Genomic DNA, 60,443 nt, shown 5'->3' on the forward strand with positions numbered 1-60,443 from the left:
ATTGCCGATAATTTTCACATTTAAAAATAAAAAGAAGTTTTTTTTAAAAAAAACTTATCTAATTAATGAAGAAACTCTTCTTTATATATTCTTTTCAATAATAGATTGCCTTCAGAACAAGGTAACATCGGCGATCACGAAGTTCGTCCCACTGAAAATAATCTACAAGAAAAGTGGCGACAAAGAAAAAAAAGCTAAGAGGTGCGAAAAGGAACATGCGATATAACGATATGCGTTCTCAAAACTCTGATTCTGATTCTACAGCTCACCAATCAAGGAGGCCATTTCAACATAACGAAACGAACATCGTCTTCCACAGCGCGAGTCGACGTCGGAACGTGAGAGAAGAGTCTTATATCGCTATATCGTTATCTTATATCCTTGCTTGTCTTATATCGCTATATCGTTTTGCGCTCGTTGTCTTTACTCGACGGCTTAAATCAGATTTCTGATGCATCGCATTGAATGAAAGTCGCTGTATCGTCTTGCCGATATATGCGTTAAATCGATATGTCTCGATACATCGATTTATAGCCCAGTCATAATCGACACAATTAAAGAGCTTAATGGAAGAACAAGTGACATTTTTAGGAGAAAATAATGAATGAGAAAATATAACAGAAAGTGGTTGCGTCAATATGAATAGTGGTTGCTTAAAGGATTCAGTTTTAATCATCAATCAATTTTTTTAAACTTTAATTTTAATTTTCGCATCACTCAACCACATAAGTTTTTAGTATGCTTACAAGATTTTTATTTCAAATATGGCACATGTAAATAAAATAAAGCAAAGAATTTTATCCCGGCTTCTAATAAAAATTGGTAATGAAATAGTTCGGATGCAACATTTTTTTTTTTTTTTTTTGTTATAAGAATATAACTTACCTTGTTTTTCCACTAAGTTTTTCAATTAATATAGCTTTTGTTTATTAATACATCCTTATTGGTGGCTTTACGTTATGAAATAAAAACTCGTTTTGTGTAATTCTTTTCATAAGAATAAAAAGAAAATGCATTCAGCATTGCTTGGTGTGATGCTGTTCTTCATGGCTAACTCATAGTCTTTAAAATTTACCTCTGTCAAGTAATTATCTTCGATATATGTCCCTTTCGAGGGGAAGTAAATCACTTATTTCCAAGGTATCGGTAGTAAAGCTCATTAGCATTGGTGTTTTAATGCTCAACAATTATATAAGTATAATATTTTATACATATGTTAGCATATTTAGTACTAATTACTTAACCCTTCATAAAATAAGCTTTGGAAAAACGAATATTATAATTCAATGCAATTTTTTTTTTCATTTGAAATGGTTTCGAGACATTTTAAAATACGCATAAAGTTAAAGTACGCACAAGAGTCCAACCATATTTACGAGATAGCGGCTACCTCCTTTTTTAGGGGATCAAAAATCAAAATCCGTCAAAGAAAATGTATGTTTATTTAGAGAAAAAATGTTTTTGTGCTTCTTTTAGAAACTTAAAATATCGTCTGCCCTTATTAATTAGCAAATTTGAGCTCACCCTTCAACCGAGCCATTTAGGTTGAGTCTTAGAATATTACGATCCGACTATTCGATCAAAAGTAATTCCGGGTGGTCCATTTTATTATGCACTGCACATATGCATATTTATTTTTTACATGTATTTAAATATAAATGTATTCATAAAACTTAAAATAGACGAGCAGTTTTTTAAAAATAATTACCGTGATCTGCACTGGCTATGCTCATGACTAACACAGCGGAATCTTTTAGATTTTTAAAGGACCGTTTGCACTGAATGTGATTTTTTACGGATGCGACTGAAATCCTCAACACTCACTAATCACGTTGCCGCTCGCGTGTAAAAGTGCATCCAGTGAGGATGGCGTTGTAAAGAATAGTAAGGATACTTTTAAGAATTTTAATTAAAGATAGATAAAATTCGTAAATTAATTTTCCTGCTGGATGTGAATAATTGGGTATAATATAGCCTATGTCACAGGTTGTGTTGTTCCTACTAAATTTAACCCATGAACGGCATTTTCTGCGAGCCTAACTTCAAGCCACAAATAAACAAACGAAGTGTTCGATCGTTTAAATAGCTGCTCGCCAGATTTTATTGCATTATGAAGAAAAGTTATTGAAACTAAATACAACTAAATAAACAACAACAACTAAAACAAATAACAACAACTACTAATAACAATAACTAAATAAACAACAACTAAATTCCATTCGTTTAGCATTGCGTCATATGTTGTTCCTACTAAATCGAAGTAGTTGTGTTATTTTCATATTATACCCAATTAAACATTTAGTTTTGAAATCGTTATAATTAAAAATGCACATTAATGACACATTTTTTAAAACAAAATATAAGCTATGCAATCGTAAATTTGTTAAATTTTCCGATGATAATTAAAAATAAAAATCTTTTTCATGAAAATAATTATTCGTAGCATTTATTAAGAATTCGATTGTATAGCGCATCTATCAATTTCCGATCTTTATTAATGCCTTTGCACGAATAATTATTTAAATTATTATAATATATATATCGAAATCTTCCAATTTATTTCTTAATGTCCGCGTAAGACTATCTACCTTGCTAATGAATTGCCCACAATCAAATGCTCTTCATTTTGTTTTGTTTTAACAAGGAATAAAGATAAAATAACTCATAATTTATGTAAATATTTAAACATTTCTGCCTTTATGAACGTTTTTTTTAAAATTTTTTTTTTAAGAAAACAATCATATTTTGCGTTACACGTAAAGGGAAACCACGAAAATATCATTCAGATTTCTTGACGCTTAAAGAGTTCCAGCGAAATGCTCAGTAATCGTTATGAATTTTTTTTATATTATAAATCATTTTTTAGCGTCTTTGACAGACAGCCAATTATTTCGGTGAACATAGCGAGATGCTCTTCATATTTTTTGTAATTTTAAACTCATCCCAAAAATCAAAGTAAAGCGCAATTTAAATATCGGCGTAAAACAATGTTTATAAAAGTTATAAAAATAATTTATTTTAACCAATAAAGTTGAAATTAAAATAATCAAATTTTGCGTTGCACGCAAAGGAAAACCCCGAAAATGTTTTTCAGATTGCTTGGCGGTAATAGAATTTCAACTAAATGTTCATCCTTATCTCAATGAAACTATTTTTTATAAGCAACATTTTTTATTATTGATCAGGCCTAGCCGTTGGGGCTCAGAAGATCAGGAGTCTCCTTGAGGTCAGGCTAACCATGGGAGATTTTCGTGGTTTTCCTCTCCATGTAACGCAAATGATCCAGGAATATACTTGATCCAGGACTCTCCTTGTCTTCTGGATTGGATTTAAAATTGAATTTACGGAGTTGAACATCGTAGGAGTAAACACAAAATTAGGTCGGCTGTTCGACGACGGTTATAAAATTATGAAACAGATAATGTATCAACTTGCTGAATATAAACGAAAAGCTCTTCTTTTTAACTCAACCAGTAAAACAAAATAAGCCACAATTTAAGTATCGAAATACAATTATATACTTATGAAAGCTATAAAAATAACTTATTTTAAATAAAATTAAATTATCAAATTTTGCGTTACATGCTAAAGAAAATTACAAAAATGTTTTTCAGATTGCTTTTGTCGGTATTAGGTGATCCAGCCAAATATTCATAATCTAAAAGAAGTTGTTTTCAAATAATAAATTTTTTTTTCTCATCCTAGATAGATGGTTTATCATCTTTGTGAATATAAGGAAACGTCCTTATTATTTTTAATTCAACCCAGAAATCAAAATTACTCATAAGTTACTTGGAGTGCAATCGAAATCATTAAAATTATAAGAATAACTCATTTCAATTAACACTAAATAAAAATAATCAAATTTTGCGTTACATGCAAGGAAAAACCACAAATAAGTCTTTCAGATTGCTGAACGGTAATAGGATTCTAGCTAAATATTCATTACCGCAATGAAATTATTTATTTAAACATTAATTATCTTTTAGCATCCTTGACAGACAATCTGTCATTTTAGTGAATGTTGTGAGACACTTTTTGAAGTTATACTTCTTATGCGACTTCCAACAAGGTTGCGTTAAACGTTTAACGCTACATTTTTATTGGCCGGGAAATCACGTGGTAGGATCCAGTTTTCCCTCATTCATTTCCATATTGTTTTGGTTCTCACTAGCATAAAAATAATAAAAGTCATAAAAGTATTGTTTTTCTATAAATATTTTTTTAGTTTGTTTTGATACACATATAATTTAATAGGGTAGTATTTTTTATTTTCAAATTTAGTGGATAACAATTGTAAAAAATGAGTGAAAACAATCCCACGGACAATGCGACGGATTTAAGGTTATGTCAAGGTACGTCTCTTGTGAATATCAATTGATTGTTAGGTTTTCTCTTCTGAAATTACATTATGACGCATTCACATACATTATTAATACAAATACATTTTCCAGGGCGAGACGATGAGGCAACCACAAGCACTTCCACTGGTTCAAGAGGTCCACGAGGGAAAAATGCACAATATTACCGTGATTACAGAGCACGGAAGCGAGCGGAGCAGGAAAAAGAGTCGTTGAATAGAACTAGTGATCCTTCTACGACTGCTGATTCTTCTACAATTAACGTCGCAGGTTGCGAAGTTTAACTTCTTCCGCGCGGAGGGACTCCACTCACTATTTTTTTTAAAATATTTTTAACTTTTAACACGACCCAAAAATCAAAGTAACTTGCAATTTAAGTATCAGAGTAATATCATATTTATAAAAGCTATTGTAGTAACCTATATATTAACCTATTTATAATAGGATTTCTTCTCAATGTTTATTATAGCAATGAAATTATTTTTTAATAATCAATATTTTTTTTTATCATCCTTGATATATAGCCTATCATCTTAGTAAATGTTGTGAAATGCTCTTCTTATTTTTTGTACTTGTTTTACTTTTTTGTACACAACGCAGATATCAAAATAACTTGTAATTGAAATAGAGGAGTAAAATCACATTTTGAAAGACTTTTTGAATGAAAATAATTAGAATTTCCATAACGCACAAATGAAAACCAGGAAAACGCTTTTTACAAACTAATTGAACGCTAAGAAATAATAATGAGACTATGTCTCAGCAATTATTATCATTTTCCAATTTCTTGTGCTTTACATGAAATTTAATGTTTTGGGCAGCTCAGATTGCTCTCTAAAATGTTCTTTATTTTATTTATTTTATTTAATTTATTTATTTTTTGTAAGTACATAAATTGTGTTTTTTTTTTATTTCAAGAATTTGAATTTCAGAATGATATAAAGAATTAACTTTTAAGAACATACTTGCTTTTTTTTTTTAAATTTTAAAGTTTACAAATTATAAATCTCTCAAAAATTCGGGAAAAAAAATGTGTTATAAAATTTACGAATTTCCGATTTTTCTGCAAAGAGACAGATTGTTATGAATTAATATTAATCATTACAACTTATAAAATTACAATACAATAACGGAACAAATTACAATAAAGAAACACCACAACTCACTAGAGGTTGTGGATGTAGTGTAAAACTAATTATTAGACCAGTGCTGTCAATACTAGTCACAACTGATGTAGTATTTCGATTTTTGGTTTCGATTTGTCGAGCATGCGCTGCAAATTCGTGTGTAAGAGGGAAGGTGTAGTTTACAAACATATCACTGGCGAGATTTTTGACTTCATATTGCTATGCCAAAAATCAATCTTACGTTAACCCCTGTACTTGTTTTCGATGTCAGTTTACCTACACCAGGAGTTCCTTTCATTCTGTTGGGGTGGGGGTAAAGACCACAGGTGGTATGTTCGGTGAAACACCCCCAGAACAGCAATAAAATATATATATAAAAAAAATTGCATGTTTTTTAAACAAGATGGATGGTTAAAAGCTAAGTGCCGCGTAAAGTTAAGTGCAGATGGGTGAAATTCATCTTAAGACATCGTAACACGGGTTACTACTTCCGACTGATTTTTACTATTCTAAACGCACTATCCAATATCATTATACTTGTACTGTTTTCAATATAACGCTGTCGTTCTGTCTAACTTTCAACGAAACTTCGCAAGTTGCTGTGATGTTACCCAAAAAATGATAAACGGTGCTATTTTACGCAAATATAGCAAAATAAGGGATAACACTCAAAACGAGGTTGTTTTAGGCTCGCGACTTATTAGAATTTATAAATCACAGCAAACTCGTATGAATGGTATAATTACGCGTAAATTTAAACACAAATCACAATAATAAAATTTTCTAAACTATTAAACGTGTTCTCACATCACCGTGTAAGCATAACATAAGCGGAGAGATATACCGGAAGTTTTCTAAATTGCAAGCCTCGTTGGTAGGGCACTGGGCCCATATCCAAGTGGTCGTGGGTTCGATCCCTGCCGGCCGGAGACTCCCCGTTTAGTAAATGGTGACGGATGCACGTTAAATCTGACGAGTCTCAAAGTCCTCCATGTTCCCATAACAAATCAATACCTCTGGGGTTACTGATTTGGAGATGGATCTTTCTTTGATTCAGGTCAAAATTACGATCTGTGGAAGAATGAATGGATGTATGAATGTGTCCACTCTATAAACGGGTGTGACGTATGGGTGTCGAATTCAGAAGTCTAATTCTTGACCATAGATGGCGCCACTGGAAAACAAGAACAATCGTACACCCTCTGCCTTAATTGCGTACGTCAACAACAACAACCATCCATCGTTTTGTCTAACAGACAATGCAAACGAAAAAAAAAAAAAACAAAAAAAAATTCTAAAAGTGACAGATGAAAACGCCATACTCGTTTTTATATAATTTCATCAAAAAATAAACCAATTTTAATAATCATGTACTCATTTATTTTACACGTGTTCAAATTCTGAATATCATTACATGATATATCATAACTGCTCAGTGTCCCGCAGTGGACTGATTGTTAAAACACGGTTCCCAGCAGATCACCGAAGTCAAGCATCACTGTCTGCGGTCAGTCTGCGGGTGGGTGACCACTTTGATCAGTCTGCGTAGGGACCGAGGGTATGCGGTATGGGTCCTCGTTAAACTGTTCTACCGTAAAATGCTCGACTTCGCGTGCAGGTCATCGGGCTACCGAAGCGGGGGTTGCCATCCCCTCTGCAGAGGACCAAAATTGTGATGGCATGTCTTCGGATCATCCTCAGGGATGTTTCCCAGACCGTCGCCAATAGCCCATTGTGCAGCTCTAGCGTGACGTAAATGAACTACAACAACAACTACAACAACTGCTCAGAAATGAAATCAACTAACCTCTTAGAATATTAAGGCTGTTCACACGTTGCCTCGTAAGCATAACATAATCGGAAGGATACACCGGAAGTTTTCGAAATTTATTCCGGTGTTAGGAAGCTTGTTACTGTTTACCATCTATTAAAAGATGCAGAATAATATTAAAATTTTTAAACGCAAAAATTTAATAATAAACAAGAAGTAAATAAAATAAAAAAAGTAATAAAAGCCTTTCTTTTTATTACTGATAAAAATCGAATGGTGTAAAAGTAAATATTTCTTTTTCTAAACCCATTTTTTATACCTGAAATTTAAAAAAAAAAGCAAATTAAGTATTAAGTTATTTTTTTAAAATTCAAATGAAGGAAAAAAAAATTTTTTTGGTAAACATTTCCTCTTATTTTTATTCTTTATTATTTCAAATAACTTAAAGGATGCAAAACATTCTTTTGGTCACAAGCATTCCAACGAAATTGTTTGAAACAATTCTTGGTGCCATAATTGTTCCATGTCCTGCGCTGTTTCAGTCTGTCTAAATAAAAGTTTTTTTTTTTAAAAAAAAAGGGTAAAATTTGAACAAAAATAAAATCTACAGCCTAGACCGATATTGCTCTACAATAAAGAATTTCTCCTTTATCATTTGAAATCTTGACTGATACCATTCCACAGTAAGGAATTTCTTCTTTATCGTCAACCTAAATGCCCACAGACTTCTTTAATTAAAATAGTCTGTAGGCATTTAGGCCTAAAACAGACCTTTCAATCTTTCTTCGTGTGATATTAAATCCTGAATGGAATCTCTCCAATAAGATATCTTATTTCAATCCTATTTCAGAACATATTTCCATTGCGACCTCTATTGTTTGGTCCTTCCATTCTTTTTTTTCTTCACATTTTGAATACGAGGTGTTCTGTAATCGCCACTCTTAATTTAAAGTTTTAAATTCGTTGTAAGAATATGCCCGATAGAAACCATGAGACTGAAACACGTTCACCAGTCAAGTTCAACTACTTTTTAGCTTGAGACTCAAATAAATTGTTATTTTTATTATTATTTCTAATATCTTAAGGATAAATATTAATTTTCAACCTCTAAAATTTGTCTTCGCGTTTGTACGAAGACTAAATTTATACATAGTAATTGCAGTAATCACGGAGCAACAAGTGTAAATAATATTACTAGACTTTCAACATTAAAAACGGAACAATTAGATAGTTAAACACTCAAAACATTGATTGAGTAGTTCACGAAAAATATCGACTTGGTGAGCTGAAAAAAAAAAGAAATATAATTCCTAAAATAACTGCTATTTATAAAGTGTCCTTTCTATAGAAATAAGATAGGACTCCTCTCCTGATATGTATTAATATTTAATTTTATTTAAACAGAGGCCTCTTTTTCTTAGCTTCTCCGAGATGAATTTATTTTCGAAACTAAACATTTTCTTTTGATTGTAGTGACGAATTCATTCAGTGTTTAGAAAAAAGCGTTGTAATTTAGATATTGCCAAAATAAATAATTATTTTAGTTTCTCAGGGATAACAAACGGCAATATCATAATAATACCCGTCTATAGGCAACTGTTAATTAAACTTTTTAAATTTTGAACAAAAAAATCCCCTCCCCCCAAAAAAAATGTAGATAGCATATTAGACTTTTAAAACACACTACATGTTTTCGCCTTTTGGGGATATTACTTTCAATCACTATTTTTAATTTAATAGCATGGTGTACATTGATTAAAATTAATTGAATATCATATTTTCTATTAAAACATTACTGGATTTTTAAAACAACAATCTTTGATTCAAAAATAAAAATATATCCCTCAGTTTGCGTCTTAAATTTTTGGTAAAATAAATAAAATAAACTATAAAAACTTTTTTGCGATTAACTTTTGCTCTAACATTCACTATGTAATTAGGTAGTGATTGCCACTTAAGTGCCAATCATAATAATAGTTTTTAAAAGGGTGATCTCAAATATGCTTATTTATTATAACAGATGACATTTTAATTTGAAATTAGTTTCCAAAATTAACTTTCTCTGACTAGACATAAATTTTTTGTTTTTCATAGATTTCAGTTTTTGACCATCAAAATGTGGTGGAGTAGCCGCATTCTGGAAAATATGGTCATGACAGCTTAGTTAGGAAAGCGGTCGAAAGTTTGTCTCTCATTGAGAAGTTATAGGGTGAATCTAAAAATTATTACACAGAGTACTACGAAATTCGTTTATCTAAAGATAATTCCATGTAAAATAAAATTAATATTTGGTAATTATTTTCAGCCCCCCCCACCTCTGTCAACGCAGTCATGAATTTAAAATAGTTGGTTTCTCGAGGTCTATCTTTCCATTTTACAAGAAAGCAACTAATGTGTCATTCGGTACCATAGATAATTTACAAGACCTGTTTCACAGTGTCACAAAATGTTCACAAGGGGGCGCATTACGACCTTACATTTTAAACTCCTCGTAGGAGTATCAAGCTATAAGCAAAAACTCGGAATTTTTTTCTATCTTTAACTGATTTATTAACCCAACCAGCTTCAGCGAAGGAATTTCGGTTTCATTTTCTTTGTTCCTTCTATATCGATTTCTATTTAGTTCACTTTTTGCATATTCATAGGATTTCATTATGCCTGGCTTTAAGGTAGGAGAATTAATATTAACTTGTACACCATATTCTTATGTTTTAAATAATAAGTTTAAAAATCAATATTGTGACTTTTGTTTTAAAGAGAACAATCGACTGAAAAAATGCTCTCGATGTTCATTTACTTATTACTGTGATAAAAATTGCCAAGTAAAGGCTTGGCAAATGCATCAAATTGAATGCAAATATCTTAAAAACTGTGTTGGGGAGAAACCAGATGAAACAACGCGTGCTTTTGCTCTTTTAATACTTCAAGTTAAAAAGCATGGCGTTGATAAACCAATCATAAATGTAGGTGTTCGAAAAGTATCATTTGCAACACTAATGTCTCACGCGGAGGATATTAAGCGGGATCTGAAAGTAAAAAAGAAGATCGAGCATTTTTCTGTGCTTCTTCGGAAGTATATTGGATCTGAGAATACGCCTTCTTTTGATGAATTAACTGAAATCATTGGAAAAACGATAATAAACTCATTCACTATTCTTGATGTGTCGTCAACAGAGGGCATTGGGAAAGGTCTTTATTTAGAAGCTTCGGTTTTTGACCATTCCTGTGATCCTGATGCTCTTGTTGTTTTTGAGGGTACAACTTTAAGTGTCAGAATGAGAAGAAATATATCTCATCGAAACATTTGTGACGTTCGTATTTCATACTTGGATGTTTTCCTACAGTTAACTGATCAGAGACGAATGCTTCTGCAGGAAAAATATTATTTTCATTGTGAATGTGAACATTGCACTTCACTTAAATTCGATGATTTAATGACAAAACTCTTAGCTGACACTGATGAAGCTAAACAAAAAGCACTTGCCTGTCAAAAAGAGTTTAAAGAGAAAGAACAACGGTTTGAAAGTTTGTCGTCGATAAACCCGCAACTTGTTTTGGAAGAATGCAAAAAGTTACTAAAAGCACAGTCTGAAGTCCTTGCTGATTCACACATCTGTAAAATTAAAACCCTGCAAATTGCTTGGGATACTTTCCTTCAGCTGAATGCACCTGAAGAATCGATTAAAATGGCTTCTTGCTTAGAAAAATACTTAAAACTGTATTATGGAAATGTTAATATTGTGTTGGGATCTTTCTATCTTTATTATGGTATACATTTGCATTCATTAGGTCATAAGAAAGAAGGTGCTTCCAAAATGTCTGAGTCTGACAATATATTTAAAATTATTTTTGGAACACAACATCCATTCTACAAATCAGTAGAATTTTATAAACAAACTTTGAAACTATAATACTACTTTTTCCCCCCTCATATGTCATTAATTCTGTATTTTAGTGTACATTAAAATATTTCTTCATTTGATGGTGGCAGATTAACATCTAAATTGCATAGTATTTGATATAACTGTTAATAAATCACTATAACTAAAAAATACTCTTATGTGTAGTTTTTCGTATCGGAAGATTTCTGATCGAACTAGGTTATAGGTGTCGTATAGCAAAATTCACTACCTATGGCAATATTTTACATGCTTTCACCATTAGCATGTGAAGAGTCATAGAAGAAGGAAGTGTAAGTTAGTAGTTACTCTCTTGATTTTTAAATAGATTGAAAACTTTTGGAAACTATTTTGTACTGAAAACTATATTTAACATAGTTCTAGTCTAAAAATATCATAGTACATTCCTATACAACTGAAATGAAGAAGAGAGGGAAGGGTCAAGCCATGGAACTAGTCTTCTCCCCAGATGGCACATTCCAGTGTTGCGATTAGAATTATTGCCATATCTTGGCAACTTCAAGGTAGTGAGCTGCGAGAAACTAAAAAAATCGTAGAAGGGGACCAACTCAAAAGGTATAACTAGTAGAGACAACTGCTGGATCTGAATGGTATTTACAGTCTTGGGAGAAACCAGTTTTTACTGTTTATAAAAAATGTTTTTCCCTAGAGTTTAAACTGTTACGTAAAAATAAACATTTTTCCCATCCTCAGAAAAATTTTAGTTTTTTTTCTATTTTTGTGAGCATTTTAAAGCAGTGCTGAAACAATACTTTGGAACATTAGAAAACTAGTCTTGTAAATATTGCAGTACAATATCTGATAACTTAAAGAACGAACATTCTAAAATTTTTTATGAGGATCGAAGTTGTCCCGATATTCTGAATAAAACATGTTCTGATTTATATTTTTTTTTCTGTTATAGATCACTATTATGATTCCTCTATAATACAATGATAGCTAATTACAACAAGTACAGCAAATTATGCGATTCCTTTCAAAATAATATTAAATGTATGTTTATAACAAGTTAAAAATTTCTAGACATCCAAGTGAACAATATTACTTGAAATAATAGTATATAAAAGACATTTTTTTTAATATCAATATAAAAACAGTGAAAAATATTTCGTTTTTTTTTCCTTTTTAATCTTAAATCAAGATATTTGTAAAGCAAACATATCACAATCACTGGTTGTCTTAATCCCGAAGAAGGGGATATTTCCATATCGTGATCTGCCATGCTAACTACAATCGCCATGCAGGGCTGATTGTGCTCCGGAAAAAATCCGGATTTCCGTTAACAGTGATCCGGAAGTTTCCGGAGATCGAAGGTCCAGACGTTTAAAAAAATCGTTGATCACAGAAGTTTCCAGAAATCAAATTTACATAGGAGGAACTTAAAAACACTATTTTATTTGTTTGTGAGGAAGAGCCGGAGAATACTTTATAAGCTTATATTCACGATTAATATTCATTTTTTATCAGTAAATAGTTGTTATAATCATAAACTCAAGAAGGAAAGACATATTTGTAAATTTTAATTACTTCTCCAGGTTACCATAGGTAAATGGTATAGGTATGTGTAAAATTTTAAATATATTTTAAGTAAACTAAGAAATATTGAGAAAGAGGAAAAAAAAACCTTGTTTAAATTTTTTTCTTATTTTCAATTCAAACTGTCTTTTTTGTTGCTTTTTTTAACTCAAGAAATTTTCCGGAATTTTGACTTGGGCTCATAATCACCCCTGGTCATGGCATCAAACTGATTTTAAACTGGGAAATTAATAAATACATGTAGAGTTTCGGCCGGGGGTGGCTATGAGTTATACCTTTCATGTCCGTCCCTTTCTGTGATATTTTAAAAAGTTTTTTTGCCAGCCTCTGCCGGGAAGATGCCAAGCCTTTGTGATTAATCTGCCATAAATCACAATATACGAAATCTTCCCCCTAAAAAACTGCTGTTTTTGGACACTCTTCAAAAGTATGCATCTTTTTTTGATCACAATCCATCATGTTGACTATTTTCCATTTTAATAGCATACTATTATGATCAACATTCAGTGTTATTGAAGTAAAAAACAATTGCACTTTAATTTTTTCTTTACGTCTTGCAAAAACCTGTTATGTCTTGTTGCAATTTGTTGATAGTTATTAAATTGTTGGAGTTTTAAGGAAGAATACTAAGGAAAGTAAAATTTTTGTATTAAATATGTGCATTCTTCTGAGGAATAAAAAAGGGCACTTGTGAGTTTTAAAAAGCTACTCACCATCGTTAAATTTTATCAAAATGTGTAATATTATATAATTGAACTAGATCCTTAATTTGTAAATTACCCTTTTGTATAATTTACGTGTATATTTCACAAAGTAATTTTCATTCAGTGTAAAAATAACAGAAAATGTGAAAGGAAATTTATAAATGTGTATACTCCGTGAATAAATTTTCTTCAAACCAAAGTAAACTTTAAAAAAAAAAAGAAAAAAGGATAATTGATAAACTCGAAAGCTTTTTTTATATTTTAAACTGAAAATTATGAAAAAATTAGCATTTAAAATTGCATTTTTAAATAAGAGGTATTTTTTTAAAAAAATTAATGGTAAAATTTAATCATCCCAAATAAAAGATGTGAATATCTCGGAAGCCGATTATCATGCAAATTTTAACTTTATAGCGAGACGAAAAAAGAAAAATCTTATTAAAATTAAGGAATGAAATTGAAAGTTAAATAATTATCAGTAACTAATTAAAACAGATGGTTAAGAAAACAATCTTTTCCCGAAAAAATAAAATGGCAGTGTTTTTACAAAAAAGGACTCGTTTACAAGATCAAACTGCAGGTAGACAGGGAGAACGCTGTATTTGCTTAGTACAAATTTTTTTCTTCCAATTATGTATACTAGCAGAATATAAAGTTTATCTTTTCAATTATAATTTAGAAGACAGCTAATATATCGATTGTCGAAAAGTTACATAATTGTAAATATACATGTATATAGATATAAACGTATTATCTAATAATTCTTATTATTAACTACAGTATGGACATAATACATATTCGTATCAAACCAGTATATCTGTAAATTAATAATCAAGGATTAAGAGCATTTTCCAGTTTCTTTCCTGGTAAAAACCTAACCCTACACCCCAGGCAAACCTCATCTGGTTTTTGTGGAGATATTTAAGTATCGGGATCTGCCGTGGCAACTACCAATTGCTAAATGCATCTTAAACTTGCACATTCAAAGAAAAGAAAAACGTATAGAGGTTTGCCCTGGAAGGAATGTCTACAAATTACACCCTTAAACTTGTTCCCCTTCTATGATTTTCTAATCAAGTCCGGAAGAAGCCAAGATTAGGAGATCATTCTGCTGTATATCTCAATATGGATATACTCCATTTTTAAATTTTTTTTTTCAAGGTTAAAACTATTTGGCACCTTGGCAATCTTCTTTACAACATGAAAATATCCCCTTCCTATCCATTGTTTTCGTAATATTTATTTTGAAAGTTCTTTTTATCAAGCTGAAAAAAGTTAAAATATTGTTTATTTTTAATAGGTTAAGAATTTGACCAACTCAACTGATCTTGGATGTGGTATTTACTGTACAAAACCTATATATTTTTAAAAAAAACCTTAACATTTATCATAAAGTACTTACAGCACAGATAAAATAAATATCTATAATTTTTTTTATACTCATATTTAATTTTGAATGTTAGTTGAATATTTATAGAAATCCCTCATTCTGAACCTTTAAAGATATAAAGCATAGTAAGAGCCCACATTTTTATGACTATATAGTTATACTTATTTTTAATTACAGTATTTTAAAATTTTGGTACCAGAAATTTTACAACATGGTCTTTAATTTATGTTATATGAGATGAAATAGAAAAAAATAGTATTTTCCACATTTCTTGGAGTTAATAATTTTTTTTTTTAAAAATATAAATCAAAATTTTAGATTTAAAGACAAAATTAACATTTTTTAATCAAAAATTAGGGGGGAAATCTGGTGTCCTAAGTAGTTAATGTTTTTAGGGCACTGCCAAAAGTGAATAAAGAACCCCACTAAATATTTTGCTCATGTCCTTATTTAGTCTAGCAATAATTGTGGCCAAATTTCATCTCACTGTAGGATCCAGTTTTCCTACATTAATTTTTATATTGGTTTGGTGACATCGGCACAAAATTGATATAAGTCAAAGTTATTGTTTTCCTATAAATATTTGTTTCCCTAATTTAAAGGTTATATCTACCTGTACTGATTTTCAATGATTTCTAAATTAAGAGTTTAGGAGGATTGTTTTTATTATTATTAGAATAATGTACATTACATTTTAAGATAAAGTTATTTAAATTGGTTAACTGTTATACAATTATTATTTTTTTGTTGTAAATTATATTAATATACTAGTATGAATTACAGATAAAAAGATTTGTTAAATGATTTAGAACTTATTTTTTAGTTTCAAGCACAAAGTGATCATTTTTCTAATTAATCATTTCAAAAAATGATTACTTAAAAAAATGATTCATGTTCACTCATAGATCTTAATAGTATCATAAGGGAAATATTTGTACATGTATTTTTAGTTGAATAATTTAAGTTCATTTAGGCCAATAAACAGTGGTCATTGTGAAAATTAATATACTTGAGCATTTTAGTTATAAATAGTAGGAAAATTCTGATTAGTTTTAAAAGAGTGTTTGCATACATTTCAAAACTATAGCATATTTATATGATAGCTAGCTAGAGCGCAATAAGCCCAGAATACCTCACTGGGAGAAGTAAGATCGCATTGCTTTGCAGATAAAAATAGTATAAAAATCGGTTACTTAATAAAATCAACCATATCTAGAATAAACAAGATTTTAAGACTCTGTACTTAAAATTAATAAGTAACTTAAAAGTTTGCATAAAGAATCACTTAGTGTAAGTAAAAAAATCTCTTTACTTTCCACATAAAGTGGTCATACATATTGTACATAATATCTAATAATGCATAACGAAAACAACACAAAGGTAATTCCATAGCAACTAATCATTCAATTCACTCATAGAATAGGTATACAATCTGTTAAATCATTTAAAGTAGCAAAAAAATTTAGGTTTAAATTATTCTCTATTTACTTAACACTGTGACAACTATAAACAGGAGGTTGAAATGAAAGACAAAACTACACCGGCTTTCAAAGATAATATTCACACAAAACTAAAGAGGCATTAAAACCTAACATTGATTTATTTAAATAGGACTATTTCACACATTTTCTGTTTGCATGCATGTAAAATTTAGCACTAACCAAAATGGTATTGTGAAGAGATTGACTATTAAAGTTTAAAGTAGCTTTTGTTATAAAACATATAAAGCAAAATATAGGATTTGTTTTCATAAGAATGGTAATTTTGAATTTTTTCACAAAAAATAAAGGAAATGTATTAATTATGGATAAATATTTCTGACTTCAACTCAATTAAGAATTTCAAGCAAAACTAAACTAAAACAAAATTTCAAGCAAATCTAAAAATTAATTAAAATTTAATGTAAAAAATAACTGTCAAAACACCTACAAGCATTTTAAGGTTAAAATGTAGAAGTAAAATCAAAAGAATAAACAACAAAATTCAACCTGTTGAGATTTTAACATTAAATGATCAATAATACTGAACATATTTTAATAAGTCCATTACAATTTTTTTACAGCATTAATTATAAATAGGCTACAATCAGAAAGTAAATTATTTGGTTTTATAAACTAATCAATATTAATTTATTTAATTAGTAGACTAAAAGATTATTTTTTATTTTGGAATACATTAAATTTTAAAATGAAAGTAATAGAAAATACAACATTAGAGTAAATAACAATTAAAGATTTAATTAAATATCAATATTGTTAATGGTTAAAAAAATATATTCATTATTAAAATTTAACAAGAAACAAAAATGTATACTTCATAAATCATTAGTTTTAAGTTTAACATAGCATGAATTAGGGTTAGCAATTTAAATTACTTGATTTTTTAAAAAAAATCATTAATGTAAAAAAAAATGATTTAAAAAAAAATACTATTAAAGTCTAAAATATTTTTAATTCATTATGAATAATAAATAAATTTTTCGGGGTGTGATACTTTTTTTAAAAGTTTGAATTCATAGATAAGGAATGCTTTTTATTAAATAGTATTGTATTAAATAGTAATGTATGTAAATTATCATACTTCTAAATAGAGTTAACAATAAGAGGGGGGGGGGGGGGTTNGGATAAGAGTGTTGTGAAGCTTTTATATTCAGGGGTGATTGTGACACAAAGAAAAAAAAAAAAACCTTGAAAATATGTGCCAAAACTCTATAACAAGATATCAATTTATATACTACTCATATTTATAAATAAAATTTTTTGACATAAGATTTATAATTAACTTACCTCCAATGAGGAATATCACATTTATATTGTAACTAATTTAAGGATTTTTAAATAGCGTAAATACAAATTGAAACATTGGATTTTTAGCTCTCGTGAATGCGAATAATGATATTGATTTCAAAAACGTGCAAATACAAATTACTATATTAGATTTTTAAATCACCTGACTACGATTCACTATAAGTAACTTTTCACTCAGATAAAAACAAAAATCAATGTTTGATATTAAAAATGGTGAAAATTCAAAAAAAAAAAAAAAAAAAAAAAAAAAAAAAAAAAAAAAAAAAATCAAATTGACGGAAGAGTTATGTGTATGGAAACATTTCGCAAACGTGATTTAGCAGAAGTTTCAAAATTTAAATTTTTGATGGTAAAGCTCTTATATCTTACTTGAATTGTGGTGAAAATTTCGCCAGATCATTAGATACTTGCAATTTTGCAAAAAAATGACATGCTCGGCTCATAATGGAGGGATATAAAAAACCCAGAATGCTGGGGTACACCCGTAATACAATCACCCCTGCAAATTAAAATTGTCTGATAAAACATCTTTAAAATATAACCAATTAATACTATTTTTGTGCTTTCAAAACTTATTAAATATGTAGCTACTGCATACAAATAATGAAGAAAGACTTGTTCTACCATGAGTAACTTAAAATAATTTTTTGTCCCATAAAAAATCAAACACATCAGATATTTTAAATATTTGTAAACAAAATCATAATTCTTGCCAATCTTGGCTTATACACACATAATCATTAAAACTTGATAAAACGTTTTGGATTAAATGTAGAATTTCATGTCATTTCAAGTTATCCTGAGCGAAATAAAGTAAAAACATACAATATTGTGGACTTAGTGTAACAAAATTAAACGGTGATGCAAAATAATGTCCAACACTGAATCAAAGGTTGTATTAAAAAAAAGAAAGAGAAATATACTTTGTACAGGGAAAAAGTGCAGGAAGGGATGTAGAATCCATTATTATTATTATCACGAACCTACAAAGGGCTGTGCTAATACAGATTTAAATAATTATGCACTTAATTAAATAAAGTAATTACAATGTAGTTAGTTTCTTCAACATAAGATATTATTTAATATTTTTGGTTACTATACAGAAAAAAATTAATCTAATGAATATTTTTGACTAAAAATTCTTGCCTCAATAAAAATAAGAAATTTTTAAAAGCTTGAATTAAGTTATAATACTAAAATATACCCAATTCCTGAAAGACATGTAGTTGTAGTCTCGAGGAAGACTTTCACCAGTAATAAAAAGATCTACAACATTGTAGGGAGAATATGAATATTTCACAAAATCTTCGGAAGCCAGTGTATGTTTGCATACATAAATGTGTAATAATATGTATTCAACATAAAATTTATGTTCTTTACATATTGTAGATGAAAAATGAGGAACAAATAGGGAATTAAATGTCACTCAATTTAATATATTTTTACATTTTTTACAATTAAATAGCAACAAAATAAAGTGATCAATGCATTTAAACGATGGGAAAAAAATCAATAATTTAAAACACAGATTTGATTCACTGATAACTCATACAATAAAAAATATAATATATCGTTGAAACAAACTCAAAATACACAAACTATCTGCCACTGAGTTTGCATGCAAAACACTCAACAATGATGCCATTATAACAATCATAGAGGGGGAAAATATATATATTACATTTTTTGTTTCAGATAATCCTGTACAACAAAGGGTAATAATCCTCTCACAAAGGGTTGGTATATCGTGATTGCAAAGGAAATAAAAGAAAAACAAATGCTGTACAAAAAAGTTCTAAGTATATTACAGTCACTTCACCATTTTTTTTTTGTTTGTTCCATATCACAAGTACTTGAATCCAGCCGGAGACAAAACAAATTCAATTTATTTATGAATTTCTGGATAAGCATATAATAGAAATCAACTACAGGCAAAAGCAAAAATTCATTATGACCAATAAAGCTTTACAAAGTTCATATCTTTACGTAACACAACTGGATTCAAGAGTATAAGAAAGAGAGAGAGAGAGACACACGGGAATTCTAGAAAAGGTTAATGTTTATTATATTTTCTTTCATTAAGCATCTCAGAAACTCTCGTCACTCTCCATCGCCTGCAATCGGATATCTTCACCCTCCGCATCGGCCGCAGAACCATCGTGTGAAGATTCATGGTCAGCAACACCTGAACTTACGCTGGCTCTGCCATATCCTGTTATATAAAAAAAATAAAGAAAATTTTATACATGGAAATTAATATATTGAATAGATAAGAAAATTATTTCCTCTGTGTGATCAAATAACTCAACATTTCTGTAAAGAATATCAAGTAAAAAGGTTCATTTTTCTCTTATTTTGTTAGATTTGATAATATTAAATATAGTGAGTTGTTACCTACTTTTATGTCAATTTTTTTTTTTTTTGCTGAAGTGTTTAAATTATAGATAGAAATTACAGTTAGAAAATATTTATTCAATTGCAGTAGCTACTAAGTTTAAGATAGGACAGAATTCAAAAATTTTCTTTAGTTTTGGCATAAGTAGGATTTGTTTTATATACTTTTTTGAAAATAGGACTAAATCATAAAGGAAAAAATTTTTTTTTTTAGAAGCAGTTTATGGCGCGTAGCGTTTTTAAAAAGGTGCTTGATTTTCCCTTTTCAAAAATGAGATTTTTTTCTTCTTTACTATCTCAATTTTCGCTACGTATTATGCAAAACCATGCATTTCACATCGTTCTATTCAATGTTTTCACAATAGGTTCAACAATCTTTCTCGGCATACCATCAGTCCATAGCGTATGAAAGCGCCAATCATTTTACATGTTTCATGAAATACTTGAGAGTCGGCATGTGTGTCTACTGAGCTGGGTTCGGCGAGATTACTGCATTCCCATGTGCAACTCTGCTGCATTTTGCAAGATATTTTGATTTCAGGGTTTATTTTCAACCATCTGATATTAAAACGAAAAATCTCTTGATCATTTTACAATGGCTAATATAATCAAGAAAAGAGTTCTTTGTCAGAAACTAGTTATTTTATCACGATTATGTAAAGAGTTTAAAAAATTGTTTTGCATTTTGTTAATGCACATGACGCTTAAAAATATTCTTCGAGTGCTTAATTTTTGTTGAAAGAATTGGCTACCCACCCTGCTATATGAATTCTCTTAACTACACAATTTTCTGAATTTGATGAATGGCAATTTTAAATTATTGTCTATGGAGGATTATATGCTTAAATTATCATTATTCTTATTCAAACGAACTATTATAATGCACTGTTTATAAACATTTTAAAAAAGAATGAGCCATATGACATTCATATAAGAGTATTATTTTACATTCAGAAGTTTTTGTCACATAAAATATTTTTTTGTCAAATTTAATTAAATGTTAAAACTAAATGTCAAATTTGTTTCAATTAAAAACTTTTAAATAGAATCGGAAATTCTGTCGACATGCTTCTTAATATTTTCTTCATTAAAAATAAAATTAAATACTTAATTTTATTGATTAAATCAAATTTTTAAATGTATCAAAAAGTCAAGATTTCAAAAAATTATTAAAAAGTAAAAGGTCTTTAGGTAGGCAAAATTAAAAAACAGGGAAAATGTGCCAGAAAATAATGGATTATAAAAAAACAGGCTATTTGTAGTTTTCATACGAATTTATAGCTCAAATTAAAGTTGAAAAAATTGTGGAAGAATCCTATTAGTTTGTTTTGGCATTAGTCAAAATTTAAAATACTTTTATCATAAAACAGTTGCTTTATTTTAAAAAAATGACAAAAAACAAACAAACCTTGAGGAATAAATAAAATAAAAATGAGATGAAATAAGAAGTTTTAAAAAAAAAAGAAATCAAGATAAAAAATATAAAGTTTTATCATTACCAAACTGTACTTATATTAAAGCATGAGCATTAAGTATCATACTTCGTTCTTCATCAGCTGCAACTTCTTCTTCATCATTGGTGTATTGTTTGTCTATAGCACCTTTTATTTGGTTATTAGCACCTCGGGGATCAAGATCAGTCGCCCATGAGAAGTTCATCAGAGTTAAATGTGTGTTGCCTAACTTTTTATGAACCTAAGAGACACAATAATGTGAATGTAACATAGTTGTAAAATAACTTCAACTTTTTATCAAAATAAAAATGAAGAATTTTTTGTAGATGAATTATCCAACAAAAATGTCATATTTTTGGAATAAAGCATTGGTAACATTTATGCTTTTTTATCATCTTGTTTGAAAAAAATGAGTAAAATAGCTTTTGAGTAAGTTATTCATTTTAACAGCAGAGGTTTAGATCTTTTTAACAATACTTTCAACAAAATTTTTTTAACAGGCTTCAGTAGATTACAGACAAAAGTTAAAAGAAATTTTCTTAATTTTTTTTACATGTTTCAGAAGTTTTAAGGGCTGGCACAGTTAAGTCTTTCGGACAGAGTCGGAATTTATTAAAGAATGTTGTACAATCTTATTTAACTATGAAAGATATACCCAGGGTATCTGCTACATTATAGATTTTCAAATCCATGAATAATTCCAAGAATTTTTCATGACTTAACGAAGTTATTATTTTCTCTGACAAAAACGCAACAATAAATTAAAAAAAGCATTATAATAACATTAATTGAAATGATAGGTATAACCAAAACTGTTATACTCTGCATCTTCATATTTATAGATTTTAAATTTAAAAAAACAGAGTAAAGAAAGAGTTGAAGCAATAAAATAGCTGTAAAAAATATAAAAGCAAATATGTTTTTCTTTTTTTCTGCTTAAGATACTTTTCTTGTTCATCGGAAAGGAAAGAAATACTCCTTATTTTTTTGTTCTCAATTCGGAATTAAAAAAAATCGCCAATGACTGGCTCGCTTCAGCTAGAATTTTAAATTGATAAAATAAAAATAATAATAAAGATTCTGAAATCACAGGAAGTTTAAAAGATAATTCGCTCCAGAAATGTTTTTTCTTTAATTTTTTTGAAAGAACACCATAATTTTTAAACAAAAAACATTTTATATTTTAATAAAATATGATTGTGAGTGGGGAAAAAATAGAACTCAATGTCCCATCTTTAGATAAATGGAGATTGCCCGACTGCACTATAATTATGTGTGATGTTATTCTCTGATATGTTTAAACTATTGTGAATGGTTTTTTTTAAAATTTTATTTTTAATTAAGTTCTTTCTATTTCCCAATCTTCTAATAACCATCTGGCACAGTGAAGTTATTACTTGGAAGTACTCAACTGTTCAGCAATAAAAAAAAACAAAAAAACATTGTATTTTTCAGTTTTTAAAAATTGTCTTTTGCATGGAAATAAACTTTTGTTCAAGCAAAAAATCATATTGCATAATTTAGCACACAAAACAGAATTTTATCTGAAATCTTACCATAACTATACCACCTTTAAAAACAATCACGTTCCTTACACTTAGGCTATTTAATTGGTTAGAACTAAATTCTCTATCCCCATTACAACGAAAGAACTATCCTAGATTACCTTGGCTTATGATATTTATATCTCTGAAAAATTGTCTAAATAATTAACGGAACATCATGTGTATTTTTGTAATAGCATTTACATAAAACTTAGCAATAAAATATTGTTTTTAGAACAACATATTAAAAGAAATAGCTAATATTTTGACAAAGATGCTTGGTGCAAAAATTAAATAAAATTAAAAAAATAAGCAATAGTTATGATAATATTACTTTGAAAAACAATGAGCAGTAGTTTCAACATTCTTAAATGAAGATAAGATTGATTTAAAAATAGCTTACTTTTCCAATTAAGAAATAAACTAAAGATTCTTTGGGGACTATTTCTTTTAGTTCTTCTAGATCTTCTAAAGCTTCCTCATGCCTATCCAGAGAAAAGTAAACAGAAGCTCGATGAAATTTGCACAAAGGATTTTTTGGATCCATAGCTATAGCCTTATTTAAAGTAGCTAAGGATGCATCCATTTTCTTTAAAGCATGCAAAACCTGAAAAATTAAAAACATAGATAATCTCAGTTTTACAGGATTAAAGTATTTGAAATGACAGGAAAAAAGGATTATCAAAATCTGTAACAATGGTTTCCTCGTGTGAGGTTTTTGAAATGATATATTAAGAATTATATTAAATGTTTGAATTCAGAATGGTATAAACATTATAACTCCGAATGTAAATAAAGAATAATGCGAAGATTAAACACATCTACAGTATAATTTTAAAACCAGTAAAGAAGTAGTTATTAAGTATGTTCGTTTCATTGAAAGAGAGAGAAAAGGAGAAAATTGACAGCAATAAAAATGAACCTAATCCTTAATTTTAAAAAATTCTCTACATCATTTTAAGCTAATGTGGCAAAGATATTTCTGAATATTAATTTTAGTTTCCTTAAAAAAGATAAAATATCAGCAATAAAAACAAAACTAATTCTTAATTTTAAAACAGCATTTTATGTTCATATGCCAAAGACATTTCAGATTATTCATTTTAATTGAAGTATTTTGTAAATTAAGTTGAAGTTAAAGAAACTTCAACAGAACCACATCACAAAGGGAACTTAATGAATAACACATTTTAATTATATTTTGCACTACAAAGTCATCAATAAATTAACATAAATAAGTACATTAATTAAATAGTATGAAATTTAAAAAAAAAAAGTTAAGTTTTGTCTTTTACACAAAATACCCCTCCTCCCTTCTTTTACAAACCCTGAGTAAATATTTTGAAAATATACAAATTGGTTAAAAATTTCAATAGTATTTCACATTAATATATCAGGGATGAGATTGGCCAAAAGGCAAAAAAGCTGAATTTCCAAGCAAGTAAATTTTACGTACGCGCAATCGGTTAACAATAAATTCCAGACAGTTTAAGATAATAAATAACAATGTGTTGACATAAAATTGTGTATTAATTTATTACTATTATATAAATGATTACATCAATACTTAACATTTAGTAAAAAGAAAAATTACCAATTGAAAAAATAAAGCTAGAAATTATATATTTCTTCAGTTCACATAAGAGACAATTATTACTTGAGAAACTGTCTGGTTTAGCAAATTAAAACCACTGAGAACATACATTAACATTCCATTTCTGTTAATAAATACTGTTACATGATTTAAAGCAAATATATCAGTAACATGACTTTTTAAATTATTTTGAAAAGAAAATCAACTTTTACAATTGGAAAATTACTATGTTTATATTATAATCTGATCTAACTAGAGCCCTGCCCTGTGAAACATATCAATAACTGTGAAGTAGAAATATATAGTAAATCCTTAACATACAAAAACTGCTATTTTAGTTTGAAAAATTACATGATAATCAGCAACTGTTTAGATAATTATTTTTCATTTGATAAGAACTTTGCATTTTATAGCATAAATAACAGCAACATTAGCTTTTAAATTTATTATTTTTTAAATTTTGCATTTTGATGCTGAGTTAATTAACTCTTTTTCCAGAAAAAAAAATTGAATCACTTTTTAAGTGCTATATCTTTCATGTTTGCTATATTTAGTCGTTAGCCCATCTTCAAACATCTTGTGACAAATCCTACTTTTTCTTCTTTGCAAGCCCAAAGTAAAAGTTTTGAATATATTCTATTCCAGTTTCGCTGATGTTGTAACACCTACATATACTAATAATCGTCGATAGAAAAACAGTCACTTTTAGAGTAACTTAATCAAGAAAACATTTACTTCTTACAACAATCGCAATAGTTGATCTTAAAATTGCGCGAATGCAAATTGCTATCCTGGATTTTAAAATAGCGTGAATATGAATCACGATTATGGATTTTGAAATCACGTGAGTATGAAACTAGATATACGATTTTGAAAATGTCAAAATACAAACTACGATATAAAATTTTTAAATTGCGTAAATACAAATCACGATTCATAATTTTTAGATCGCGTAAATACGAATCATGATGCGTAAATTTTAAATTGCATAAATAAGAATTATAAGGCATAATTTTGAATGCAAATCCCAATGCCTTATTTTTAAAGCACGTATAAGACGAAAATCGATGTTTGATATTATAACCGCATGAGTGAATCACGACATTGCATTTTAAACTCTTGTGAAAACGAATTGCTACATAGGTTTTTAAAAAGGCGTAAATGCAAATCACGATATCGGATTTTAAATCTCGTAAATAAGAATCGCAACACGCAACTTTCAAATCACGTAAATACGAAAAGCTATGCTTGATATAAGAATCGAGATATTAGCAGATTCCAGGCTTGCGACTTCTAAAAGACTTGTCTGAAGCAGCGTCGTTTGAATTACGAAAATACGAGCTATCTGGCTGGCAGGTAAAAATGCGTAAAATCTTATCTTCTGTGCGTAAAAGCGGAGAAAATAGCTGAAATAAGTAAAAATGCGGTAAGGGTTGGTAGCTTTGTAGTTTNATTCCAGGCTTGCGACTTCTAAAAGACTTGTCTGAAGCAGCGTCGTTTGAATTACGAAAATACGAGCTATCTGGCTGGCGGGTAAAAATGCGGAAAATCTTATCTTCTGTGCGTAAAAGCGGAGAAAATAGCTGAAATAAGTAAAAATGCGGTAAGGGTTGGTAGCTTTGTAGTTTGAATTTTCTGTTTATCTTTGAAAATCGGAAATAAAGATGATTATTATATTTCAGTGGCTGAATTTTCTGAAAAAGCGGAATATTTATTTAAAAAAAAGCGAAATTTTAAGAGAATCGGAGTTTTTGATAAAAAGGCTGAAATTCGAGAGACAAAAGTTAAAAAAAAAGCGGAAATCTGCTCAAAAGCGGAAAAATCTCACCCCTGTATATTCATTTAATTTTAATCCAAGCCATTTAAAAAAAAAAAAAAATTACAAAGTCAGAGAATATTTTACGGATCAAATAGTCTAAAGTCTTCAATAATTTAGTAGAATGAGCTTCAATGAATACAAACATTTTCAGAGAATTAAATTTAAAATAATTACCACTCCAATATGGCACATTAGAACAGAACTCTGAGGATTTATAGCCAAAGCTTTTCTATAATGAACTTCTGCAAGTTGAAACTTTTCTTGTTTATAATAAATCATGCCAACACCATACCTGAAAAAACAACCAAAATGTTACTTAAATGATGAGCCACGGCAACTTATTTAATAATAAAACATTAGGATATTAAACAGTTGGACCACTTGATGCTGAAAGAACGTAAATGTTGATTTCCTATGCTTATCTGCAAAGATTTATACATTTAACTAAAATTTAGATAATAAGAAGATATAAAACTAGAAAAAAAAATCATTACATTGACCAGACATTAAAGGTAATCAAACTTCATGTTTCCAAAAAATAAATTGATATAGTGCCCGGCATGTTAAATTACTGAATAAGGGAATTAACTGCTTGGTGTTATTAAATTTACATGAATTTGCTTTCTAAGAAATTGTCCCATCTCTGAAGTTTTCTAATACCATTTTTTTAAAAATATTTACTTAAATTAATAGTTATTTTTCATCTTTCAGAGACAGATTTGGAATAATTTTAGCATGCAGAAGGGCCTAGTGCAGGAGTGTGATGGGGAGTGGCTGTTTTTTCAAATAAAGTGCCTATTTTTAGTATTTGTTACGATTTAGATTAGTTTAGTTCCCTCCAAGAACTCTGAGCGCTTCGGAGCTTTGTTTTCCCCAAGAGCAGTGGCCGGAACTCAAAAATTTTCATTTTTCCATGCTACAGCAATTTCACTGTGTTCTAATGACATTCAAGAGGCCTAATGCAGAGTAACGTCATAGCCCATTTGCTATAAATGTAAAAGACTGTTTTCGGCATTAAAATACATTTATAGGTATTAAAAATCAAATATGAAGGAAAATTTACAAAATTAAATTCTTTTTCATAAGAATGAGCATATAACTAAACTTTGATTTAAATTAAATTATCATTTTCTCAATGAGTGGATGATAATGAAAATTTGTTTACATAAAATTTCAAACTAAAATCTGAAACGGAAAAGTGCACATTAATATATAACAAAATAGTCGGAGCCAGGGCTTTAGCTTATCTAGAGTACCCAAAATTTTCCATAGTCTTTGGGTCTCTGCTAAATAGCAAATGTTTTTTGTCTCTCTCTTTCTCTCTCATTGATCAATGAGTTTAATTTATGCATTTAAATTTAATAGTTGGGAAATTCTTATAGCTATTAACCCAATTAAAAAATTCTTTGAATTTTTTTTAAGGAATCCAATTTAATATTTACACTTTTGACAAGAAAAACTGAGAAAATAGTATTTCCTTTTTAGTAGTGTGAAGTAGATATTCTATTAGTAAAATTAGCCATTTACTACAATCAAAATTTTTAGGTACCATCATGATCACATTGAACAGCAGACACAGTAATTCGCTAAAGCAGGTAAAAAACATTAAAAAAAAGCAACAAACAAAAACAGATACATAAAATAATGTAAGCTGAATACAATAAAATGCATTGAAGAAAAATAAAATTAACAATTTATAAAAAGTGTAAATACCATGCATTATAATGTCGGGGATCTATTCGGATAGCATTACGGAAGCAGGTCATGGCTTTGTCCATTTCTTCCGTCATAACATACTCATGCCCCAAGAGAGTATAAGCATATGAAAAGTTTTCATCAACTTGAACAGCTCTTTGAAGGTATTTAATGGCAGTTTCATGTTCTTTCTGAAGACTAAAACAATTACCAGCTGCACACCATGTCTTGAAAAAAAAGCAAATGTTAATGCAGTTTTTACGTCATTCACTTAAAGATAATATTTATAGAAAGTCAGTGAAAGCATTGTTTATATAGTGATATTTGTTACATATTAAAAGATTATTTAAGTGTGATTTCCGATTAATATAATTCTTGTGCTGAATTTGCTTCTTTTCTTCACTTAAAAATAATATAACTTTAAATAAATATAATATTCTACAAATACAAAATTATGCACAAGTAATACCTGTGCTGAAATTCAAAATTTCATTACTATAACACTAAGACTATTTGAATCCTTCATATTTATCAAAACTGGTTTAATTAGAGGTTGAGGCTAGAAGGGGTTTTTTATAATCAACTCCCCCCCCTTGTTTTCTTTAATCAAACCAGTCTTATTGTTTATTGTACCAGCCTCCCTGCATTTTGATTTGTAAGATTTTGACAGTTCTTTTTCTTTTCTGTTACATATTAATTTTCAATCTTCAATGTGTTATTTCCTTCTTTTAATTTTTGCTAAGAATTTTAAAAATACATCACATTAAACAGCTTTTTATGGAACACCCTGCATACATATAATGTATTAATTAAGCATATTTTATTTAGTATAAGCCGATTTATTGATATAAATTGAACCAAAATATATATTTCAAAATTCACATCAATTTTATTAGAAAAAAGATTAGACTTTAAATAGATGAATGCAAAAATGTCATCTGCTTTCTGGTGACACATATTGTTGAGAAAGGAAAACACTGTTTCCTTTGTTTTTGTATAAAATAATTATTTTATGCTTTGTTGTCCCAATGACCAATATCAACTCATTTTCAGTGGGGGCAGTAGATTAAGTCAGAAATTGGAATGCATAGTGAAATGCAGCAGAGTTGGCGTATGTTAGGGTAGATATTCTTACCACCGAAATTGCCTTGTTGCAATGAAAACCCTTTTTAATATACATTTTTAAAAATGCCTGTTATACAATTATAATTTTATATTTTTCGCTTTTAAATACCCTTAAAAGCCAAAAATTGCAACAGTGACAAAAAAAACGAACAAAAATGAGTAGAAAACAGATTTGTGACAATTAATATTAAAATGAGGTTAAACAAAAATTATTAATTGAAATCTAATAATATTGAAGCACAAAAATCTACCTGGGGGCACTTAATATCAAAGTCAGTCAGCTCTTGAGCCAGAGTAGAAAGAGCAACTTCCTTTTGTAAATGCCATAAAGCAGTGCTGTAGTATTCCATACCCTGTACACGATGGGGCTCCAAACGCCGAACTTCTTCAAACTTTTGTATAGCCTAAAAATAAAGAGTAAAAAAATACAATATTTAAAAATTGATAGATATTTAAAAGTATTTAAGTTAACATTAATAAGTGCAAAACTCAGAAGACAAGATAAACATCAGTTTAGCTCATAAATAACTCCCATAATGCTAAGATAAATTCACCAGAACNTTGTATAGCCTAAAAATAAAGAGTAAAAAAATACAATATTTAAAAATTTATAGATATTTAAAAGTATTTGAGTAAAAACTCAGAAGACAAGATAAACATCAGTTTAGCTCATAAATAACTCCCATAATGCTAAGATAAATTCACCAGAACAGGACAATTAAGATGAATTAGCATAACTTATAGTTAGTGTTAACAAATTTTAATAAATAATATAAATTATGTTATTTAGTCAAATTAGTAAATAGCATAAATAACTTCAATATCGAAAGAATGCTGAAATAAATATACCAAAACATGGCAATTAAGTTTAATTTTAATCTTAAAGTGTGAGAATGCTTTTCTCTCAAAAAAGCATATTTGATTTAAATTGGACCTATGAATATTTTATGGGGCTTTGCATTTATTGATTAAAAAACTTATTTAAATTGCATTTTCAAAAATTAAGTTTGCAAAATAAAATTGTTAAATTTTTGATAAAAAATAAAAAGTACCAATCTGTTGAAGGGCCAGCAAAAAATAGTTGTATATTACTGACACAGTATGGAACTTTTTAATTACTTTAAAATGTATGTATCAATCTTTTTTTCCATTTTTGCCATAAAAATTATTAATACAGTGATCACTAATGAAATCACTGGATTATAAAAATGGCTGCTTTTTAAAACCAAATCTGTAAGAAAGGAATCAATAACAATACCAAAATATGATAAAACCACTCCTTAATAAAATCATTGCCATTTTGTAAAAAAACAAAAATTTTTAATATGCATTGAAACCTAAAAATGCTCCAGTTAAAAGTTATTAACAAGACACTAGTGAAGAGGATTTTAAAAAAGATTTAATGAAAAAAACAGACACAGCTTCAAAGGGAGGAAAAAAACAAAAAACAAAAACAGATATTCATGCAGGCAAATGTTCAAATATTTGGAACAAGTTTAGTGGTCAATATGAAGGAAGAAATAATCATACCATGCTGTATTCTGCAAGTTCAAAGTGAGCCTTTCCTAAAGTGGTGAGTACCCAACCAGTTGTATGATGTTGAGGAGGAAGACTATTAAGAACATCAATAGTTTTTCTACAACAATAATGTCCCAGGTATAACTGTGCCTTTCCCATTTCTTGGAGAAGTGTCATCAAACCCTCTACAATGATAATAAATACATATTTCATTCATTTCAGTAGTTATTACAGCGGGTAAAAATCTTAGTGTTTTACATGATCTATCCAAATAATTACTACATTACAAATCATTGATAAAAAACAATATTTCAATACAAGTACACTCCTTTGAATGTACGTGTATTTTTGACCTTGTAATTATAAAGGCTTATAACATAATATTAGTTTCTCTGTTATTCAAACTTAAATAAAATGGTTGTCACTGCCTTAAAACACTGTCAATTAATACCTATTTTAAACAGAATATTTCATTAGGGTAAAACCTTCTAAATAGACACTTTAAATTTTACAACGAACATATTTTATTCTTTTGATAATTAATTACAGCTTGACATTCTCAGGGGTGATTGTGAGCCCAAGTCAAAATTCCAGAAAAGTTCTTGAGTTAAAAAAAGAAAAGAAAAAGGTTTAATTGAAAAAAATTTAAACAAGGTTTTTTTTCCCCTTTTTCTCAATATTTCTTAGTATACTTAAAATATATTTAAAATGTTACACATACCTATACCACTTACACATACCTATGATGACCTGGAGAAGCAATTAAAATTTACAAATATGTCTTTCTTTCTTGAGTTTATGACTATAACTATTTACTGATAAAAAATGAACATTAATCATAAATATAAGCTTATAAAGTATCTCTCTGGCTCTCCCTTACAAACAAATAAAATAAACTGTGTTTTTAACTTCCACCTTTGAAAATTTGATTTCCGGGAACTTCTGTGATCAATGATTTTTTGAAACTTCCGGATCACTGTTCGCGAAAAATCCCGAAATCCGGATTTTTTCCGGAGCCCAATCAGTCCTGCATTTTCCATTATTGCAGAGCACAAAATATCTCAGTGTTTTATATTACCTTTCCGAATAAGGACTGCATTAAAACAAAAACACTGATAAAAAAAATAATATTTTAGTCGAAACAAGAAGAGTCATTAAATACATTGAGCAAGAGGAGTGAAAAACATAGAAAATAATATCTCAGTCGAAGCAAGAGGAGTCTCCTTTGAGCATATGATGCTCAAAGTAGATTTTTTTAAAGTTTTTGACTCAAAGGCATTTTTGACTTTAAAATTCTAAATCTTATTACATAAGTTTCTCTGTTATTCAAACTTTAACAGAGTGGCTGTCACTGTCTCAAAACACTGCCGATTAATATCTTTCATAAACATAATAATCCATTTGCGCTAAAAAATTGTTGCAGGTTTCATTAATTTAATCACTTTGCTATGAAAATATTAATTTTAAATGACAAAGATTGGTGATGTTAGAATTAAAAAACAATTTTAACCAATAAGAAAAGTTATACAATAACTATTAAATAATTTATTTCTTGAATAATACATTTTATTTGAACAAAACAGGCTTTTAGCAACATCTTTTCAACTATCTTTGGAAAGTACTCCTACAAAGAATCCCTTTTTATTAAGAGAAAGTCTCTTTTCGATTCGGTCAAGTACCAAGTTTGGTTGCTACTCTTTTTTCTTCTTCTAGTGTATGATTATTAAAACTCAGTGAAAACCATGAATCTAGAATACATGATCAAGTTTATTTGCAGTTCTGTTTACCTTTCCTTTGACTTTAATTGAATTAAGAGTGAAACTTAATTCCAAATTTATAAATTGAATGTTACAAGTTTTCTGAAGTTATTTTAAATAAAACCTAATATGAACTGTGGCATAAAATATGAAATAGGCATAAAATATAAAATAGGCATTAGGCTTATATAACACTAATCGTAAAATAAATCTAAGAAAAGAAGTATACTGCAAGACTGTCAAAAGTGATTCTTACAAAGGGATAAGCTTAAAATATCTTACCAGCAGATTCCCTTTGCAAATTTAGAGCAGTCTGTATGATTGTTGCAGAACTGGAGAGCTTGTTTTCAGACTGGATTTCAGATTTGTTGATTTCATTCAGTTCACTTTCCTTCTGTGGCTCAGTGATCGGAGCTCTTGTTGTACGTGCTTTTGGCTTTTTTGCTGGGGTTTTTGCAGATATGAATCTACTCCTCGTTGAGCTTTTGTTGTTCTCTTTCACAGAATTTGAACTGCTGAAGAGCCTTGAACTTCTTCTAACATGACTCAAGGGAACAGGCGACAAACTGGAAATAAAAACAGATATTTAAATAAAAAATTACTAATCCCGAAAAATTCAACTTAAAAAGACTTATTCCATTAATAAATTTAAAAAAAAAAAAAAAATTATAACTGCATACCAAAGCTATAACAGATAGAAATCAGGATTAACCATAATTTTATTTCGTAAAACTTCTGGGATAATTAAAGACAACTCTAACTTACTCAAAAGTAAAGCTTTTTAAAAAGACTTTAGTGAGAGAGACTAAGTTGTATTATTCTAAACTGAGTATCAATTTACTTTTATAAATTACTCCTTTCAAAAACAATTTTTAATATGTAATATGCAATTAATTTTGCATTTTCTCTCATATTATCCTTGCATATAAGTTTTTTTTTTTTTTTTTGTTTCTTTTGTTTTGGAAATACGTACAATTATATTAAAAAAAAATAACATGAAAAGATAATTTATTTATGCTTATTTCAAAAATACACATGAAAACTTTAAAAAATACAAACAAAAACTTTTTAAACATACCATAAAGCTAAAAATTTAAAGGTTACAGAACATCATTTAAGTTGGATTCACTAACGTTAGCATTATTATCATACAGATCCCACTTAACCCTCATCTGCTGAGCACTACAAAAAAAAAAAAAAAAAAAAAAAAAAAAAAAAAAAATCACCTTCACCCCATCCAAGGAATTTAAAATTCCATTTTTAAAATATTTTCAATAACTATTTACATTTGAATTTACTTTATTAATAATTTATTAAAGGATTCTTTGTAGGAATTTGAATTTACATTTTGCCACGAGCCTAGTGTCGTTTGACGCATGACATCTATAATAATAATGAACTTACCAACAGCGGTAGACATATTACCCAACATACCAGAAATTTGCTAACTCTTAATAAAAAACAGGGGGTCGACTTACACAATGAGATATATGGTATAATTGATTCTTAAAAGGATTGACTGTAATATGAAAATAAAGCGCAATACAATTTTAATGCTTCTTATTTTTAAATGACACAAATCTATAGTAAAAACCTAAGAATTCTTATCTTAAACAAAAATGCTGCAAAATTGTGAGAGGAAAAAAATTTAATCACACAGTTCTGCACTGTGGCTTGCACAGTAGACAAAAATGAGTTTCATGAGAATAAGGCATGTCATTATTCCTTGGACTATAATAGATGTCTGAGCAAGCAGATCCTCCCCATTACAGATTACAAATGCTCAGAGCATTCTGGAATACACATGAGCTTCACAATAAAATCAGTTGCATTTCTTTGCATTATTATGTAGAACACTGTTACAATATCATTTGGGATTTGGTTCATATAAACTCACATTTTTTTTTAAAATCAAAAAGCTTATAGATATACACATATATATTTTAATAGGCATTTAAAAAGCTGGTCACTGGCAGCAGCAATTTAAAATGAGAAAAAGAAATATCTTACCTTGTTTGGGGTGTCTGTGATATATTTTGATTACTGTTGTTATTATTGCCAGACTGACTAAAGATTTGCAACTTGGGTGGAGGATTTATATCTTGACTTCTTCTAGTCATGGGAGGCTAAAAATTACAATAAATCATTGTAAAGACTTAATACTAAATGGCAAGTTAAAAGCTATAGTATAAATAATGCAAAGCAATTCTGATTCAATAAAGAATAAATCTTAACCAGTGACTCCAGAATTCAATTAAGATACCACAATACAAATAATTATACTGGGAATAAAAAAACGATGCTTGTAGCAACTGAAACTGAACATAAAAAGTTCAAGATAAATATAAAAATTAAAATGACACGTAACATATCAAGAATCTTTTAAGAGTAACAAGATTTGTATTTTTTTTATTTGCACACATATCCAGCAATTCCGAAAAATAGATTTCTCCAGTTAATAGCTTTTAAGATAAAGATCAAAGCATATGTCGTTCAATAAAAAATAAAAATTTAATAAATGAAAGGAGATAAAAATATATTATAAAAAAAATTTTGTTGAAAAAAAAAAAAAAAAAAAAAAAAAAAAAAAAAAAAAAAAAAAAANAAAAAAAAAAGCAGACATATTCTCTTTTATCAATAATGATGTCCTTTTTAACTTTTTTTGTTTTGTTTGATGTGATGAATTAACAACGCAGATACTTGAAGAAAAAACATAAGATAAGATTAATAAACAAGCCTTAGATTTGAAAAAATAAATCTTACTGAATTAAAAAAATACAAAAAAAAAAACAACTAATATAATGCCTGACTTCATACATTCCTCTCAAATACTTTTAGTTGTCAAGAACTGCTTTTTCCTTCATTTTACGAAGTGTACTCATAAAAATCATTATAAAGGAGAAATAAAACAGATTTATTTATTGGATATAGAACTGTCATGTAATGCTTAACTAACATTTTGAAAAAAAGGTTTAATTCAACTTTCCTCTACGTAAACAAAGATGAAAATATCTTTAATCTATAGTGCTCACATAATATAACTTATAATATAATTTTATTCCATCATTTAAAATATTTAACTAAGGCTTGCCAGTTTTTTTCTTTTTTCAGTAATAGACATCTAAAATACAATTTATTATAAATTTCAAGAAAATTGTTAGTCTTACTTTTTATTGAATAGCCATTGATAGAATAATTTTAAGTACACTAATGCTGATTGTATAGAGTAAGATATAAAAGATATTTTTTTCTTAAAAACTGATCAGTTATGTTTTGAGAAAAAGCAAAATTTATTTTCGAGCCTCAAGAATTAGTTTTTAGAACTTTTAATGTGAATTTTAAAATTTTTAGAAACATTTGACATAATATAACTACTAGAAATTTTTAAGCTTCAAAACTATTGTTCCTAATATGCCATCAATAAAGAGCCATCAATATACCTTTTTCAAACTTCCCTTTTCAGATCCCTGAATATCATGATCTTGAATTGTATTAGGTGAAGAAAATGGTAAGATTCCAAAGCTAAAACAAACAAAAAAAGGAAAATATATAAATAAAAGTTAAAAATACAGAAAAAACATGGAAAAAGATTAAAATATTTTTTAAAGGTAAAAATATTAAAAAATTATTTAATTCCTATAAAAATTACTTATTTTTCTTAGTGTTTTTATATATATATATATTTTCTGGTTTTAAAAAAATAAGCTAAAACTTTTTATGCATGCTTTTTTTTCTTCATATTTTTAGATTTGTTTTTTGAAATTAAAAATATAAAGTTAAAATCATTTATCTAAAATGAAATCTTTTTCCATAGGTTGGTTAAATATTTGAAAAAAAGAAAAAAAAAAGGACAAATAACTGATACTCTTGATAATTATACATCATTTTAATTTCACTTTCTATTAATCTTATAAAAAGACGGAAGACCATTAATTACTCATTTCAGTTTTATTTTATTAAAGTTAAAAGTCAGATGAAATATCAGTTTTTACTGATTATTAATATTTACTGATTAAAAATTTATAATAGGTAATATAGATGCTTAATAAATATAGCAATAAATGTGTGTGAAAACAAAAAGAGTAATAAACTTGTTCCTTTTATATTACTGTTGCATTTATATTTTATAAAGTTTGAGTTAAAAATTATAAAAACTTATGTCTTTAATAGTAACGAAGATTCAAATTTGTATTTGTGACAATGTGTTATTTTAACTTATTTTAATTTTATTATATGTATTTTATATTAACTCTTTGGATTTATTTCTATTTTTAAGTTTATACAACACTATTTAATAAATAAAATTATTTACATAGTAAAGCCCTAAAATTTATGCTTACCAAACCCTGCCATGAATTGGCAAGCAGACACAGCAGCTAACATACTGAAAAATAATTCATGTTCTGCCCCTACTCCATTCAAAATGAATGAATTGAAATAACAGGTGTAGTTGAAATAGTTCACCTTGAGTCATTATTCCATTCCCGGGCTACTATTATATTCAAAGGGCAAACGGCAGAAATGACAGATATGATTTTAAAAAAATAAGAAAGAGTAGGAAATAACAAGATAAAAAAGAGGTGGGGGCCGAAATAATAGGAGGTCAGTGGCACAAAATGTAAATGTTTATTTTTAAAATTTAGAAGATGAGGCTTAATGCAGAAGAGTTGGCAGGTATGCTAATATTCAGCAGACTTTTTGCTTCGCAAATTGAAAATGTTAAAAAAAAAAGGTTTAAGAATGCTGACAGACATGAATAATAAAAGAGAATTCTTACAGATAAGTATAGTTGTGCATCACACGAGTTACTTTACAGATTAAATGTGAACATATTTCACATGTATTTTTAGAAGTTCCTAGAAATTAATAGCCATACCTTGAATTAACGCTTCCTAAGGTATAAATACTTTTACTATCTCGTTTAAAAAGTCTCACGTCACTGTTAAGGACGTTTTGAATTTCCAATGACACATACCTGGGAGTAATAGGGGAAACAGTATTCTGACTGCCAAATAAATTCCGATTGTTTTTAGCTATCTTTTTGGCATTCTTCGCTAAGTTGTTGGGAAAAGGTACAATTGAATTTTCTGGAGTGAACAATTCAATGCTCATTTCTGGAGTTGACTTTAAAATTAAAGCTGCCAGTGGAGTTTGTCCACTATAAACTGATGTTATTGGCGATCCAGGAATACCACCAAGCTTATTAGATAGTTGACTAGAGTCCTATAAAATAGAAAAAATGCTGTTCAGAATCATGAAAATTTAGACACGATAAGATTGAAAATACCATACATGTACTTACTTGGATAATATCATTGCATATGTTAGGAGTATCTTTGATGTAGTTAATTGTGTTTGGCACTGGAGTTTTATTCACTAAATTTACTAATGGATTTGTGCCATGACACATTGAGAGGTGCTCCACATTAGTAATGCTAAAAATTTTGGATGGGTCTGGTTTTTCCCCTAAAAAATACAAAATTTGATAAAGAAAAATTGGAAATAAATATCTAAATTATTTTGTCAATACCCATATATTTAAAATGATCATTGAAACTTTGAAATGTGGGAAGCAGAACTTACAATGCAAAAATAAAGGGCAGGGCTTGCAAAAATCATTATTTTTTGGGGAAAAAAATTGGATTTATTTGCTCTGGGATATTTTACTTTTTAAATTTATTCACCAAATCATCCGATAAAATGTATTAATAACACTTATTATTTAAAATCAATAATTTAGCTAAAAAAGTTAATATTTCTAACATTTTAATCTTTCAAAAATTATAATTTAATTAATACAAACAAAACACTGGAAAAATAAAATTAGTTATTTTCGTTTAAGCTAAACATCCTAAAATTTTGCAGACAGGTAGGCAATTTGACAGATACCTAATAATGAATAAATCAGTTTCAATCAGAATACAAAAAAAATTATTTTAAGTTTCTGTGGTCAGAAGTCTTTTACATGGTTGATAAATAATAATTTAATAATATAGCACTATATAATACTATAGCACCTGTATTGAACTAAACAAAACACTTAAGGGGTATAATTGAAATATGTTTCTTAACAGCAAGTTACTTTACACAGAGCTAATGAAAAATTATAATTTAAGAATTTCAAGCTACTTTTAGTTTCTAATTTTATTTATTAGTCTATTTTGAAATATAATAATTTACAGACATTTTCCTTCTTCTATTTTTTTTTTGGATAACCTTCCTCATCAATGAAATTAAACTTGAAAGAGAATCACCCTTAAGAATATATTTGTAAATAATGTATAAAATCACTTTTTACTTAAGATTTAAAAAAATTATTCATAAAAAAAAAAAAAAAAAAAAATAGCTGATTTTCAAATTATACAACGATGGTAAGAGGTGATAATAATTGAGATAATGTACAGGACCCGTTATTCGGAAATCAGAAAACAAGAACGAAATTCGATAAATTTTCCCGCCATTTTTAAATTTTTTTTTCCCTCTTAAGATTTTAGGATTTTTTTTTTTTTTTTTTTAAATCTGTCATACGTTTGTATTTAACCANAAGATGTTTACCTTGCCATCATTTTGGAAATAATCATTAGTGTATTACTTCATCATTTTTTCTTTTTTTTAAGATTATTTTCAAATATTTTATTTATTGTTTTTTTTAGTTTGGAACAATAAAAAAAAAAAAAAAAAAAAAAAAAANAAAAAAAAAAAAAAAAAAAAAAAAAAAAAAAAACGGTTTCTTGTATAGATTCAAAAACCCGGGAAAATCAGTTATCCGGAATAGCGATGGTCCTGATCGTTCCGGATAATCGGTTCCCTACTGTATATGCAAAATAAAAAATTACATTTTTTAAAATAACTAGTTTATGACTTAGTGCTGTGTATGTTTGCTGTCAATGGTTATGATCGAGCTATAACAATAGCAAAATTCTGTTGTTGAGATGTTGATTTTGATAACCCTCTGAATGACCATTTTAGATTGGTTTTTTGTTAAATTTGCCTTTAAAATTGCTCTACAAAAATTAGTCATATGGGCTGAGATCAGGAGAATAATATGACTTTGATGACTTATATGTATTTAGAAGTGCAGTTTCTCATGTAAAATACTGAGCAAGAAAACACACGTTAAAAAGAGAGAGAGAGAGAGAAAAAATAAACACCAAAATACTCTGCATTTAACTATTAAATTTTAAATGAATTCAGTCAACAATTTAAAGTAGTCAAGTTTTGTTTAAATAAATTATAAGTTGAATCTGGAAAATGAAAACTTTGATGCTCACCTAAATTTACAAGAGATTCAAATGAAGACCATAAGAAGGGATTCAGTTTCAAGCTTTTCCTAGGAAAAAAGAACATTTTAGTATTTTAGATAACACAAAAAAAAAAAAAAAAATATCATTCAGTAACTTACAGGGACAAACTTTTTGGCAGATTTTTAAAATTCAACAATGCTTTCAGCATCAAACTTATTACCAGAAGTTAATAAGCCCTGGTAATGTTGTTAATTTCAAATTGTTATTTTTTAGGAATTTTTTACCATTTCCGATTACTTTTGCATAAATTATATTTAAGCTGGTTTTGTCATTGTACTGAGACTGTTTCCGGTATAGTCAGCCGTAGTATTGAGTTCCCATCAAAAAACAGGTTAAAACAAATAGGTAAGAGAGGACCCTCTAATGGGCTACTGCATCATTTACCAGCCATTTAGATGGAGATTGTTCGGCAATATGGTGTTGAAAAATTTTAGTGTGATTTAAGTGAGATTTCATTATTTTTATTTAATGAGTAATGTTTACCTTTTCAAAATACCTCTTTTTAATAAAAACCAATGCAATTTATTCAGTTATATTTTTTTTAAGACTAGTGTTGCCTTTGGTAGCACATTTTCGACAAGATTACAGTTAACCCTGCTTTATATACTATAAAGATCATTGTCACTGAAAAAAAATAATAATCTTGGTCTTGTTAAGGTTTAAGTGCAGACTAACGTGTCAAAAAAATATGTTTTTACGAAGATTTTTTTGGAAAAGGACTGTCCAATAACTACATATATATTTGGAAAAAACAAATGTTGAAGCACATGTCTCCATATTTTTTGAAGTATAATCTATGTGCAAAATGAAGTGGGTTTTTAAAGTCTGCTCTTTAATTGAGGGCAAGTGGGGTATTTGGTTACAAATATAGCTCAGTCCATTTTCAAAAGATTAATACAAGAGAAAATGTCTCTATAACACATGAATTTTTTTTTTTTTTAATATAAACAGGACTCCCACTCAAATTCAGAATTTTTTTCCCCTTTACTATTCCAGGTATATTCAGACAAATTTCCATGAAAATCCAGACTATATTTTATCAATACCATGATTTTTTTTTTTAGAAGCTTTGAATCTTTCATTCGTAATTGCCGAATATTAGATTATGTGAGAAAAAAAAAACTCATTGAATGAGAATGGCAACATGGCAGTTGCACTAAAATGTGACTAATATTTGTAATAGATGCTAGAATTATTTAAATCTTATCTCGATAACTGATTACTGTTACTGACAATTCTAAAACTGGTTAATGATATAGAAATTTTCCAGTTTTTTGTCATAAAAAAAATCAGTTTCTGATTATTACTTGCTTTTTAGAGTCAAAATAAAATTCTTTGACAATTCCAGGTTCTTCCTGTTCTCCCTGATCCTCAGGAGCCCTGAATAAATCATAAAAAAAAAAATAATAATAATAAGAATATGATAAGTGTTGTACCTATAAGCCTCAGCTGCTTTTGTAAATCTTGAAGTCTTATAGCATATGTGACCTAATAATTGTACAGCAAAAGAAGCAATATCACCAAAATCAGTTACAATATCATCTAGATTCTTAGTTTTCGCAAGGGCGTTGCCAGCAATAGCAAATTCTCCCTCAGAGAACCTAAAAACAGAATAATCCAAAAAATCACAAAACATAACACTTCAAATAAATTGGAATTACAAGTTCTGTTTTCATTCATACACGACAAGCTAAAATAAAAATTTAAAACTATGATACACCGTTTAATGTAGTTAAAATCAGTATTTAGTCAGCTTAAAGTTAAAGCAGAAAAATAAAACCATTAGAATATTACACCAAAAAAATTAGTATAATTGCAAACTTACTTTTAAATACTTAAATGAAATTAAAAAGAAATAGAGAGGGGTTATTTTCTCAATTAGTTAAACTTTGCATTCTGAAGCAATATTCCTCATTAAAATATTTATTTTTATGTAATGGTATGTTCTGCTCAGAACACTCACAAGTAGAAAAAATATGTACCAGATACAATTTTAAAAAAAAGTAATAAAATGAAATATAAATTGTCCTTACTGTCCAGAGTACCCAACACACATTTCTCAACTTTTTATGTAATTTACAACATTAAGAAAGAGTTAGAGTTAAATTCATACACATTCTGTCATAGTATGACTATCTACCTGAATATTTATAATCAATGTTCTTAGAATAATTTTTGCATATTTTGTTCTGAAGATCATTTTGTATGTGTCCCACTCTTTTCAAAACACTTTAAAGGGCTCTAGTTAAATAAAATATAACTTCCATGTTACAAAGAACAGTTTTCTCTACAGAACAGTGCAGTTCCATTGCTATACCATTTCCTTTAGAGGCAATAAGCTTAAATTTATCTTAAAAAATCTGTCAGTAGTTTTATTGAATGCAATTACTGTCGCCATAATTTTTATCAAAGAAATTGCGAGCAAATAAATTTTTTTTGATTTGTCATAACTTATTTTTACAAAATATGGATAGCTTAATTAAAGAAATGAAATAGGTTTACTTCTACTTGGCAAAAACTATTGTATTGTAATTACTGTCCTCACTTGAAATGCACTTTAAGGCGACAATAATTACCAAATGATCCATATTTACTTAATTAGTTGAAAAACTTTATGAGTGCAATTTAATTGGTTATGTTATTACATATTTAGTTTCTTTTTTTAGAAGATTGGTTATGTTTTTTTTACAACAATGAAAAAAATTATTATTTAACAATAAAAACGTTATCTGTAAACCTAAGAGTACTAAATTTTAAAACTTAAGAGCAAATTTATGACTCATACTACCATTTTTAAGAAAAAGTAAAAATAATGTTTTAAAAAGTGTTGAGATAGTTATGAATGCATTTAGTTTTCTGTTCCAACTATAGTTTGATTTATAAAATTAAAATGTTAACTTTTAGAGTAAAACTGAATAACAAAAATATTTTTTTCAACAGTAGCTTACTCAGCATTTTTGTGTTCCATTTTGATTTTAGTAAGAACTGAATATTCAAGTAATTTACAATATAACTTTAAAAACTTAAACTTCAATTTCTAAATTTTGAGCTTTAATTTTTTTTTTTGCCAGTTCTTATTAAAACTTTGAAAATAAATAAGAATTTTTTTTTTTTTAATTGTATAAATATAGGTGATAGGTTAAATTGTATTAATATAGGTGATAAAAAGAATGAAATGAAATTTCTTCCAGAGTCAAAAGTTAACTGAAATTTTACAGGTTTGTTTGGATTAAAAGGTTAAGGATTAAGATGCACAAAAAAAGAAACATCGTGCCATTTAAAAAATACAATCGAAACCAATTTTTAAACCATAAATAATATAGTGTTTCTAAAATTATTATACAGCAAATGGTGTAGTTAAGAAAAAAATATATTTAAAAATGACTAAAAAGGATGTTTTTCAGATAATTATCATCAATGTCCCTTTTTCTAATCATTACCTCCATACACAAAAACACATTTTGAAACAAGAATTCTGGTTTTAAATTATTATGCAATTGCTTACAAAATGTGGTCTAACTTAAATACAAAAATATAAGTGATAGAAAAAGATGCTCATATAATTACAAAGATGTTTTTGCTATGGAAAAGTAAAAATTCTTATTTCTTAGAAATTTTAAATAAAATCTATTTTCTGATAAAATATTAAATATGTCTTCAAGTGTTTTTAAAGCGTTTAAAAAAAAAGAGACAGTAAATAGATTTTTCACATTTCAAAATTGTTAATTAAATATTTTTCCTCCATTGCTGGTCATACTTAAATTTAAGATCATAATGTAAAAGTTATCCATTCAGTTATTGAGATGAATTTTTCCTAATAGTCTGAAAATCACCACAGTTACCTTTGCCTTTATATATATATATTTCTTATCTAATTTTATTTGCAATAAAAATTTCCTAATAGTCGGAAGAAAAAAAAAATCTCAACAAGGTAGGTATTATAAAGTATACGATTGTAATAAATAGAAATTGATTGTACAGTACAGAACCCGTTATCCGGAAATCAGAAAACCAAAAAACCGGAACGAAATTCAATACATTTTGCCACCATTTTTTTTTTCTTCTTCATTAGATTTTAGGATTTTTTTCTTTCTTTTTTGAAAGATGTTTACCATACCATCATTTTTAAAATAATCGTTACTGTATTACTTCATCGTTTTTTCTTCTTTGTAAGATTATTTCCTAATATTTTTTTTTAGTTGGGTTTAACAATAAAGAAAAAAAAAAACTGCTTTTTGTAGGGATTCAGAAAACCAGAGAAATCAGTTATCCGGAATAGCGATGGTCCCGATCGTTCCGGATAATCGGTTCCCTACTGTATTTTCTTTTTGTTAAGAATTTTTAAAGATGGGTTACTTTTTCAGTGGAAATAGTTAGCTTATTTCATCAATAGATGGCTGTACTGGATAGCTCTGCTTATTTTCGAATTCTTGTGAGTGTTTATGGTGTATAACATGATTTGCCTTCAGGTGGCACCACCATTATAAATTTAAAATTTAATCACAATAGTATTATGTATTGGAAATTTTAATTATCCTTTTAAACTGGGATTTTTGGTTTGAATTATGTGTATTTAATTAGTATTGTATTATCACTTTTATAATGTATTATTTAATTTGGGACTGTTTTCTCAAATGGAATTTTTTTTGTTGTTCTGACGTCCACTGGTTGTGTAGCGGCTAGTGGAAGGAAAAGAGGTCAGTCTAAGATTCTTTCTCCTTGCTGACATGAGAATAAAAAGGTTGTGAAGAGTGACTGAAGGAGGATGGACTAAGACGGTACCGCTGAGAGGATGATGAATTAATGCCAGAGTCGCTGAGAAAGATGGTCTAAGACGGAACCGCTGAAAGAATGATGTATTAAAGAAGAGTCGCTGAATGAATGGACTAGGTCGGAGCCCATGAGTGAATGAACAGGAGCCTTGAGAAAAGTTAAGCCGAAGCCTCTAAGTTGATGACTGAAAGTGATGAGCTGAGTGCCGTTATGTTTGAGTCCGTTGGCCTATCCAGAGCGCACCAATGCTGAAAGTCTGTTGTTCCACTTGCGCAAACTGCCTTACTAGAAGGAAGCCAAGCCTAGAGAAGTTTGAAGAGTTGGAGTGCTGTCTATCAGAAACTGAAAGGTTGATTTGATCCAAGAGTCAATACCGCTGGGCATTCCGTATTTATAAACTCTAAGTTTGATTTTAGTACTGTTTTAAAAGAATAATTTACCCTGACTTTTAATTGCTTCTACGATATTTTAAGATAAGTCTTTTATTTTTAATCGGGTTTACAGGATTAGAGAATATTGTGATTTTTATTTTTAATTGCTTTAGTAGATTTTAAGATAAGTGTGATTTTTATTCTTAATTGTTTTTACTGGATTTTGAGTATTAGAGTATTGAGCCTTGTATTTTTAATTACATTTTATTGAAAATATAGTTTCGTATTGATAAAATTTAAACTTAAGTTATGTATAGTTTGGAAATATGCGATATTTACGTGATAGCATTTATAAATGGTTTGAGTTGTTTTTGTTTGAAAATTAGAGTTTTAATAAAATTGGTTGTAAATGTTAAATGTTTCAAATAATTACCTTTGTTGAACCTGGGTAACTGTTACCAAAGTTAATTTATTGATCACAGCATAATCAAAGTTTTAAGGGTAACAGTACATATTAAAATTTAAAACACAACAAACTTAGGCTCTGAAATACTTTAAACACAGAAAAATTCTGGACAACCAANTTGATGTTGATTGATTTTGCGCCTTTTTGAAATAATGCGCCCATGGCATTCGCCATACTTGCCATACCCTAGATACGCCACTGCACAGTGGTTGTCATATCAAGCTTTGACTAAACACAACAAACTTAGACTCTGAAATACTTTAAACACAGAAAAATTCTGGACAACCAAAATTTTACCATTTAGAAAAATCATTAGTGATTGGCTAAAGAAGTTTATGTGCAATATTAAAAGATGCTGTTTGAAAAAATTATATTTTTAAACATTAAATTTTACATAATATGCATACTTTATTGACACACACACACAAAAAAAAAAACTGTATTAGTCAGTTTTGTTGTCCTAATTAAATGCAGCCTTTTTTGCCAGAATGCATTCAGTATTTATGTAATAAAAATAAATATTTTTAGTAATTTTATGTAGCCACAATATAGCTACCTCACATTATAATCTATTTTTGCTTGGGCCACAGTGGTTGTCATATCAAGCTTTGACTATGCTTGAAAAAAAGATTAAAATTACCAAAGTATTAAAAAAACAACTAATCACTCTAAAGTTGGAATACCAATTGGAAATCCTGAACCCTCAAAAGTTTAGGAAGCACTGTTCAATATACAAAATGTATTATTTAAAATAATTAAATATCTTACTGTTTGAAGATAATAACATTTTAAACAAATTTACTTTTTTAAATCCACACAGCATCTAGCAAATAGAAAGCGACACTGAGGACTATGGCAACCTTTACGCTTTAATACAGAATAGGCAGCGCCTGTTCTTCCAGCTCTATAGTAGCATGTTGCCAATAAATACAAAGCATCATCTGTGTTCACTAAATAAATAAACAAAGTCAAACAAAGTTGCACAAATAACATATCAAAACAACGCAAAAAAAAAAATCATAAATACCTTCAGCATAAAGCCTTTCTGCTATAAAAATAGCATCTTCATAAGCATAATGGTTTAAGGCGTGCCACACAGCAGCCTAAATAAGACAAAGAAAAAAAATTTTTTTTCAAACAGATTTAATAAAAATTTTAATTTCCATGTATTGATTCTACAATAATTCACCTTTAGTTTACAATTATTACAACAAAGAAAACTTTAATGTTACAAAAAAAAACAAGCAACATATTACGAGATTCAAGGAGACTCTCAAAGAAAAACAAACCTTTGATTTTCACCAAAAAAATCTAAAAATTTAAGTTTAATTCAATTACGATTAGCTTATTTATCTCCGCCAGAAAAATCTGGCATATTCGCATCTTTCAACATGCACAGTAATATATTTTCACTTTGAAAACCTTCCATTTTCAGTCATCTATTTCCAGGGTTGTAAAAAACCAGTTATATTTCAGAAAACCCCCAAACCAACAGGTTTTTTTTTCTGGGGCTTTATAAGGTTTTTTAAAGGTTAAATTGGGTTTTATTGTCATTTACATTGATAAATCAGCAATCACATTTTTAATGAGAGTAATAGGGTCCAATTTTTGCAAGATTTACCTATTCTGTTTTAGAAAAGATTTATAAAAAACTAAATGCTAAAGTGAAGAAATGAACGATTTAAATTTATTTTAATTCAAATAAAAAACATCAAATTTCAAGGTAGATGTTTAACTCCAAAATTATAAGTATGCATTACATCAGTGTTCCCCAACCTTTTTATCACCACGGACCTGTCAATGTTTTGTGTTTTATTTATATTTACAGTTATGATAATTTTTTTTTATTGAAACTAATTGAAAGAGAAAATAGTAGCGGCGTTTTTCTTTTCTTTTAAAACATTAAAAAACTTACGCCACTGCCTTCGGGGCCCCTTTTTTCTTAAATATATAAAATTTTAATGAAACACAAATATTTTTAATTTGGGGTATAAATCTAGGAATTTAAATTCAGTTTCAATGAAATGGGTTGGAGAACACTGCATTACATTACTTTTCTAACTGCGTTATTGTGTCCTATGTTAATCACAGTGAAAGAGCTTCTAGAACTAGTTCCAGTATTTCAGCAAGGAAACATCAGAACAAGAACAAATATTCCACCAGTTAAAAAGGAGGATATTTTAAAAATATCATTTCACACTGTATGTAATTAGACTACCAGGTTAGGAAAATAGTATTTAAAATAAATTTTCATAAACATATTATCTCTTATTTTATTGAATTGTGGTACTAATAACATTTCATATGGTACATTTTAATAACAGTAGTTTCAATTGTATTCTGAATTAGTTAAAATGTTTTGTAAGAATACATTATTTCCACTCTCTAATAATATACTTGTTTTTAAAAAGCTTAATTAAAAATTTAAAAGCACTGAATATAGAAATAATGGAAATACAAATATTACAATGAATGTATTATAAACTTAACATCCAGAGTAGACTTGTTAACAATAAAATGTAATTATGAAAAAACCTACTAGGGCATTTTCAAATGAGTTTCCTTTAAAAAACTCACCCAGGTTTTTTCAGGTTGGGTAAAATAAAAACCCTGTGCATTTCCCACATGATTATAAATATTTGATACAATGTAGAACACAGTATCCCTGCGACAGAATCTTTTCGGACTTTCTGCAACAAACTTCCCTAGCACTAATATTCTTCTGCAAATTACTTTTACTAATGATTACTAACTTAAAGTAACAGAAGCGTTGCGTATACAAAAGGGGAAAAAAAACTACTCGTATAGAATAAAACTGTATATATGTAATAGTTTTTTTTTAAAAATTGTAAACATAATATGTTTTTAAATCCTACTTTATGGGCAATATTCTCGAATTTTAGGTGGAAAAATGCCGCACTAATTATTTTCTTTCTTGGATTTAGTAAATCATCATTACAATATTCCAAAAAAATTTTAAATCGTTAAAAACTTGACAATCACTATCTATTGATAAAAGAGATCAAGAACGTAATCTAACTTGTTTGGTATGATTAAGTTTTAAATTTAATTGTTCTCCCTAAGGCAGCAGTTTTAATTTTATAATAATCACAGGCATAGTAGAAATTTTTGAACTGCTGACCTTATATAAACTTATGTTTAGAAATGCTTGTCTGAAGGTAAAACGGAAAAAATAATTTTGCAAACAGACAAAAATGCTTCATATATAAAATTATAATTTCAATTAACTTTTTTAAATTCATTGGGATTGTGATAAGAAAATTACTATTTTGATTATTGAAAACAGCCTATGACTATTTTTGTAAAATTATACCTAGCAGACATTCGTCGTTATTAAAGAATTTAGTATGAAATAAATACAATCTTTTGTTAAAATGAATGCCATATACATTTGTTTCTCCAAACTAGTTATGCTAAACAAATCTAATGTCTAAACTTTAATATTCTCACACAAATAATATGAATATTTCAAGGGTAAATGTTATTCTGCGTAGTACATAGTATTTTAATCAAGATCATATGGAATACTTAAGCTTAATAATTTTATTAAACGGAAGTCAACTTTTGAAAAGAATGATACAAATAAAAATAACAGCAAAAGCTGACCTCTATTCAAATTTCTTGGAAATAACGTTAGTAAAATGGTGACTTGCGTAGTAAATGAAATGTGTTTTAGACATCAGAAACATATTATATAAAATTCAGTAATATTTTAATGAACAAAAAGCTGATGAAATATACAAATTAACGAAACTAACGGTTTGGTAATGTGAAAAAGTAATCTTTATAGTACCTGGACAGGCTCTTGAATTATCATGTTAGGTCCTAAATTTATAAAGAAAACTAAAATCCCTGTTTTAATAAAATAGAATAAATGTAAAGTTCATCACAGTAAGTAAATATTTACATAAATTATGCATATTTTAAAGTTACTGGCGAGCAAAATTTTATAAACACTTTCATATTTTATTTAAATAATAAATTATACAACATATATACGTTTTTACAGAGGGCGCTGCAGTTCTTTTATGATGATTATTAGTTCACTTCTTTTCCACCACTCCTTGGCATTAATAATAACGAAATTTATTTTTTCTTAAAAATGTAGTAAAGTAAGATAAGTTTACTTTGATATAAAATTTGAAAAAATTAACAGTTATTTTGTATTTCAAAAAAATTAGAATTGATGAGCAATTTACACTATTCATCGATATATCTTTGATCGATTTTTTCGATTGAATTCATCGTATCGATGAACCGTTTATTATATTTGTTTTCCTGTCTTCGTGATTCAAATATGGCGTGTTTTTGAAATTTAAAAAAATTACCGCTTGAAATTACCATTTCTTTTTCTTTGTTCTCTTTTATAAATATTTTGGCATCCATGTGAAATTTTGTTTTCTTTTGAAGCATTACATTAAATCATTTATAGTTGATAATTAAGTTACGAAACATTGAAAGATATGCTTGTGAAAATTCGGAATGGTTTTAAAATTGAAATTAATATTTTTCCCCAGGAACTTCTTTTCTTCTTCAAATGTGAAGGCATGATTCTGAAATTCGATTGTTTTTGAATCCAATTTTTACTTTCACCTCTTTTATTTTTCAAATTATGAATCGAACAATCAAGTTCTCCAATGTCTACAGACGTTGGAACATTTGTTCTGCTTATTCTAGAATTGTTCTTTGATCAGTCGATACCATGGTGTTCGATTTTTTTAAAGTATTTACGTAACATTCAAAAAAATATAAAAATCAATTGCATTTATTTATCTTTGCATTGTAGGAAAGTCGAAGTTATGATATTCTTTCATGATATTTTGTCAAAAAGTGTAAATTATAACAAATAATGAGTTAGTTAATTCAATCCAATGATTAGTTGTTTAAATCAATTCAGTGCAAAGCCTAAAAGAATGAAATCAATTGCTTTATTATTATTGTGCTATAGATCAAAGTAGTGTAAAATTTAGTGTCTTAATTTAAGAACTTTATATGTTTTTATTTCACATGGTCAATAGATGTACTGTGCTTATTTTTAATATTCTTATGACTTTTTGCATGCTGATTAATCGTTATTGTATTTTAATTTTTAAAGCAAAAGTAATGATTATGTAATTTGTTTATGATGTTATTCTTTTCTAGGTTATGATCTTTTGCTACTAATTTAGTGTCAACAATTATTGTTGTTAAATACCTCTCTTAAATTATTATTTTTTTAAATTTTTCTCTTGTTTGTTTTTATTTCTAGTGCATGTAAATAAAATTTTGATCTTGAAGTGTAACCTGATATACAAGCAAGGATATAGCAGGTTTTTTTTTTTTTATAGTGTGAAAATACTTATGACTTATTTTGAAAAAGTAAAATTCACATCACATTTTAAATGAGTAAGTCCAATTTAATAGGAATTTGGCATTTTTTGTTTAAAAAAATTAACTAAAACATTTCAATTCCATTAAAATTTCAATAAGTTTCTTTTTCTCTTGCACTGCCCATGATTTTACAGCATTATCAAATTTGATCTCACAAACATTTCCATTTTGTCATATAAATTCCGGTTTTTTGCCTCTATTATTCAAGATATTATTTCTAACTGTTTGTGAGTCAATTTCTTTTCTAATTTTTATTCTGTTGTAAGATTTCAAAACCTCTTTTAAATAAAGTCGTTTACGTGGTTATCGTTAATGCAGAGTTTAGACGTAATGGGAAACAAAGAAAATAATTTTTTAAATTTTTATATAAACATGTGTAAAGAAACCTTAGGACTGATATTGTTAGGATTATTTTCAGTATGTGAAATATGTTTGTAGTAGAGTTAAAAATCTCTGCACACCAGTCGCACGTTGTTTGTCGTATTGCTGAATTAGTTAAAAAGTAATTTCTCAAGTTCAAGTAATTTACCTCAACCCACAATCTAACTAGTATAATATCAATAACACAACAAAAAGAACAAAGTATAGTTGCAAAAAATAACTATGATTTAAATTGCTTTAATAATATTAATATGATTGGATGATCGGATAATATGAAATAATATTAATATGTTAAATTGTATGAAATAGCAGTTCAGAAAAACTCTGTTTATGGGCTGAGATTTTTTGCTTGGTTATTGATGATCATATGGATGGTTAACCTTGTAAAGCTAAGTGCAGATAGCGCTAGGGGTTAAAATTCCTCATAAGACTTTCGGGATACTACTTCCTACTGATATTTACACCTAAACTTAGAAAAACGCACTATCCAATATTATACTTGTAGAGCTTTCTATATAAAGTGTTCTTTTAATGTAACTTTCAACGAAACAAATAACAATTGAATTTAGAAGACTCCTCAAGCGTGCTATAATACTACCCAAAAAAATAACTAAATGTTCCATTTTACGCAACTATAGCCAAATAAGAGATATCACTCAAAACATGGCTAATCTTAAATTTTTTTATGCTGTGATATTAGTTTTGTTAAATTAGTTTTGGGTTCACGACCTTTTAGAATTCATAAAATACAGAAAACTTCTGTTAAAATTCACACAAATCACAATATTAAAAATTCTTAGAATAATAAGCTTGTTCCCACATCGCCTCGTAAGCATAACATAAGCGGGGGGATACTCTGGAAATTTTCTAAATTTGTTCCAATTATTTACATTCAGTATACCATCCATTTAATTTTGATTGTAAGTTTAGGTGAATTATTTCTGCTTCTCAAACTTTTTTTGCTAAATTGAGCTAATAAATTGATTAATAAGAGGAAAATAAATTCTTAGAATAATAAGCCTGTTCACACATCGTCTCATAAGCGGAAGAGATACTCTGGAAATTTTATAAAATTCTACCAGTTTTAGCTTGTTATTGTTTACATTCAGCTAACCATCCATAAAATTTAGATTGTAAGTTTAGGTGAATTATTTGTGCTTCTGAAACTTTTTTTGCTAAATTGAGCTAATAAATAGATTAAATAAGAGAATAGTGTTAAAATTACTTTCACATCGTATATATTATTTCTTTTTTAGTCTATTATGAGATCCTGATAATAGTATTTTCTTTACTAGCGGATCAATTAAAGATACTATAATTTTTTTAATCAGTACATTCTATGTATTACGTAATGTATGACATATGCAGGGATGAGATTCTTCCGCGGATTTCCGCTTTTTTCCAGATTTTTCCATTTTTCCCGCTAATTTCCGCTGAAATTTTTTTTGCCCAAGTTAAAATGTTTTATGAAGAATTTAATTTTCCGCGGAGGGAAATTGTTGAAGTCCCTTTTCCTCCGTCTGAAGTTTCTCTAAAAATCATTTCCTTGGGATAAAACTGGTTCACCTTTATACAGGGATGAGATTTTTTTTGTCTCTCGAATTTCAGCCTTTTTATCAAAAACTCCGATTCTCTAAAAGCTTCGTTTTTTTAAATAAATATCCCGTTTTTTTTTAAAATTCAGTCATTGAAGTAAAATAATTATATTTATTTACGATTTTCAAAGATAAACAGAAAATTCAATCTACGCCCTAGCTGCTAACCCTTCCGCATTTTTACTTATTTTAGCTATTTTCTCCGATTTCACGCACAGAAAATAAGATTTTCCGTATTTTTTATCCGTCGGCTGGATAGCTCGTATTTTCGTAATTCAGATCTCGATTTTTATTCACGCGATTTTAATATCAATCATCGATTTTCGTATTTACCTGATTTAAAAGTTGCACATTGCGATTCTTATTTACGCTATTTAAATATCGTATATTATGATTCTTATTTACGACATTTAAAAATCCAATATCGTGTTTTGTATTTATGCATTTTTAAAATCTCGATTTTATTATCAAATCTCGATTTTCGTATTTACCTGATTTAAAAGTTGAACGTTGCGATTCTTATTCAGGCGATTTAAATATTGTACAGTGCGATTCTTACTTACGAGATTTAAAAAATCAATATCGCGATTTGTATTTACGAGCTTTTAAAGCCCTATGTAGCAATTCGTATTCACGTGAGCTTAAAATCCAATATCGTGATTCGTTTTTGTGGTTGTAATATCGCGCGATTTAAAAATTATGCATCGTGATCAAAAAATTAAAAAATCATGATTTGTATTTTCGCATTTTTTAAATTCGATGTAGAGTTTCATATTTACGTGATTTAAAAGTCTCATATCGGGATTTATATTCACATGGTTTACAAGTTTTAAAATCGCACTTTTTTGTCAAATTTTTGTTTATATATATATATATATATTCTTTTTTTTTCTTTTCTTTTTTTTGTTTTTTGGATTTCCTCTTTTTTACTTTCTGACTACTCTCATCCCTGCATATGCTTATGACTTATATTTACGCATGTATTAATTAAATTTACTGTAACAGGGGTCTGTCCAGGTACCTTCACAAATTCAACTTTAGGAAAAACAGTAGTTTCACAAAATACTTTTGCTTAAAATTTTATTTTTGTATCCCTTAAGAGACGATAAATCTATATTTTAACCATGTCTTTGTATTGATTTTTTTAATATAATTTTTAATTTTTCACAAATTATGTCTAAATTTTCACAAAATAGGTACCTTTCACAAAAACGTAGACAGACTCCTGTATAATTTTTTTAAATTTCTCTATTAACTTCATTCTATGGGTTATGTAATGTGTGACTTATGTTTCATACTTATATTTACATGGGAATCAAATTTACTACTTTTTAAAAAAAATATTTTTCTATTCATTACATTCTATGTATTAAGCAATGTTTGACTAATATTTACATGTGAATAAGTTAAATTTACTATAATTTTTTTAATTACTCTGTTTATTACATTCTATGTATTACGTAATATGTGGCTTATGCGTGTGACTTATATTTACACGTGAATCAATTAAATTTAATTTCTCTATTCAATGCATTCTGCGGATGTATGACTTATGTGGTTGAAAAGTTTTTCATTATGTTTGTTATTAAGCACTTTTTGATTAAATTTTTTTAAGTAAAATTTTTTATTATTAGTTTATTTGCAGTTTTATTAAGTCTTTGAATTGTAGTCAAAATATATTAATAAGGTTAAGAATATTCTTTTTATAATAAGTTATATTTCTAGTGTCTGCTTAATTAAAATTGTAATTGGTAAACTTTTTAAGTAAAATTGATGTTATTGTATTACAACCCTGTGTCTATACATAAATTTTTTTTAACAGATTTAGATAAAATGAAAAACTTAGCTGGTATTAGATCTCCCTTAAAAAACTATCTTCATACCTTGATTCATTCTTGTAACTAGTTTCAACCCTTTCTTCGCCAACTCATTTTGATGAAATATGTTTATAAGTCACAGATTCTTTTAAAAATGTTTAATTTTTATAGAACTCTATTGATTCATATCACTGGAATGAGTTTGAAAGAAAAACTAAAAATAGAAATCCAAAAATGCAATCTGCTTAAACACTTTTTAAATGATTAAAAAAAAAAAGAACTTGAAATTTGAGCAATAAAAGATTGTATGTAGGAAGCATTTATCTGTAAATATATAATTTTTAATCTTGAACATGACTCATATGAAATGTGAATATGAAATCTCGTGCCTGAAAAATGTGATTTTTAATATAAAATCGTGAAAATAAGAAATACTATACACAATTTTAAATCGCTTTAATTAGGAATCGAGATGAGATTTTAAATCACATTTGCATTGGTAAGAAAAAGCGTAAATGTTTTTTTCTTTTAGGACTTAAAAAAAGACAAACTTTAATTGAAGAGGTGTTTTTTTTATGTTTCTTTTTTTAGTAATAGTTACAAAAAGTTCTGTCAGGGTTAGAAATTTTTCTGGAGCGCGCATCACACGATTGTGTATATTATACAGGTTAGTTTCTTAGTGTGATGTATTTAATTTATAAGTATTCAGATTGTATATAAATTAAATGATTTCTAAAATTGATAAATTTGTCTTCATGTTTTGTAAAAACTTTGCAAGAATATTTATGTGATTAAAGATTTTTGTTTGGATGTTCACATATTTTTTTGTGATTCATGTTTTTTTTCTTTTTTTTTCATCTACTCATAAGATCTGTGAGTTACTAAGAAATTAAATAATGATTAATGATAGTAAACATTATATTATATTAAAATGTTGTGAACTATAATTTATTGCTAATGCGTTTACATAGTTGCATTATCTATTATTTTTCTTTGTTTGTGATAAGATTACTGTTAAACTTTTTCGATTCTGTGTTATATGATTTGCATTTTTTTTATGCAACAATGTCCTTATTTATTTTGTGCAATACTTCATACTGTCTAATTATTTTGTTGTTTTTTAAGGGTCAGTGGCTTTGGTATTGTGAAAGTAATGTTATAACCTGGTTATTAAAATGATTGTGTTTATGCAATAATGTTAAAAAGCCTTGAAGTATATTTATAATATTTAAGTGACTATTTATAACAAAATTCTCCAGTGTTTAATATTTTTAAATGTATATAATTAATAATATCTTATAAAAGTAAATTCTATGTTTACAAATTTCTTTATATTTGGAAGACTTAAAGAGTATTTAAATCTTGATATTTGTTTAATAATTCATGTGGTTTTATTATTATTATTAATGATTGTCTTTGATTATTTAAGAATCTTTAATGTTTTGAATGTGAGCTTTTATCTGCACTGTCTCATTTGATTTTTATTATACTTCAATAATTCAGTATGAATTAAAATGTATTTAATTTTTTAGTTTATGCCTATAGTTATAAAAATGAATGTACACTGAAAAAAGAACTTCGCAATTTCTTAAAGAAATGATAAAAATCTTTTATATATTTTTTAAAAAAATGGGTAAAAGGCTAAGTTTATCATGTTTACTACTATTTGCTGTTGCTGTAATTTTAATAAATCTTTACTTTTACCTATTTTACCAAGACTTAGTTTTACATATGCAGTGAACAATTCATATATATGCCTTTCACATTTAGGAATTTGTTTTTTATTGCTTGCCTTATTATTAAAATTTGTTTTTAATATTATTTACATGAATTATGAATATTTATTATGTTTATTTTCTTATAATCGAAGTGAACATCAAAACTGTAACGTCAAAAAACATAGAAATTACTCTGTAATCTTAGTTTAATGTTAAATTTAGAAAGCATTACAATAACTAATTGTTGCTTACTGAAACTATCTTTAGGTTTTATGTTTATTATTTTTATTTTATAAAGTTTTCATTTTTAGATTCTTTATAGTATTTATAATTTTTAAATATTATGTTTTATCTTTTTTATATTTTTATTGAATTTTGTGGTTATAATTAGGATTTAAACTAGTATTAGCTGTAGTATTTAATTATTAAGTATTTAATTGTTAAGTATTAGAAAAATTTTATTAAATTTTGCTGTTTTTTTATGATTTTTACAAGTATACTAGTGATAGTTTTGTTTAATTATGTGCTATTTTATATTTGTACTGGCTATTTTTTTTTCAATTTCTCTTTAATTACATCTGTACTTTTTCAGATAAAATTATAAATATCAATCAAAATTCTCAAAAGAATCAAAAGTATATTTGTTTCGATTGTTCCTATTCTACAAATGATGCTGTGGAAATAAGTAAACACGTTGAAAAACATTCAGGTAATATAGAATTCATTTCATCTTGTGTTTTTTGAAATACTGTTTCCATTATTTATTTATTGTTTAATAAATTTTGTTTTTAAGTAAAATCAGGGGTTTGTCCAGGCCGAATTTACTACCGTTTAGCGGTGCCTACCCAAATTCAACTTTAGGAAAAAGGGTAGTTTCATAAAATACTTTTTCTTGAAATTTTATTTTTGTATCCCTTAAGAAACGATAAATCCATATTTTTGTGTTGATTTTTTAATATAATTTTTAATTTTTCACTAATTCTGTCTAAATTTTCACAAAAATCTCAGAAAAACCTAGACCTCTCTTAGTACCTCTCAGAAAAAAAATAGACAGGCCCCTGAAAATTTTATCCCTTTTTAGGGAACCATATATTTTCTACGTAATCACATAATTTGATGGCAAATTTGTTGTAAACTAAAATAAAACTAACAATCTTCCATATGGTTTTAAAATTCTTGATATCTTAAATATTATTGTGACAGGAGTTCCAAAATACACTTTTGATTTATCCAATTTTATGGGCTAGGTTTGCACAAATTCAATAGGAGGTCTATATGTTTTTTTTTTTTTTTTTGTAATTATCTTTGAGAACTTCCCTGAAGTTGTATATTTTTAGTTCAATGTCATTAAGTTTAAGATGTCAAATTTTGACTTCTAACCATTTGTTGGTTTTTCCTTGATATAATTACATCTTGATGCACTTGTGAGGATTTAATCTTCTATCCAAGTATTTTTTTTCAGTTACCCATTTTGCTATATTTTGTAATAAATGATGATATTGCTATACTTCAGTTACTCATTGATACAGGGGTGTTTGTGCTCCGGGGAAACCCCGGAATTCCGGGGATTTTGAACTTTGATACCCGGAAATTCCGGGGATCGTCGTTCAAAAGGAAGTAGGAATAATAATTAATAATTTATTTTGATCTGGGTAATTTTGTTTGCTTTAAAAGCTACAGGGCTTCAAGTGCTGCGAATTTTGCGTAAAACCAGGATATTTGCGCATTACTGCGCAAAAACGGCATTTTATGTTAAATTTGCGTCGAATCTGCGCCAAAGATTTTTCGGGGACCAACGAAACATTGCCAAATTTCAATAGCATGTGGGGAGAGGAGTATTAGACCATGTCAACCGTCATCTATGAAAAGGTACCCCGACATAGAGTCGAGTTAACATGTCTTAGATACTAGTGAATTGTAGTTGTAATTTTGTAGTGGTAGATACGCTACAAGCATAAGAAATTTTCTCTTGTTGATTTCATCGTTATTGAAGTGCCATCGTCTTCGTCAATGGCAAGCTAATGGCCTTCTTGCGCTATTCTATTTATAGATTAGTACCATGATCTTTGAATTAACTAGGGGACCATCCACTAAGTACATATTTATTTTCGTGTTGATCCTCAGAACAGTCAAGAATCACAAAGCTTCAAACTTTCCATTTCCCTTTTATTCATTTTATTTAATACAGATAAGAATTAATTGAGTTTCATAACGTAAATTTTTTATCTAAGGGACCATCCACTAATTGCATATTGTTTTTAAACAATTATTTTACTTTATTACTTTTTTTTACTAATATTTTTTTTTACTTATTGCATTTTATTGTTGTATTATTACCTTCAAAATTTTCAGTGCTCTTATTTTATTTTAGGAAATAACTTAATAGTATTTAGAGACAAGATTTTAAATAAGTATGAAGAGTTCAATATTTTAAATGCAGCAAAAAATCTTATGTTTTTAAGATTTTTCATTCAAAAATACTTTAATTTATTTTTTAATGATTTGATTTAAAGCAATTGATGTAAAAAATTTTAATTGTCACAGATTTGTTAAATATTATGAGTGTAGAGACAATATAATAATTTACTTCTGACAAATTTTTTTTAGCTTCAATACTCATTGTATTTACCACAAAAGAAAGACAAGCCCACAAACATCAGAAAATAAAAAAAAAAGCAGCAGAAATTAGATAATTTTTTTTAAGAATTAATTCAGGTAATTTAAAATATTTACATAAAATGTAGTAGTTTATATGTTTGAAAATTTATGGTTATTAATTTTGCAAAAAAAGTAATTCATTGAACTTTTATAATTAGGTCATTCAATACTTCATAATTGTAATTTTTCATTCCCTCCCTTCTCGAAACTCCAAAATGTCGGTAGTAAGTTCGTAAAATTTTCAGGGGATTTTTTGGGGTCCCACAAACACCCCTGTTGATAAAATATGTTAACATTTGCTTAATATTATTGAAAAATAATATTATAATTTATTTCTAACTAAAAAGTTTATATTTGATATTTAAATATTACAAACTATTCACTGAAAAAATAAAATCAGTTTTAATCGCAGCTCAATACTGTCATGAATTTGTAAGATAAAGACAAAAGTTGTCATTTCAATATCAAATTAAGAATAAGTTAATTTAGGTTAGGAAACGTTCTTCATTGCTTACATTTAAATAAACATGAAACTAAATAAGTATGATTGAAATAAATTTATTAAATTGTTAATATTTAATAGTTAATAATAATATTTAATAGTATTAAATAGTTCACTTACAGTTATAGTTTAAAAGTTTCATATCACTTTAATTCAAACTTAGTACCTTTTTTTCCAGTCCATTTCGAACATCAAATAATAATTTGCATAAAATCTACCTGTGAGATCAGTTAAAACTATAAAAATATTTGTATCCTTATTTACAAATTAACTTAATTAATAATAATACTAGCAAAAATTTACTTGAATCAGTTTATTTTATTTAATATATTTATGTATATATATTTTATTTTTTAGCAATATAGACACATTATAAAGAGTAATCTTTATCTCAGGATAATTATTCTTTATTTTGAAATACCGCTTTTACCATCGTAAAGCACTGCCTTCTGAAGAAAACCTTTATGTTTCCTATTAAAAAAATTAAAAAATTTCTTTTTCATTTTAAAATTCTCTTTTGTGTGTGTGTATCGATGTGTTTATATGTATGTATGTATATATATACACACAGTGAAACCTCCTGTTATGGACACTCCTGCAAAACGGACGCCTCTCAATACGGAGATATTTTTAATTCCCCGGGAATCTTCTATGAATAAACCATTACGTACATTCTCCGCAAAGCGGATACTCCCGTAACCGGACGCGGACAGTCATTTTGATCCTGAAACGTTGTTTTTTATCTCTACAAACCGGACACTACTTTTTCTAAATAAATTGCAAGATAAAAAAATGCGACTTTTCACCATTTTCAAAGCATGTAAATAAAACTTTTTGCCTTATCCATAACTAAAAATATTGTTAAGCTATTTCACCACCGAAAAATCAATCTTTCTCCTGTCACCTTGCCTTATCTTTGTAAAGAAAGGAGAGAAAATGGTACTGCACTCC

The 60,443-nt window shown here is 27.8% G+C and overlaps 2 protein-coding genes across 3 annotated transcripts; one reads left to right on the top strand and one right to left on the bottom strand.

Moving 5' to 3' along the window:
- Positions 1–9,799: 9,799 nt before the first annotated feature.
- On the top strand, positions 9,800–11,313 carry LOC107456362 (histone-lysine N-methyltransferase Smyd1-like). The gene has a single exon (XM_016074223.4). The coding sequence runs from the start codon at positions 9,914–9,916 to the stop codon at positions 11,168–11,170; it is 1,257 nt and encodes a 418-aa protein (XP_015929709.2). The 5' UTR covers positions 9,800–9,913; the 3' UTR covers positions 11,171–11,313.
- Positions 11,314–19,031: 7,718 nt separating this feature from the next.
- On the bottom strand, positions 19,032–49,481 carry LOC107456398 (cell division cycle protein 27). 2 transcript variants are annotated; one of them, XM_043039869.2, is made up of 17 exons: positions 49,245–49,481; positions 46,458–46,533; positions 46,233–46,380; positions 41,257–41,421; positions 39,788–39,846; positions 37,819–37,982; positions 37,492–37,739; positions 35,957–36,038; positions 34,527–34,642; positions 32,799–33,082; positions 30,772–30,944; positions 29,493–29,645; positions 28,135–28,343; positions 26,596–26,713; positions 23,412–23,615; positions 21,552–21,705; positions 19,032–19,828 (listed from the first exon to the last, which is right to left on the bottom strand). In XM_043039869.2, exons 1-17 carry the CDS (start codon positions 49,266–49,268, stop codon positions 19,704–19,706), a joined length of 2,502 nt encoding a protein of 833 aa, XP_042895803.1. In that variant the 5' UTR covers positions 49,269–49,481; the 3' UTR covers positions 19,032–19,703. The 2 variants fall into 2 exon arrangements, with proteins under 2 accessions (XP_042895803.1, XP_042895804.1); XM_043039870.2 differs by having other exon boundaries at positions 21,510–21,705.
- Positions 49,482–60,443: the final 10,962 nt, after the last annotated feature.

The sequence above is a fragment of the Parasteatoda tepidariorum genome, chromosome 2 (genome assembly GCF_043381705.1).
Source record: "Parasteatoda tepidariorum isolate YZ-2023 chromosome 2, CAS_Ptep_4.0, whole genome shotgun sequence".
NCBI lineage: Eukaryota > Metazoa > Arthropoda > Arachnida > Araneae > Theridiidae > Parasteatoda > Parasteatoda tepidariorum.

Excerpts from the sequence above, each read along its gene's own strand:
- LOC107456398 (XM_043039869.2), bottom strand. The coding sequence starts at position 49,268 with ATGATAATTCAAGAGCCTGTCCAG. Across the intron at positions 34,643-35,956 it reads AAAAGGGAAGTTTGAAAAAG|CCTCCCATGACTAGAAGAAG; the intron begins GTATATTGATGG and ends TGTAATTTTTAG. Across the intron at positions 26,714-28,134 it reads CCCCGACATTATAATGCATG|GTATGGTGTTGGCATGATTT; the intron begins GTATTTACACTT and ends TTGTTTTTTCAG.
- LOC107456362 (XM_016074223.4), top strand. The coding sequence starts at position 9,914 with ATGCCTGGCTTTAAGGTAGGAGAATTAATATTAACTTGTACACCATAT.